Source organism: Haemaphysalis longicornis, unplaced genomic scaffold (genome assembly GCF_048455015.1).
Source record: "Haemaphysalis longicornis isolate Haplotype H1 unplaced genomic scaffold, Haemaphysalis longicornis Haplotype H1 scaffold_5, whole genome shotgun sequence".
In the NCBI taxonomy this organism is placed as follows: Eukaryota; Metazoa; Arthropoda; class Arachnida; order Ixodida; family Ixodidae; genus Haemaphysalis; species Haemaphysalis longicornis.
In genome coordinates this window covers 27,507,510-27,568,499 of record NW_027526385.1, presented here as the reverse complement: position 1 = coordinate 27,568,499, position 60,990 = coordinate 27,507,510, and the positions used below count along the sequence as shown (strand labels likewise).

Genomic DNA, 60,990 nt, shown 5'->3' with positions numbered 1-60,990 from the left:
TGTTGCAGTGTAAGATAGTCCTTTTTGTATAAATGAGGGCGGATGGCTGGGGGCAGTGAAGTCTCAGAAGGCATAGTGGAGGGCTCCAAGGCTGGTTGAAGCATCGGTTGGGAATGTGGGCTGCCTGATTACCTATAAGACGACTGATGCCGCGGAGTACAGCAAATACGGACGCATGTTTCGTGAGTACAGCATTTCTGGCTGCAGATTTGATGAATGGATGGGTTGAGCGAAGTCGTTGCACTCCTTGGATCGTTTCGGAAGTTTCCGTCAAAACACGTATCCTGGCTTGGATGCGAGATGGTTTAATGCAGTTTAAATGTTTAAATAACGTGCATGTTTAAATAAAAGAACGCTGCAATGCTAGCTCACGCACTTTTATTGTGGCTCAAATATGCTCCATATACCCGCCGGGGTGGCTCAGTGGCTAAGGCGTTGCGCTGCTGAGCACGAGGTCGCGGGTTCGGTTCCCGGCCGCGGCGGCCGCTTTTCTGATGGAGGCGAAAAGCAGAAACGCCGGTGTGTACGAGATTTCGGAGCACGTTAAAGAGCTCCAGGTGGTCAAAATTAATCCGGAGCCCTCCACTACGGCGCGCCTCATCGCCTGCGTTGCGTCGGCGCGTTAAACCCTACAATCAATCAATCAATCAATCAATCAATCAATCAATCAATCAATCAATCAATCAATCAATCAATCAATCAATCAATCAATCAATCAATCAATCAATCAATCAATCAATCAATCAATCAATCAATCAATCAATCAAATATGCTCCATATTTGCTCTGCGCCCAACAATACTGACATGTATAACCCGTGCACTGAAGGACTCTGGTTGCGGTTTTGCCAGCAAACTCCCGTTTACAGTTCCCGTTCGTATTTGTACGCTGCGTATTATGACAGAAATGTTTTGTAAGGGGGGTAAAAGGCAGTTTCAAATATGAAAGACATTACGCTAAAATATAGATGCAAAAGCCTGCTGGAGTTCGCCTGACGCTGGTACCAGCACCACAACGAATGCAAGCCTGCACCTCGGGAAATAATTGAGCGAATTGAACAGTTAATACAATGGCATGTTCGGTAGCGTCAATTAAACTATGCTTTTAAATCTGTCTCAGCGCTTTTAAGGTGCTTCCCGGCAATGATAACAGAACATAACAGACATGATATATGTAAGAGACGAGCGCACTGCTGTCGTCTGCTACCGCCTAGTAACGGCGGCCTCCGAGTGGCGACGCGATTTTCATCGCCACTGCCATCATTTAACAATGGCGGACGAAACTATTTACTGCGGAAGCTGGAAGGTAAATATTGCCGAATTCTCGTTTTTTCCCTTATTTATCGCGCCCAAAAACTCGCAGATCGTAGGCGGACAACCAGGCTTTTGAAAAAAGCCAACGTTTACCTGCATGCGGTGTTCCCTCGATCACTGAAGGAGCTTTTGAGGGGGCCTCCTCTTCAGAGGTGACATTTTATACCATCCGGGCGGTTTGTTTACTTCGTAGATTGCGGTTCAAATCTCGCATTAAACCCACCTATAGGCGCTTATATCTGAGTCGGAGCACTTCAGAAGCTGGGAAACTGACGAGACCTCGATTTATGTGCGACCGCGAGCTGAACTTGTGCGGTTTTTGTCGCCTTGGCTGCTCCGTGTGTTCCCTAGATCGAGGATGCGCATCGTTTTTTTTTTTTTTTTTTTTTTGCTACACAGCTGATTGCGGCTGCAGCAGAGAAACAAAGGTTGCAGTGCTGAAGCAGCGGCGATTGCGGGACGCTGGGCGAGCCAATCTTGGCGCAACGGAACATTTGTTAACGTAGCGTCGTAATTCGTTATTTGCCGGCTCAACAAATATCGCTTGCTGCGATTAGCCGGTTGGCGAATTGCCTGCGCCCGAAAACGGCATTTTTCTTTTTATTGTGTCTGCTCTGGTCGGTTTAGTCGAACTTCGGTGCCGATCAGTGTGAAAATGGAATGGGCGCAGTACCCTTCGAGTGTAAAATTTTAGCCCCGGTTTCAGTTAGCTGGGTTTTGCCTCGTTTTGCAAACACAACGCCGTTTGGTGAATTCCTCAAAAAAGGAAGGCGTCATAATAGATTTTTTTCCTCAACGTAGTGGTTGTTTCGACACCGGTGAATTCAGTCCCTTCAGTTTCGCAAGCCACCAGCAAGTCGATGTCCGGAGCTGGCGGACTTCAGCGGTTCATTGCGCCGTAATCGTGCCGGTGGAAAGATGACAGAGATAACCTATGCTTATCTTAAGGTCAATGAAATTAGCGTGTAGGTGGGGGCGAAGCGACCGTTTCGGCCCTGTTCTGTAATGTCCTGCCGAATTTTGACATAATCCTGACGTTTGGATGTTGATTTTTAGTTCTGAAGCGACTGCGTTTTCCTGGATGCATGGCTTTGCGCGCCGTAAGAAAGTTTTTGAGACTTATACAACACGGAGGAAACTACTCTTTGCACCGGACTTCTGAGCGTTTCTTGTAACTTCAGCCAACTGAAGCATCTTTAAAAGATTGCAAAACCATACGTTTACAAGATGATAGAAAATAAAGCTGTAACTTCGTACTGAGCTTTGTCAGATTAAGATCTGCTATACCGAATTCTTTTAAAGTTGGCTTCACTACTGTAGAAAGATGCACTGCTTATAAGTTTTTTTTGTGCACCATATAAGCAGTTTTAAACCAATGTAGGGAGGCCCAAAGTGCCTTTTAATAAAGGCCCCCCCCCTATGACACTATGTATCCCTACAAGGCACGGTGCACTGGGTCCCTTTATAAAGCAAGCTCTGCTGTTGTACACAAACGTCTTGCATGGAAGGGAGACAGTGTAGGGAGCCTGATATCAAAGTATGTAATAGGTTTATCGTATTGGCAAGAGTGCGACAGATCAAGAGTTACAGATGGACAGGCGAGTATTCTAGTTGAGTCAACATAGAAATTCTGATGCACTTGAAAACGTCTTTACTACAACTTATTGCGTCCACAGTCTTCTGAAGTCTGTCTAACGGTGAAGCTGCAAGCATAAGTTACCAGTATTTATTTATTTATTTATTTATTTGTGTTACCCTCAGGGCCCGAGGGCGTTACAGAGGGGAGTGGGAAATACACAATAATACAGACAAAAGCAGCAACAACAATAAACATTACAAATAACAGCTTGTTATGAAAACAGGTTGGTGATGGCTGAGCGAAAAGCAATCTCATTGCCGATTTCAGCTACGGACCGAGGAAGGCGATTAGCCGAACTCGTGATGCGGCGCTGACCGGATTCCAAGATTGCGCTCAGGTGATGAAACTGCGCAGAACTGAAGCCACGCAGTAACCTGCGTAAACAGACGCACGTCGCTTAGAAGCCGCATCACAATGCCGCTCCCACGCCCACTGAAGTGACGAAGGCTCAGTCCGACGTTTTTATCCCAATCCTGCGTTGATGACAGTAGTGATCCGGTCGCCTTGTTGAAGCGAGGAAAGTTCCAGCACTGTTGCAGCCGAGGCACGGGGGTGAAGCCGAACTCGTCATGATGCGGCGCTGACCGGATTCCAAGATTGCGCTCAGGCGATGAAACTGTGCAGAACTGAAGCCACGCAGTAACCTGCGTAAACAGACGCACGTCGCTTAGAAGCCGCATCACAATGCCGCTCCCACGCCCACTCATTGACGAAGAAGAATGAAGAAAATAAGTGTGATAAATTAGGGCCTAAAAATTTTAACTGCGTCCCTGAAGAAGAAGGTGTATGACAGCTGCATCTTACCCGTACTCACCTACGGGGCAGAAACTTCCACGAAGAGGGTTCAACTTAAATTGAGGACGACTCAGCGAGCAATGGAACGAAAGATGATAGGTGTATTGTTAAGGGACAAGAAGAGAGCGGAGTGGGTCAGGGAACAAACGCATGTTAAGCACATATTAGTAGAAATTAAGAAGAAATGTATGTGGGCAGGGCACGTAATGTGAAGGCACGATAACCGCTGATCATTGAGGTTGACAGAGTGGATCCCTAGAGAACTCAAGCATGGCAGGGGTGGCAGAAAGTTAGATGGGCAGATGAATCAAGAAATTTGCAGGAATAAATTGGTTGCACTTAGCACAGGACCGGGATGAGTGGAGATCTATGGGAGAGGCCTTTGCCCTGCACTGGGCGTAGAGAGGCTGATGATGATGATGATGATGATGAACTTTAACTGGTAAATTCTACGAGGCTACAGCCTGAAAGGTAACATTTGTGCCTTTTGAATGTTTTGCATGTGGGCCCTGCTTGACAGTGCTTGTTATTATGGGTTTGTTTTGTTGCAGATTACAAAATGCATATCACTCGCGGCTGGAACAGAAGTCACGGAAGTAGAAGGGTAACTACAATTTTGTCAACAATGTCGTGTCTTGTGGAACCTCTTCTTTTTGAAGGATACGGACCTGATTCATTATCGATGCCATGAATTTTTAATTACATGTTGTAAAGATACGCTGCCCTGTGGTTTTCCCACGATTCAGTAGATTCATGCACGTGCTCACTCTATTATTTCTCGTGTATTATTTTTTTAAATTTCCGGTAGATATAATTGAAAGAATTCTAATATTGTAGAACCGAACTAGTATCTACTCATTAAGCCTTTTGGTTAAAAACAAGTCATGTCGAATCCCTGAAAGCACTTTTCCCAGAATTTCCGTGCCGTTAAGCTGTATTTTCATCTCCTTGCCATGTACTGAGTAGCAATGTTTTGCTATACGAGTTAAAATGAGATCACAATAACTAAACCTGAGTTTTAATTATCTGCCTGCGCAGTTTCGTCATTAGCAACCTTTTATTTGTGGTGGTAGATATTCATGACACCTACTTTGCCGCCTAACTGGTATGGTATTCTGCAAGGCTGTATGCTTACTCCACTGCTGTTACTATTTATATTAAGAACTTACCCAGCAGTGTTAACCCTTAACCTTCGTGCCAAATCAAAGACTGTTTTATCTATTGAGAAGCATTAAATACTAGTTCTGTGTACTTTGGTACACCAATGTCTTCTCTATACCATATTTTCGCGCGTATAACCCGCACCAAAAATGCGAAAATTTCAGGGGTGAGGTAGAGGTGCGGATTACATGCGAGTTATTTCTTTTGAAGCAGCTTCACCACAATGCGCATTGGGCTGTGATGCCCCTAAGCGGCAATAGCGACTAAGCCACTGTTATCCTATTTACACTCGCAACAATATACCAACCCCCCAAAAATGTATGCGGCAAATCATGTAGTTACGTAGTCAGCTAGGTAAGTTCTTTTGCATAAACAAATGTGTAATGTTGCTTGAGTAGTAGCTTTAGTCAATCATTTTATGTGTAAAATATGCAGGCAATACGCGGGGACCTATTTTTTTATTCGTCGACGGGAAGTGGTGGTGCGGGTTATAATATGCAGGGGCTGGTTATACGCGCGAAAATATGGTACTGCGGCCGACAACACAATTTTAGCCTAGCTTCACAAGTGGCAACTGCCCGTTAATTTTACGAGGTGTCAAGTAGTGCATGTGTGCCAAGGTAATGAATGCCAGTTTCTGAATAGTCTACTAAGGCATGTTTTTTGGTTAGTAACTGCTTGCTTGCAGTTGGCTGCTCAGAATCCACGTGCCTTCTATGCTGTTATGTGAACAGCATTCGGGATGGAAGACTAGCAGCTCTGCTGCCCTGTGCGTAATTTCACAAGGGCTCAGTAATCGGTCCAGTGGCAGCTTTACAAGAAAGTTTTTTCACCCTAGACTCGAATATGTGCATCTCCCTGGGAGTTGCGTAATGGCTGTGGTGGTATTTATGAATAATGCTTATAATTTAGGTCCACAAGACTGGCCTGCGCATTTTATTTTTAGTATTTATCACCGTATAAACATCTGTTTTGCTTAAAAGCTCGCTACGTCAAAGGGCAGTTCTACTGAATTGTTGTATTGCGTATTTTACCACATTATTGCAAATGGTTCTACTGCTACGGTCCTAGTTAAATAATAGTATCAAACACCTTTATTGCCAAAAAGTGAAAAGCCAGGGCGAAGCTCATAGTTTTTTAAACTACACGTTTACTCTTACTCAAGATGTCTTTTTCTCCATTTCCCATGGCCAGCACTGTTTTCACGTTAGACGACAGCGGTGACCTGTCGTGGAAGGTCCCGGACAATGCAGCACCCATGCCTTTCTTCAGCTGCGAAACTTATGAGGTGGGTACTTTCTGTCACTGTTGTAAACCCCCATTTTTTCAAGGCTCTTTCCGACACGAGTTAAAAAACAAATGGAGGAAACAGAACCGTTGCGTTTCATTCACCCTGCCTTCCATATACTCTCCGGCTCACCTATTCCCTCATTCTCCTGAGTTTAGCCCTGAAAGAATTGGTTCAAATTAGTGTGCTTTGATTTTGCCAAACCCGAAATGCTGATTGCAGTTTCCTTGCTATACTTTTCCCTTTCAAAGGTTGATATTGGGGTCCCAGCGTAAGTATTTACAGTGAGCACCGTGTCCTGTGCTTGAGTAGAAAGCGTTTGCTTTTTTTCTGTCATAGGCGAACACTCCCAGTGCACAGAATGTGATGTTTCGTTTCGTCTCTCTGTGTTCCCCACCAGGTGTTCCTCGGAAACCCGCACTACATTCGGTTCTTTGGCACCTTCGCCGGGCACATGATCGAGTTTCGGGTGAGTGGCTTGTGGCATCGTTGCATGACATCTGTCAACTTGGATGTATCAATCAATACAACTATATTTTAAGTGCAGAGCTCTTTAGGGGCTCACCTTGTCGTCGTAGCTTTTGCTGGACCCAAGTAGAGCCACATGGCGTTCCGTCGTAGCGGCTGTCGTCGCGGCGTAACCCAGAGGCTTCGGAAGCCAAGCAGTTTATCTAGTCATAAGCATTTGAAACTTGCGAACCGGTGGCGCTTGTCATACGTCTCCCCGTTGTTTACAGCAAAGAAAACTGCAGGTACATTTGAGGCAAAATATACCCAATTAACCGGTAGCGCTTGCATTAATTTAGTTAGGGCGCTCGTTGGGTTGACTTTTACGACAGTAAGCGAAAAAAAGTGGCACGTGCGAGAGGAACAGCAAGCACAGAAAAAACAGAACTCCCGCTGGCGCAGTTTCAGGCAGCACTGCGAAGGCGGGAAATTTGAATTGCAGTGGGTGGTAGCAGTGAGCGGATAACGGCGCTACAGCCCATTATGGTGAATCACTGCTCTGCACTTCCGACACCTTTCACATTGAGTGGAACGGCTTTAATTTTTGAATTAATCTGTGCCGTATTCACTTGTACCACGGAGGATTCAGGCTCTCCAATAAACGTGCTTGCTCACTTCTTAGTTATCATGAGGTGTTTTGGGTGTGAGTATTTATACAAAGCTGCGATGTTTCCTTTTGTATGTTTCTTGGTAGCACATCGATATCTGGACCTGTGTGTGTGCTACTTTACAAAGCTTGATCGCTGTGGTTGAACTGGATTTTAATTTTAATTTTAATTTAGTTTTTTAATAAGTTTAATTTTAACCCAGTGATTGAACTGGATTTCAGTCTTAATTACTTGTCATACATTCAATATATGAGGTCCCCTCAGCAGTGCTTCACTTTGGGACCTCTTTCTGTATTACTCCAATGTATTTGTATACTTTTCATGAAATTGATAAATTTTGATTTGATTTAATTTCATTTGATTTGTTTTCTGTTTGGTTTTTGTTGTTGTTTTTTGTTTTGATTTGATTTGATTTGAATTTTGATTTGATTTAATTTAATTTGATTTGTTTTCTGTTTGGTTTTTGTTGTTTTTTGTTGCCGCGTTATAGCAAGAAAGCGCTGCTGTCGGTTACGGAGCTATCAACTTCAAACTGACTTCCGTGTTGGCTCCGAAGCGTCCGTTGGCACTTGTACTTTATCTGTGCAGTCCTTTATTTCGCGTTGTGTTCCTTGTACAAGGATTGGCTTGTCGTTCTAATTGTGTGCCTACCAAATGCAGGTGGCTCATGCGGACGAAGATGGGATCAACCTCATCTACGAGGGTTGGTGTGTGTTGCAGTGTGTCAAGGTGACTATGTCCTTTTTTTCTTCATCTCTATTTTCCTAATTCTGATTTTCCGAAAACCAGTCGGTTGTTTTTGTATTCGGTCCTGCATGGTAACATCTGGGTTCGTCACATTCTTTTGTGCTTGCTACGTACCCGTCAAGGGATCGTTGTGAAGCGAGAGCTCCTCGTTCCCCCTTGTCACCCAGCTGGCCCAGAAGGAGGTGGGCTGGGACGAGCCCTTCTGCTACCTGGCAGCCTTGGAGGAAGGCTACTTCTCCGACGCTGTGATTACGGCCAGCGGTGGCAAGGAGGTGGGTATGCTGTGTGCGTGGCGTGACATAGCTTGATATATACACGTGAATACTGCTTGCACATACATATAAATACATGCATAAATATGTTTACATATATGTATGCATACATTTGTATGCATAAGTACAGTAGAACCCAATTGATGCGTTCCCAGTTCATACTATTTCCCGGTTACTATGCTCTCAATTGTGAGCACTAAAAATGCCCCATAGTACGTTTCTTCCCAGGTAGTACGTTTCTCCCTCGCATTTTTGTTAAATGTATCAACGAGGTTCTACTGTATATGTATTTATGCATGTATTTATAACATGAATACTGCACATACATATAAATACAGGCATAAATACATTTACATATATGCATACATTGTATGCATATGTCTGGCTAAAGTCTGGCGATTAGAGTGCACTTGCAGACATGGCTTAAAAACATGTCCAAATTTGTAAATGCCGTGACCAAGTAATTTCAACCCAAATATATCGAACTAAATGGGTTTAGAAAGTAGTTTGAGCTGATCACTAATCCCGTATGCAAAGTGTACAATGTGTGCAAGATATTTTCAAAGGGTAGTTTAAATTCTTTGCTGTAAGCAGTAGTGATGGTTATCCTAGTTTGATGTACTGTAGCCTGACAGTTGAACGGACTGAAAAAAGTCTGCACAGCAGCGCAGAAATTCTAAATTATAACAGCGCAAAGTAATTAGGTAAAGCTCATTCCTCTCTCCATGGGCTCCTGCAGTCCATTAATTAATCAATCAATAACGATTTTCTCCCCTCCCCCCCAGTTCCCGGTGCACCTGACATTGCTGCGGCTAAGCTGCCCGGCCGTGGACTGGTCCGCCGGCCACCCCGGTCCGTTGGACGGACTTCCAGAGGATGTCATTGCAGCGGCCCTCCACTGCATTTACGCCGACTGCTTGCCTCCAGCATTGACGGAGGCGACGGCCCGGGCGTGTGTGGCGCTGTTGAGCCCACCGGCTGCTGTCGGCTTCGAACGGCTTGTGCACCTCTGCGAACTCTTCCTCCGAAACATGGCTGTTAAGCAGCGTGAGTGTAATGTGCATCTCTTTTGGAATAAGGAAGCAAGATGGAGAGAGAGTGAGAGAGAGTTCTGAGAGAGAACATTCTGGAGGCACTACGGAGTAATGTATAGGTGCTGTCATAAGTAATTGGAACAAGGTTTTGTGAGTATCGTAAAATATTTGTCTTATGGGCTTTACGACAGCCATTCCCTGTTTACAGGAAGCTTTTCTATTAGGGACGACTCCTTTCAGCACACACCAATATAGCCAGGCAGTTTCCGGAAGAAATTCCTGTAAATTTACGAGACCCTGTTCCAATTACTTTTGATGGCACCTGTACAGCACATTATCTTTAGCACCTTGAAAGGTTGGTGTACAGCCAATTTTACACCCCTTGTGGAAAGAAGGGTGTTAAAAATAAGGCTTAGGGATCGGAAATGAGCATTTTTAATGAGGAAACAAATGCAGGCGGAACACCCTCAGAGTGAGGTAAGAAAAGCAGGGTTTGTCCAGTGAAGCAATGTGGAGGACAGACGATGGGTTGACCTCCTGAGTAACAACATAAATTCTGAAAAATGGGGTGAAAGAATACGGGAAATTCAGTGTAAAAACCGATTTTCTGATGGAGGTGAAAAGTAAAAATGCCTGTGTGTACAGGATTTTGCTGCATGTCGGAAATCCCCAGGTGGTCAAAATTAATCCAGAGGAGCCCTCTACTACAGCGCGCCACATCGCCTGCGTTGCATCTGCGTGTTAAACCCTACAATCAATCAAATTCACTGTAGGAAGGGGATTAGGAAATATTTTGAGGAAAGAAGGGATTGAGAAGCAGGATAAAAATGGTTCAAAAATCTACGGACAAAGCGTACACTCTTCAGTGGTAAAAAAATGGCTGATGATGATGATTATGATGATAGTGCACCTGGTAATGTTTTTCCCTGTCCGGCTTGTGCGCAGAGGTGATGTCCCTGGTGAATGACATGCACCAGTGTGCCACCACGGTGGCCGACTGCTTCAGTGCTCCCGTCGTGGCGAGCGGTGGCGGTGGCGACGGTGGCTGTGGCAGCAGCAGCAGTGGGGGTGAAGGGGAGGGGAGCAACGGCCCCACGGCGGCGACCACGCCCCCCGCGCGCCTCTGCTACCTGGTGGGGCAGGCCCTGCGGGAGTGTGCGGTGGCGGGTGCCAAGCTGCTGCTGCTGTGCGGGGTGTTCTCGCGGCACAAGCACTTGCTGTCACGGGACGAGCGGCAGGACATCGTGCGCCACTGCGTGTCCAGGTGGGGGTGGATGCTCAACTTGGGTGGGCCATGATAAGACTGTCAATCACCAAATATACAGACAGGGGACGTAAAGGAGGGAGACATGACTTTACGTCACCTGTCTAAATATTTGGTGCTTGATAGTCTTATCATGGATTACGAACTAGCTCGAACCCACATGCTGTTTGTGCCCTTTATATGCTGTATGCCCCGTGTATGCTGTACAATCCCTATGACCTGGAAATGCTATATTCCGCATATAGCTATATGCCTTGTGTGGCCTCTCAAATATGCTATATTTCCCGTACGTGCTGTGCACTCCGTATGCCCTGCATATGCTACATTTCTAGCTATATGCCTTGTGTGCCTCGCATACATGCTATAGTCCTCGTATACGCTGTATGCCCATATATGTTGTATGCTTCGTATATGCCATATTCCCTGTTTGTCTACTTTATACCATACACCCTGTATATGCTATTTCCTGATATATGCTGCAAGCTAAATGCCCGGTTTATGCTGTATGTCTCATATATGCGACATGCCTCGTATTCCCTGTATATGCTATGCACCTCATACATGCTATATTTCCGGTATCAGCCCATATATACTACATGCCATTGAGCTGTATACTGTATATTGAGCTGTATACCGTTGAGCTATACCGTACTTACTCGGGTAATGGTCGCACTTTTTTCCCAAAAATATGATGTTAATGAATTGGGGTTTGCGATCTTTTCGCGACGAAAATTTTTCGCGAAAAAAGTTTCAGCGCAGAAAACGCAAGTTGCAGGTCAAAATGTTTACGATAAGTCACATGAGCCTAATAAGCCTAACTAATAATAACATAATAAAAACTCTACCGAGCACCGAATGACCACTTAGTGACGCAAAATGCAGGGTTTTCATTTCGCATTGCGCCGGAATTACGGAATTACGAAATGCGCCGGAACGAGTTTGCTTTGAGGTGAGAACAAGTCGACGAATAAGTGGCTGCTGCTGTCACAGTGTGGGACATCAACACACGGCTGCCGAAGCAGCAAGCCGAGCGCGTTTTTTTTTTGTCCTGTGAGTACATTATGTGCATTTATGGAGAGTTTCTTCCGCACCAATAATGAACTCATGCTTGCCGATATCTCTAATATCATCACGTCCGCGCCAATAACGTAGCCAATCCACTTTGAAAGAGGAGGAAATTAGGGAAGCGCGACCATCGTCATCAAACGTGGCAGACATACGACATATGCCTGCGGCAAGTTCAGGGTGCGATCATTGCGCGGGAAATGAAAGAAGCCGTGTTTCCACGACTAACTCCAGGGGTGCGATCATTACGCGAGTGCGACCATTATGCGAGTAAATACGGTATACTGGTATTTGCTGTAGGCCCCATTCTATATGCCCTGTATGCCCCATATATGCTATAATATACAGTTCAGGTTTGTGCACTCAGCTCTAAAGCTACCCATGACCTATGAGTGACGCTGTAGTGGAGTGTGAAGGAGCAACTGGCACTATTGGGGTTCTGTGATGTGCATGAAAACGTGGGCGTTGGGGTGCAAAGGGAAATTTTTTTCTTCATACTGAATGTGAGGCAGATAATGAATTGTGTTGATTGTTGCATCTTTGTGGTGAGCATGTCATTAATTGGTGCTTTTCATTTGCATTGTTCTGGGGGAAACAGGGTAAGGTATTCGTTATACAGACAGAGCGGGAAGAGAATTGGAAGTTTTTACTACCAATATGACGGGCAAATTTATTTTGCGTACATGTCTGAATGTGCCCGCATGTAAATGTCATGGGAGCTAACATTGAGGCTAGTTGGTTTGACATCATTGTTATGTATGGAGTGAACCACACAGCTAAAAACAAAAATTGCAGGCTATGACATGTAACTGTGTTGCGTGACTGTTGCGTGCTTTACCCAGGTTGCCCACATTCATGAACCAGCTGCAGAAGCTTCTGGAGGCTGTGAAGCGGACGTTTGGAAACCTGTCCTTCGCCGAGCGAACCGTCATTGCAGCATACGTAGTGCCTGAGGTGAGCATGTGTCTATTGTCCGAAGCTTGCTACTGCTCACAAGAACTGTGAACGTCACATAGGACTTTGCGTAATGTACTAGCCTTTAGGCCTCTTTCACTACAAAATAACAATGGTGGGAGTCTTGGTGCACTCTAGAATTTTGTTGGATTGGAAGTCTGCCAAGCGCTTGAAATTTATGGTCCTTTTGTGATCTTGGAAGTGCTGAGCCATGCTACAATGCTCGGTTGCAGTATGATGGGAACGTGGAAAATAAGGGCATAAACTTGCCGTACCTCATGGCAGTGGATAATTATGCTTTTCCCACCTCAATGGTACGGTGTTCCGCAAGGCTCTGTACTTACTCCGCTGCTGTTACTTTTTATATCAAGAACTGACTTGGCAGAGTTAACCCTTGTTTAACCTCCTTGTCAAAGACTGTTTTATCTATTGCGAAGCATGGATAAACACCCCCTGACGTGAACACCGTCGCACACGCAGATTGAGTCCTCGCTGGAGTCCTTGTTCCAGCTCATTGCGGAGGCCAAACGGGCCCTGGACCTTATCATAAGTCGCATGACCAACGACAAGCTGACCGCCGAGCCGTACGTCGCCGACCTGCCCGTTGGCGAGCTGCTTAACCGGAACCTCAGAAACGTGAGCGGTTGCCTTTTATCATGGAGTATGTAGCGTGCTTGAGCGAAAATTTGTGGGTTCATTTTTTAAGGCATATCTCTCATTGTGATTGTCATCATTGATGTGTGTGTGTGTGTGCTTGTAAACAGTCAAGTGTCATCACGTACAATGCTGCTGCCGATTCCTTAAAAAGGCGAGTTAAATCTTAAACTTTCTTAAAGTTTCGAATGCCAGGAATATTAAAAGTGTTCACTGCTTCGTGGCCGGAACTGAACTTACTCCACTTTCTCCGTTTATGCGGAAGTTTGCTGATAGCATCGGGTGAATTAAATCAATTCTTCGTTTAGTACTCACTTATGTGATTAAGTATGCTCAAGTGCTGCTCAAGGAATGCTCTCTGCGCTCAAAAAGTGTTGACTGCCAATTTTGTAAGGCACTGTGCACGCCAGGGTTGTGTAAGCCCAGACCTTGTGCGGTAGCGTGAAGCACAGCTTGTGACAGAAGTTACAGCGGCATGTTGCCTACATTATTTTTTTCTGCTCACTGCTGGCGGAAACTTTCTCCTTGCGGAGAAAGCTGAATTGTGATAGCAATTTCTGGGGAAGTGTATTGAGGTGACTTTTACTTACCGTGTTTTCGCGCGTATAACCCGCCCCTGCATATAATCCACTCCCCCACTTTCAGCCCGCCGGAAAAGACGAAAAAATCCTTGCGTACTGCCCGCACATTTGATACAGGAAAGGCTGCCCCAAAGCTACTGCTCAAGCAACACATCACATACTATGTAGACAGAAAAAGTGTAAATTTAGAAAGCCGAATACACTGACTGCAAGGCGACAGTCACAATTCACTAATAAAATTGAGTTGTTAGAGTGCGCTCGTCCTTGTTTTTTCTTCTTTGTTCTCGTATGTCTTGCACAATCACTACCATGGAAGGTGTAGTCAGTGTTACTGCGCAGGAGCTTCACGGCACAACGCCATTGCCGTGAAGCAGCACTAAAGGAAAAACCCTGTGTATTATCCGCACCCCTACTTTGCCACTGAAATTTTCACATTTTTGGTGCGGGTTATGCATGCGAAAATATGGTACTCCTTCTTTTAGTTTTCTTCTTTCTATTGTTGAAGAACTGGCATGCTCTTGTTGTCGCTGCTGCTGTTGCAGTCCCTGAACGTACGAGAGCTGGTGAAGCTGCGGAGTTTCTACGAAAAGGTCTTCATGACCTTCATCACTCTCATGCGGAAAAAGTGAGTGCCACTTGGCCACCTCCTGGCTTTCCCAAAGGGTGCCGACAGGCTTTATGTCTATGCTTAGAGCAAATGCTGCGTTCAGGGGGAGAGGGGAAGGTGGTAGACAAGTAGAACCCATCTCTCTCTCTCTCTCTCTCTCTCTCTCTCTCTCTCTCTCTCTCTCTCTCTCTCTCTCTCTCTCTCTCTCTCTCTCTCTCTTTCTCTCTCTCTCTCTCTCTCTCTCTCTCTCTCTCTCTCTCATTTCTGAGTGTAAAATTGCAGCATGTTGGTGAACATGTTTCACAGCAGCTTTCACCCCCTCGAAGCTAATTTTAGTCATGGTGGGAACAGGATTAAGCTAGGAAGTCTCCCAAGGTACCGCCACTAATGTGCTACAGGGGAACATAGAAGACAAGATACATTCTTGTTTTGTTTCAGAAAAGTGACCTTTAATAGCGTGCTGAACTTCATTCCCACCTCGAAGGACATTGTTTTGACACATTCACACGCACGTGCTCAAAAAAGACCACTATTGTTGACAAACTTTTAATGGGTCCATGCAGACAAACACAAGTTTAGTTCATTCGAAAGATTGCCTCGTTAAAATTATACTGACCCCACTTGTAACGTAAACTTTGCTCAAATAAGCTGCATAATTAGGAAAAAAAGGGAATGGCATGCGACCCACTAGCTCATTTCCCGCAACAGAACCTGTGATGTCATATTGACAGTTCTGTGATTGACTGAGGCCGGCATAAGCAAACGCAAATTAGGCAGAGCTTACAAGCTTGCCGAACGAGCTATTTGCGCTTATATTTAGGGCACATTCTTTTTATAGAAGTAAGAACGGTGGGTTAAACAGTGAAGTTACGAAAGTACACATAAACATAGAAGTAGTGATGTGCACTGCTGTTAGTACTGGACGCACTATGCTTGTTTTAGCTGCACAGCACTGCAGCGTTTTTAGGTTGCCTCAGATGACACTGACCGATTGGCGCAAGTCTTGCGTGACCATATTTGTTGAGCGAACACCATGTTTCATGCAACAATTATTTTCCACCTTAACAAAAACAAGCCAGGTGCAAATACGGTAAAAAACAAGGCAAGAGCATGAAATGGCCCGGCAAAGTATGGTGGTGCCACCTAGGAGGACTGATGGTAAACTAGGCTCCGCAGTCGACTGCCGAGCCTAATGGCGCACTTGGTTTCACTTGGACCTGTTCTACATCATTGCAGAGCAGAGGTCACGAAAACTCATGATGTGGCGGTAGAATCAAAATTTTAACTTAAATTGGCTAATTTTTCAGTGAATACGGCGTTGTTTGCTGCTGGACAAGCACTGGGGCACTATAGAACACGAAATCTTTCTAATAAAACAAACTTGTATTTTGTCTAAATGGCCCCTTTAAGTTTTTGCTACGCAACGTCAGCAGCAACATTATGGGAGGTAGCAGAAACAGAGTAATCATTGTGTTAACTTCGTGCTAGCATCCAAGCAGCGCCATCAAACTGAAGCAGAGGGATCAGTATGATTTCATGATCATGCTTAATGGTGTTGCCTTTTGTCGGCGGCCGACTATTCCCTGCGCAAACTGGTCCGTGTGACATCACAAAGGCATTACAAACAGTGGCTGGTAAATTGCCGCTCTTTCTGTTTGTCTTACTACTAATCTTAACTGTTTGAAGTTTGCTTTAAAATTGGTGTGATTATTATTCTGTCGTGGCAGTCTTTTGATTGCACCAGACTTGCATTTTGTGCTTTCATGGTGCTTTTAAAGCATCATCGAAATGACAAAAAGCTATATTTCAAGAAACAGTTCAAATAAAAGTTAAGGGCGAAGTATCTGTTCTAAATTTTTTTTCTCAATTTCAAACACTTTATATGCCTGCCGCCGTGGCTAAGGCATTGCGCTGCTTGATTTTTTCCCGCACTTTTGAAGTTGTGGTATTTTTTTGGCCGTGGCAGTTTTGAGAGAGATGATACTGTGACAAACTTGTGGCTCATCGTCTCTGCTCTGTTGCTTCTGTTCTAATCTTGCTTTGCAGGGAAAGCTTCTGTGACATGGGAGGTGGCAGCAAGATTCGCTCGGTGGCCAAGAATCTGGAGCAGTTCAACGATGAGGTGAGATTTTCACCACCAATGACGTCTCCTGAATGACGGACATGTTGCTGGTGCACAAAGCGCATCTAAATGACAGCGCAATGATAAATTTGGGATCTCACCTGGCATCGAATGCAGGGTTTCATGTTGTACACATTTCCATTGTAGTGCATTTGGTATCTGGCTTCTTGACTAACCTGTCTTTCTGGGTTCTGCACTGCCTAGGTGGCTAGTTTGTTCATTTTATTTTTTCTTCTCACGTTTGCAGTCTTCTGTAAAAAATTAGGGGGAACAAATTTCAGGTTCATTCGTTTTTTTTTTGAAGACTGATAGCAGCGTATCACTCAAGAAACCAGCCAAGTATAGGATGATGCTCGTAATTTCGTGGGTTTTGATGGATTACATAGATGCTATTTCATCGATTTTGCAAGAACCAAAAAGCAAAGTTAGCTGAGAAGTTGGTGAACAGTTTTGTTTTAAGAAATTGCAACCGCATTCCCAGCGGTGTAGGATAGCACACCGTTGTTGGGTAGGGATAGGTGCTCCCTGTTTTTATGTTGCTAGCGTCTCCTGCAAAGGCTTGCAACTTTTGAATGTCAAAGTGAATAATATGATATGTCATACAGCTTAAGCTTGAGTAACCCAATCCAAAAACTTCTTCCAAAAACACAATTTGAGCTTCCAAAACACAAACGGGTAGTTGTTTCAGTGAACTTGGACACACAAAGTTGTGCCTTGTTGAAGACATAAGCAGGATGTATCCTCTGCAATGGGTCAGAATGAGTTAGGCACCAGATTGGTTAGCATAAGAATGAGTTAGGCACAAATAATCAGCTTCGAAAAAGCGAGAACACTTGTGCGACGTTCTAATGCGAAGCTTCAGTGTCCTCACCGATGACGTTCTACGCCAATACGCCCTGAAGTGAAGCAAACTTCCCCTGATGATGATGATGAATGGTTGTGGGTGAAGTGAAAGAAAAAAAAAATTGGCCGCGTATCTGCTTCTTTCGTTGCAAATGTCGCTGAAAGACGATAGTCTTTATCGACTTTTGCCAAGTAAATGCCTCCCTTCGCTTTCCCGCTCACCTCTCATGTTGTTCCTCTTGCGTCGCACTCCTCCCAAGGTAAAGACGCCAAAGGTTTGCTTAAATCATTTTAAATTTCCCGCATTCCACTGCTTCAAACCGGGTGTCTCGATGCGAACGCTGCCATACGGCGAAGACGCGCGTGAATCGAGGAGCCGTACTTCAACGTTTATAGACCCGCGTTTCCATACTCCACGTGCGTTGCAAGCAGAACGTGGAACCTATCTAGTGGAACCTTTCGTAACTGTTGCCGGTTGATTTCTTTTAATGGCGCCAGAAGCTATAGTGGCGCGGGCGACAGCAGACGACGGCGGAGTGAATTTTTTTTCTGCAGTTGATGAAGTATTTAATTTCACCAAATTCAATCATGTATGATTCTTTATAAAGAAACGCTGCAAATATCACTTCTGTATTATTTTGTTGTCTTATATTTGCATAGTGTCTTGTTCTTGTTCAACAATGTTGGCAAGTATGCACATTAGACCGGACTTAGACGGGTAGATTTAGGTGTGACTATAGAAGACTATTGCGCAGGCATTGTTTTACTTTGGCCGGGTGGCTGAATCCAGTCAAAGACAGACATACATACAGGCAGAACAAAATTTCTGGGTTTAAGTAGCCCAAGAAAGACTATTGTCTTTAAAAAACACTTTCTGTGGCCGGAATTGAACCTGGATTCCTTGCGTTACGAAGCCAGCGTCTGTCTGATTTCTCCATTTCGACATGCTTGAAGCAGTTTGGAAAACTCAGACAACAAACAAAGAATCCATCATGAGAAGAATGGCGTTGCTCTGCATGCCATAAGGCTGTTAGCCACAAGACGTTAGGCCTAACTTCCCATTTTGAGGTTTAGGCCGTTAGGCCTCATGTCACATCTTGGGGATTACCACCAAAAACTGGTACCCACTCAAAAAATTGCTCACTGAACAATAAGCAGCAGAGGTACTGATTCGCGCCATACACTGCAAACGGAAACGTTAGGCCTACGGAGTGCACACCCGCGAGTTGCTGTGGGTATTCTAGGAAGGTGGTGCGTACCTCGAGAGTAGCACATACTCGCAGTGCGGGATTGGCCAACCGAAGAATCCATCACGAGAAAACTTCACGTTATACCATCGTTGTCGTTAGAAGGAGGGGTGCATGATTTTTTTGTTCTTCTCTGGTCGTGCAGATTCCCATGCTGCTGCTGCGGATCGAGGAAGTTCGCTCGGCCCTGGTGGAGAAGCAGAGCTCCAAGGACTGGAAGTTCCTCTTCAAGCTGGGCACCTCCAAAGTGGTGAGGGAGGCAGGCAGGGAGGGAGGGATTCAAGAGACTTCCAAGTTTAGTCAAAACACAGTGGTGCCCGCAAAATTCAAACAAAAAGGAATGAGCGGCTTTACTGGCCGATTTTGGACCGTGCCAAGGAACAAATGTAGTGGTCTACAGAAGTGTTGTCGTCAATAAGTGGCAGGTCTGAATGTATCGTAATGTATTGTATCGTGAATGTATTGTATCGTAACTTTGATGTGTGTAATAGTGTAGTAAAAGTTCGCGACAGGTTGATAGTTCTGTGTAAGTTGTGTAAATTTAAGACTTTGCAGTGACTGACACTAGCGGATGTACCCGTGTAATCAAAAGTAAATGGAGCACGGGTTGGAGAAGTTAAGAGAATTTTCCCGCCATGTGCCAAGCTAGTAGCCTTTAAGCGACTTCTTAAAAAATTCATCCTAAACTAAAATCTACCAATACAAACAAAATTAATTGCCGCCAGCCACATTCGCGAGAAATTAACTCCTTTTCATGAACCTATGCTTCGTTTACATCTGATTGCACCTCTACGTCAATAGACATCTTTTATTGTAGCCTCCAAACATGTTCAGATGCAATGACACCCTCTCTCCCAGACATGGGTGATCAACAAGCTGGTGTCGCACCGGGAGACCTTACACCTGGTCATGACGCGGCTGTGTGACCTGGTGGCTCGTGATCAGTTCACGGCCGCGCTTGTTGAGCTGGGGATCGTTGTTCCAACACCGGAACCGCACCAGAACGGCACCGAAGAAGATGAGGGGGGCGAGAAGGGGGCCGAGGACAACAACGGCTGCAAGGCACCATCGGCGATGACAGCGGCAGAAGCAGAACTCCTTGGTGGCGGTGCAACTGCTGACGTGACCGTTGACAGTGACCGGCCGCAAGGGGAACCGATGGAGTCGCTGTGTCGGCCACCGGCCGCTAAGGACAGTCGGTTGGCAAAGAGCAGCTTGCAGCTCTTCCTGGACGGCAAGGACACGGACATGTCCTTTGAAATCGTCGCTGCGTCAGGTACCTTTTGTAGTTTTTTATTTTGGCGGCACTTACTTAGGCCAAGTTATGACTCCGGATCCCAACCATGAGGCAGAGATAATCAGATGGATAAGAATGGGGTGGAGTGCATACGGCAGGCATTCTCAGATAATAAATGGCAGCCTACCATTGTCCCTGAAGAAGAAAAGTGTATGACAGTTACATCTTACCGGTACTCACATACGGGGCAGAAACTTGGAGGCTCACTAAAGGGGTTCAACTTAAATTGAGGACGGCTCAGCGCGCAATGGAACGGAAGATGATAGGTGTAACATTAAGGGATAAGAGGAGGGCGGAGTGGGTCAGGGAACAAATGCGTGTTAAGGACGTATTAGCAGATTAAGAAGAAGAAATGGACGTGGGCAGGGCATGTAATGCGATGGCAAGATAACCGTTGGTCATTAAGGGTAACCGAGTGGATCCCTAGAAAAGTCAAGCATGGCAGAGGGCGGCAGAAAGTTACATGGGCAGATGAGATCAAGTAGTTTGTGGGGATAGATTGGTCGCAGTTAGCACAAAACTGGGATGATTAGAGATCCATGGGAGAGGCCTTTGCCCTGCAGTGGGCGTAGACAGGCCAATGATGATGATGACTTTAGCCTGGGCAAGTCAGTAGCGTGATATTCGCAACCTTCCTTTTCTCTCATGAACACATCTGCAGATAGGGGGCCACCACTCTGTGAGTTGTCCTTACCAAAATGATGTGCAGGCACAGGTTCTGGGTCAGCTCACTTCTTACAGAAGTGTTATTCAGGAATGTTATTACTCTCGTGTTATCCAGTGTAATGTGATTTTTTTTTTTGCATGACTAGTGTTGGGGCCAACAGCTTGCTTTGTGCACAGCTTTTTTTCAAGTTTAGCATATTGCTGTACTCTGTTCGAGAGCCGTGGAAACTATCCTTTTGAAATGTACCGGCAGTAACTTTTGACAACGAATTGTACAAAAACTGTTCACAGTTCCGTGAAGTGTTTTTACAGTATTGATGGTCATGTCAACTCTTTGCTGTCTCTTTTCTACAATGGTTTTACTACCTTTTTGAACAGTCAGAATTTTGAGCGACAAAGCTGGGGATGGGAAAGTAAGAAATGGATGGGAATTGAGGAAAGACTAGATGTTTTCACTGCAAGCATGACCTGTCCAGGTTGACATGTGAAAGAGCTCATGACCCTGCTGTGAGCTTATAGATGTGAACATTCTTAGTTGTGAACATTCTTAGTTGTGAACATCCTTAGTAAACCTTGCTCTAGCAAAGCTCGCTCTAGCAAAACTTGCTCTAGCAAATAGGTATGTCTAAAGTAGTAGACAACCCTAGCAGGCAAGCTCCACTAGCCACTCACCTATGAACATTTCAAGTAAAACTTGCCCGGGCTGCTGCCTACCCCAAGGCTTCGCAGGAGACTCGAGTCCAGAGTCCGCCGGACATGAGTCCTCCGTCTCGGGAGTCCGCTGGCAGATTGGGGCTCACCGGGTTGTCGTGGCAACGAGATGCAACTGGTTCAAGAAGGCACTGCTCAGCGGGATGCGGGAGTCCATTGACAGGTGGGTGTGGATTTGCAAAGAACTTGAGGTGAATTCTGTTGCAAATAGGTTATGGTGAAGTCAACCTTTTTGCCAAAACGATATCATTTGTCGCTGGTTAGTTCAGATGTGGTTGTTCCATGTGGGATTCTGTTGCTCCTTTGATAATTTGGCTGCCCTATTCAGATCAATCAGTGGAATTCACCATTAGGTCTTTTTGTGTGTGTGTGCGTGTGTATGCATGTGCACGAATAAAATGGGTGCAGTCTGCGCTCATTACAGCGGATCTGGCAACAATGGACTTCCGCTTACAACAGACAATTTCTGTTGGTTTGTATGGTCCCCATGCATTTTAAGAGGAGGCCACTCCGGTTATAACAGATCCGGCTAGAGCAGACTATCGGCTACAACAGACTCAATTTTAGGTGAAAATTGTTTTGACTGAATGTTAATAGCGGACTTCGGCGGTGCCGGCACCCCACATGCTTTTTTTTGTTATTTTGGCGAGGAAACTACTATGTCCGGCAACATTCTCGGCGTAGAACGGGTCGTTGGCGCAGCCAAGCCAAGACAGTGCCGGTGGCCATCTTTTTTTGTGTGACCAGCGGCAGGGTAGCTAATTTCACTGTCGGATAAACGGAGCATAATTAATGCTGTTGAACATAGAGAAAAACAGGTCGATATTGCCAGAGGTGTGGGCCTGTCTAAGCACATTGTCTGCTCAACCGTCGAGAACAAGGCCGCTGCTGATAAACGTGACTCCAGTAAGATTGAAAAACAACGCTTTCGAATATGCTAAGTAGTGCACCCGGAAGTCAAGTCTGTTTTCATCACAGTTTTTTATGCAATAAACAACTCAAGCTCAGTGTAGTTCGGCATTTATTATTCCCATGCATGCATCGTTCCCGTTCCATTCGATGAAAAAGTGGTAAGAAATGCCTTTTAAGCAGGGGATGGTTTTCATCCACTGTGTGCGATTTGCCACTGGCCGAGCAGAGTCCAACAGTCCAACTTTCGGTTTCACAGCTGTTCTTCATCAGATTATTTCGTATCAGCTGTTTAGACTAAGATCATTAAAAATGTGGAAGCAAGCATCCGAACCGTTTGACAAACAGTTTCCGGTAGACTTGCCTCGTCACAAAGGGTTCAAAATGAGCTTGGCTAATTCCGCTGGCCTTGACTGATTTTTATAGCTGGTTTGTAATTGCTTCTAGTTATTTACTTGCTTTATTTGGTCAGCTTAGCACAAGTCTCTACAACTCGACCGCATGTGCGAGGCCTTTTCCAAGTGCCAGTGCTAAGCTTTGGAAATGGTGTTTAGGTGATTCTTTTTCCCCACGTGAACGCTGTGCAGAGATGCTGCAGGCGTGTAAAAACAGCAAATTTTCTGTAGCGTTTATATGCAATACTGGTCAAAGTTCCCATACGTTCATAACCCCCCTTCTGTTCAGATACAGCAGACATTGTTGTCCGCATTACGAGGGTCCATTAAGAGTGTGAAAGAATTTTTTCTTTTCATGGCTATTCTGACTTTATTGGGAGAGAGAAAATAAATGTAAGGCCATAAAATTTCCGTAAAAGGTGGAAACTGGTTTGTCCGGTACATTACACCAACTGTAGTCCATCCCGCCAGCTGCTTGCAGTGCACAGGCACTGTACCGTATTTACACGATTGTAAGTCGACTCGAATGTAGGTCGACCCCCCAAAATTGCATCTCTCAAAAAAAAAAAAAAAAAAATGCGAGCGCCGCCTAGAAAATTGTATCACAAAGCGTGACCTCCGCAATTTGCTGCCGGCAGCGCGCCACCGGCAGCATCGCCGGCAGCACATCGCGCAGGCGCCGCCGGCAACAGATTGCGGAGGCCACGCACAAAGAGAAGCTCTTCCGTCAACCCACACCGCAGCTCTACCATCAATGATCGATGCTCCCGTAAGAGCCGTGCGCTCGCAGTATGCGCGGTAGATATAAAAAAAGAAAAGCTTTTGTATAAGCACCCGGAATAACCATTTGCTGTGGGTTGAGCGGGAAGAACACATTCGCTGCGAGATGACAACCATCGAAGCAACCGGCAGCGGCCACTGCCGCGCGATACCAAAACAAACAACATGGCGGCTGACGGAAGCGGCCGCGCGCAATTTACTTTTGAGTGACTAACCTCTCACCACCGCGTTCGGAAGTGTACTGAACAATGTGATATGATATGGGCTACGTTAGCGCCGCGCATTGAATCAAGGGATTCGCTAATACTCATTTGGTTTATTAGAGTTGAATAAAACACTTCTTGACGCGTTTTTGGATGCAATTCGTGTGCGTCGGCATTGCGCGGGCGACTTTTTCACGCCCGCGGCGACGATTCCGCTTGCGCGGCACCTTCTACTGCTTTTAAATTCTACCAGTTCTACCTCGGTAAAACGTGCGCCGAACGCGGCAGCGGGAGGAGCCTGACGACGCGCGCTCTTCATGGTGGAAGTTTGATAGCGCTCGGGACAGCCGGCTGGCGCCGCCGGAAATGTTTCGGCTTACCACAGTGACGGATATTTGATTGCCGCTTTCCCTAGCGGTGCGGATAATGCTTTATAGTGTCGTTTTCGACCACATTATCAGCTCCTTTCCTGCACAAACGTCTTCGTTTGTGCCTTCAGTGATATCTTAGAGAGCGGTTAGTAGCGGTCGCTGGAGCTATGCGCACCTCTTCGCGAATGGGGCCGCCATGTTGCCGCCGCCGATCGCGTAGCGTGCAGCATGCGGGTGGTATTCGCGGCAGCGTCAGTGCGGCGCATTTTCACGAGCAGAAGACGCCCCATGCGGTTCATAGTTTAGACCATAATTATGGGAACGAGGGTGCAAAGCTGTCCCCACCTCGTAGCACCCCCGATTTCTCGTTTCTCTTGCCGTTACTAGCGGTAGACGGTTCGACTTCGATTCTAAGTCGACCCCCCAACATTGGATTGTCAAATTTGAAAAAAAGGGGTCGTCGACCTACAATCGTGTAAATACGGTACTCTTCCGTACCTGGCAGGAGGATCAACACGTGGATGAAATAGGTGTTTCTCCACTCTCTCCTTCTGTTGGGGCAGATGGGCTCCTTCCTGTGGAGTAAAGTTTGCTGGTACTCCCAAAGGTGGTGCCTTGTCCCCACCGTTTTTCGAAACAGCGCTTCGTTACATTGACATGGAAAAGCCAAGCAGCAAGAGACTTCTCATCTTATAATGCGCCATGAAACAAGCTGGCGCAGTCAGCTGAGATTAATTTTGGGGGTGCGGACAAGAAAACAAAAAAAAAAAAAAAATCCTTCAACTCTGGTACTATGCTATCCCTCTTTCTCTTACTTCTTTACCCCTCTCCACCCACCTCTTGTGCAATAAAGATTATTATTATTATTATGCTGTGCTGTGCAGGGAGAAGGGGTCTCTATGTGATGCCTCGTAGCTTTCGGTGCTACTTGTGAGATGAAGTGTAGGATATTATGCCCTGTTGGGCAGGAGTCAGTTACCAAGCTTCAACCTGGGGTTTTTCAAGAAGGCAGTTGGTTTTTAGGTTTCTAGCGAAAATGAGGTTACTGTTGAAACCTCTTTGTGATTCACTTTGGTGTTTGCAGTTTGCAAATTTAGGATTGTCTTTGAAGCTAAGCTAATTTCCAGGTACAAACCCTGAAAATGGCTCATTTCTCGTAGTGCCAATGTGACCTTCGCGCTCAGCCAAGGTCAAGTCAGCGCCTTGTACAGTTGCACAGTGAACGCGTCAAGCTGCTTGTTTGTCTGAGGGGAGAGGTGTGGAGAGGGGTTAGGGGAAAGAGCGAGAGCACGTGCCGTCACAAAATGATGCAAGGAGGCCCTGCCTCCATTGAAGTTCACTACGCATTAACACATACTGCGACATACTGCCACACTGCGACATACTGCCACACTGCGGAAATACGGCAAATTATTTTCTTGCGCCGATGGCTTTTTATTTTTTTATGATTTACTTCAGCGGTGCGCCGGCTATCGCTTGCGCATCCGGTAACGAGGGGGCGCGCCGGGTATCGCCCACTGGGCACCCAGGCGCCTCTCGCTTCTTGTTCCTGCCACAGACTAAGGGCGCCTGTGAAACTGATGAGGCTCTTTTCTCATTTTTTTTGTATTTTATAGGAGCGGTGCGCCGTCTATCACTCGCGCATCCGGCCGTGCGCCCGCGCGCAGCGGCTGGTTTCAGTATCGTCCTCCGGGCGCTTCCCGCTTTTTGCGCCCGCAAAACTGATGTCTATGTGATTTCGATTCACTCAAAAGGTACCGGCTTGTTACTCTCTCGTTTTTATTTAGCATTTTTCTTGTGTTACTCATGAATAAACCACATGTACTTAGCAACACAAACGTTTTTTTTTTTGTCACTTTATGGTCACCCTAAAAAAATTACGATAATTTTTTCTCGAAATAGATTCACCCAAAGAATTTAAATCGGCAATAACAAAAATCGACCCTGGGGGGTCGCATTTGGCGAAAAAATTCGACCCTCAAAGGGTTAATCTCTTCGCTGATGGCGATGTCAAGTAGTGTAGGATTCCATTGCATTGTCAGGTACCTCCGGCGCAATGTGGCCATACTTGAAGAAGGATAAAAAAAAAAACGGGAGTTTTTGGAAGATTTTTGTTTTGCTCGTACAGTCGCACAAAACCATCAAAATTCGGGTGTCTCCCGGATAATTTGGGAAACCTGGCAGCTATGCCTATATATTCCAGTTGTGTGGAGAATCCTTGGACTAGCTGCGGTATATCTGTAGTTAATCAAATACTGTAAATCAAAGAGCCCCACTGTGTTGTGTGCTAAGAAGCTTAATTAGTCATCCATCTTGGCAGGGTGGAATGGCTTGTGATTTTTATCCTGTTCACTGCCGGGGCCATTGCAGGAAGATAGTGGTGCACGATACGCACCCTGAGGTGTTCCAGCTGTTCCTGGAGTACCTCTACCGGGGCTGCCTGGACTCCCCCCGCCAGCTGACCACCGAGCAGCTGGTCGAGCTCATGCAGCTGGGGGACCGATACGAGGTGAGGGGGACGGAGGAGTAACGTAATTGACTGGCCTAGTTGGTGCAGTAAAACCTCGATGATACGAATCACGCGGGACTGCGAAAAATATTCGTATCGTCCGAAATTCGTATGAACCAACACAGACCAAAAAATTGAGCCCTAAAGAAAAGTTTTAGTTTATTTCTTTTCTTTTGCATGAAGAAATCCGTGACGTTTTTCTGCTTTTTTTTAACCTCGATGTCGCCGAGCGGTCCTTTCTAGACTTTCGTCTCCTCACACGCGGTGCCTAAGCTCACTACAGGAGCATTTTTGCACACGATTCGGGTGCGTCGGCGATGCGCGCGCGATATTTTCGCGCCTGCGTCGGCAATTCCGCACCTCAGCAATTCCGCAGGAAGATTTAGGTGGAATGTAAAATTTTACATGTTCTTTTTTTTTTCCCTGGGCACTCGTCAGGTGGACATGCTGAAGCAGATCACGGAAGATGCCCTGCGCGACCACTTGGACGAGGACTCTGCCCTCTTCCTGCTCAACCTGGCTGACCAGCTGAATGCCAGGAACCTCAGGGTGAGGGGGTGTCTTCTTGACGCATTTATTCCTCGTGGCCATCCTATTTGTGGTTAAAGCATGATATTAGGAATCCTCAAAGACGTATAAATTATTCTGAGTCTCTTCTATTAAGGGGGCAGACTGTTCTTAGAGCTATTTTTTTTATTTACTAACCAATTTTAATGAAACTGCACTGTGTTATAGAGTTTTTTGTGCTGATTTCAAATCTGCCATTAGATTTTTTGTAAGTGTATTATATTTTGAGTTAATTAATGATTAATTGCCATTATTTTGGGTCACAGTTACAAAATAACCGTTCCATACAGAATGGCAATTACCACGTGGCTAGGCAGACAAATGACTAAAGAATACAACATAGGAAGAACTTTTTTGATTCAGCTATTTTTGGCCGTTTTACAACACAGGCAACTTCGCTCCTCCCGCGCTCTGCCAGAAATGGCTTGCAGGTGGGGCCAATTGAACACAATAATAATTTTCCAAAACCTCCATTTGAAAAATTTGTTTCCAACATTGTATTCTCCACACATTTCAGTATCAGAAGCAAAAAGAATTACAGTTGTACCTGCTCTGGGTGCCAAGATATCTGAGGATGAAATGCTTGCTTTGCATTGCAAGAAAAGTGTCGTTTCACGGTCGAATTCTGCACTAACAGAGCTGTAGAGTGCACTTTAAAATGCTATTATAATATAATAACAAGAAAATATGGTGCCTTCTGATGAAGAAATTTACAGACTGATAGAAAAATGGCCGTGGAGGATAAAAATGCCATTTTTCAGAAAACACTTTTTTTGACCGTTTTTCGGCCCCAAAGACCCAACTGCCCCCTTAAGGGGTGCCCACTAGCGCAGGTTTTACTTTTATGCACAAACATGACAAAGTCAACCTTCTTTCCCTGAAGTGCTTTGCAATCTTTCTGGCTGTGCGGCACAAGTGCTGGAGATGCTTGTTGTGGAACGTGCTGTCTTTTGGCCAACAAGCCCATTCGATATGCAGAAAACGTTTAGAGCTCTTGTCCCATTCCAAACTTGTGTCGTCACTCTTGGTCAGCCTGTAAGCGACGTCCGGTTAACGTGCACATTTCTGTTGACTTGCTGTGGTGCCGTTCTACAACCATGAATTCTTTTCCACGTTGTAGGAACGCATACTTGGCTGCTTGTCAAGTCATGTTCATGCCTGTAACACTTAATCCACACCACTGAAAGTGAACACTTGGTGCAGCCACTGTTGCTGATTGAGGACAAAATTGGACGATACAGAGGTGCAGGAAAGCAGACACAAGTGAATGCCGTATTTTCGTACATCTACCCCGCACCAAAAATGTGAAAATTTACCACTAAAGCTGTGATAAAGCGGTGTCGGCGCGCGCGATAAGATCATCACTCAGCGAAGTTTTCCTGCACACTTTAGCCAGCTCAACCACCAGCTTATTAAACATCATCGTTGTTAAAACAATGTACACAAAAAGGTAGGGTACAGGAGACAGGTGTTGCCGGGCACATACAGGCAATAAAAGGAAGTTTGCAGTTGATGTGTGCGTCTTTATTGGCATTGTGGAAGAAACCAAAAAATAGATAAAGTACACAAAGGGCGTGATATATACTTCTTTGTATATATATCTTTGTTTGTATCCAGAACTCAGCCCTCGAGTTTGTGGCCATCAACAAGGACGTCGTGAAGAGTGATGGCTACTCGGATCTTCCGGAGGACCTGCAGACCGAGATTATGGAGACGATAACGTGGTTCGAACTGAGGTCTGAAACTGCCGTTTCTCTCTCCCTCTGCCTCGCGTTTATTTGTAAATTTACCACATTGCTGGCATGTTTAACCTGCACAACCTGCGGATAAAAGAGCAAAAAGTTGATATTAAATGTGAAATGGGCAAAAATCTATATATTTTGAATGACGAGGCAGCCTGAAAACGCATTGCAAACTAGCATATACGTCAGCAGTGGTCACAAACAGCACATGGTGCTTTGAACTTCACCAATTGAACTTCACCATTTTTATTGAAGACTTGGGCTAATTTATGTGGAACGATTTGCGCTACATGATGTGCTTGTGGGCATTTTCACAGTGGTTTCTTCCCCCCCTCCCATTCAATGCCAGCATATACAGTGTAGACTGCTTATAACGTATGTCGCGGGAGCCGCAAAAATCCGCACTATAAGCGGTACCGCACTATAAACAGAACATGTGCAAATCCCATCACATCGCCATCCACTTTTCATTAATTCTTTATTTATCATCACTCAAAAGACGGCCTCTTAAAAATAGCGTCGTCATCTTTATTTCGCCCTTTTTTTCCACATCAGACGCTACTGCAGGCTTTACAAGCTGCTGCGCAGTCTTACAAATCGCGAGCGCGGCTTTAACTTCTTTGTGTGTATGTTTCGAGGGAGCGCGTCTACGTTTCTTAGTTTCTATGAACGGATGCCGCCTGACAACGTGATAACACAAGCGGGATTATCCTCTTCTTTTTTTTTTTCACCCCAGCTTGCGTTCGCCATGCCAAAGGCGGTTGCTTATCAGCACAGCGTAAAGGAGGGGAAACCTTTGGCTCGCTATCTCTAGATGTTCGAAAAGTGAAAGGGCGGTTGCTTATCTGCAGGAGGTTATAATAGAAAGAAGTTACCGCGCGAGGAGTGGGGGAATGCTGGGGAGTGGAGGGGCTCACTATCTTCCGAGGAGCGTCAAGCAGGGACAGTTGTGGTTATCACGTGCGCGCAAATGACACATGCGAACTAAACGGTACCTTATTACTGCCAATAATGACAATAGCCAGTGCTTAAAAAATTATTCGGCGCACGTTAAAGATCCCCAGGTGGTCAAAATTAATCCGGAGCCCTCCACTACGGCGCGCCTCATCGCCTGCGTTGCGTCGGCGCGTTAAACCCTACAATCAATCAATCAACCTTATTTTGTTTTTTTCTATGTCAAAGTGAGAGGAGAGCAGGGAGTGCAAACTGCGTGCTATGGCTGAAACCCTCTTTTTTATTCTTTCTCGCAACCTTAAAACAATGCCCCAGCTGGGCCAGTTGATCAGTGGACCCGCCACAAAACTGCACAATAAGCGGTATTGTGCTTCGGGCAACCGCATTATAAGTGGTAAGCTTATGCATTGCCTTCTATGGGAGGCCTACCGGTGGCCGGGAAAACTCGCTTCATATCCGGTCCCGCATTATAAGTGGTTACGTTGTAAATGGTCTGCACTGTATCTACATCATTTTTCCACTTTTTTTTAACGTCCCCATTGTATCCTTCAAACGTCCAACTCTTTCAGGAGTTCTCAGCGCCCAGAGGACGTCATTCCTTTTGGTTGCCAGTTCGAGCCAACGAGCCCAAGCTCAGCATCGTCCAGTCTGCTGGACATTGACGAGTTTGCCTCTGCTCTGAGCATCTCTGGAAAGGAGACCGACGCCACACAGGTTAGTCGTAAAGTGTAGTTAAGTACTGCAGCGATTTAGTGGGTGCCTACCTCCTTTTCTATCCCCCTCTTCCCACACCAGTAATCTCCGGTGTTTCCCTTCCAAGTAAAAGAATTTATCTATCAATCAATCAATTCGATCATTTTTCACTCCAGGCAGACCAGGCTGCGGCCCACTCCAGCACGTGGAGCTCCCTGGAAGAGCTTCCGCTGACCCAGGACTCCGCACAGCTGGAGGTGTGCGTGGAACAACTCCGAGACGTCGTCGGCGAGGCGGTTCCACGCGAGGCACTAGTTCAAGTCAGCCTCGCTGCGGACTATGACGTCAACCGGGCACTCAACTTCTTTTTCGCCTGAGGAGGAGGCTTTGGAAGAGCGACTGCACCCGGTATCGTCAATAAAAGGAGATAGTTGCGTGTCTGTAACCTCGCTACGCCAAAGCTCCAGTTTTAGTTCTACAGCACTAGCTTGAATCACTCGCACAGTTGACCATGACGTCGATCAATGCCTCGCTTCTTTCTGGTGGAGTGTGGTGAAGGGCAAGGCTTTGAAAGGAAGAGCGTGGGTACTAGTACGAGTCCTTGGGGAATGCCGGAAGACGTATCCCTTCTTCTGGGTGGTGTGCCCTCGCTTACGATGATCCGAGTTGTCCGCTAACCGTGTCGGTACGTCTTTTCTGTTCCCAGCTCCCCGTTATTCCAGTCTTTTAAGCTACTTGCACCATGATCACGGTTAGGCAGTGAGAGAACGCCCTCCGATTTCGTTATTTGCTGGGGTGAGGCTGCCGCACTGTGTTGTTTGGGTATAAGAACGAAAAGAGTAGAGATGCCTGCTATTGTTGGGGTTGTTGGGAAGGGAAGGTTGTGGTAAGTTGTATGCTGTGCGGTGAAGAGTTGCCTAGGAGAACTTGCCGGGCTGTAGTTTGAAGCAGGTTTTTAGGCTGCAATTGATTCGTGAAGAACTAGCCTGAATCAATGCACAAAATGTGTATTTTTGTTTTCCTACAATCAATATTTTAGGGTTGAATGCTGAAGGCACAGTTTAATTGCGTTTGCTACCGCAAGTGGAGCCTAATATTAAAGGTAAAATTATACATCAAGGCCTGTACATCAGGCCTTGATGTACAATATTAAGGTAAAATTAAATAGGTATCAAGGCCTGTGTTTGTATGAAAAAGAAGCAAGAATTTTATACAAGCTTCGCAACTTTTAACATCTGTTGGGTTATTATTCCAATAGTTAAACCAGGTCAGTGCTGGGCATCAGTGTAATCGAGGTGCCTGTTTTTTTCCGAAGACTTGAGGGTTTAGTGCGAACTGCATGACACTAGTCACTCATTTCGTGGCACTGGAAACGTGCTCATGAGTTTTGAGTTCGGGTGAGAACTGAATTCATTGATTCGTTGTTTGAAAACGGAGTGTCGAATGAATTAAGAGTGAAGATGAAAGCGCTGGTGACCTCGTTACCCTGAGGATTAAAAAAAAGGCGAGATTGTTTTCCTGCAAAAGTTCACCATGCAGAATTTAACCAGTGAACTTTGGGTCTCTAGCACTTGGAATGAGTATAGTTTGTGCAATCCTTCTCGCTTCATTTGCGAGGCGTATTGTATAAGTGTGATAATCACCTCTTGGTATAAGAACATGAAAACCTCTGCCTTATCTGCCAGGCAACCTTGAGTGTGACAAAGCTTGTAGCCTTTTTTCCTTTGCTTCTTTTTAGAGGCCATAGTTTTTTTTATTATTTACCTTGTCGAATTGTGATACTGCACTTGCCTGACCTGCACTTATCTTCAAGGTTGAGTGAGAATTGTTTGCACGATGCACTGTTTTACGGCTTTCAGTACTTCAAAGATGTTTTCTGTCTGCAGGAAATGACAATGTCTACACTTCAATTACTTTTTTCGACTTGGGCTACCTAATAGAAGTTTCCAGCAGTAGCTTTCATGCACCGTTTGTAAGACAACACTTTGAGGAATCATTCTGAAGGCCTTGGCACTCCTTTTCTTTGCTTCTCACTTGGTATTGTTCACAATGATGGGCTGGATATAGTTATCATGGTTAAGGTGTGCAAGAGAAGCGAAGTTAGGAAGTCTTGTCTTTACAACAGCGCAGCTGTCTGGTTCTTCGAAGATGAGTTAGTGTTTGACCATGGCATCGATCAATGCCTCATTTTTTTCTGGTGGAGTGTGGTAAAGGGCAAGGCTTTGAAAGGAAGAGTGCAGGCACTAGTACCAGTCCTTGGGGAGTACCGGAAGATGAATCCCTTCTTCTGAGCAATGTGCCTCTCAGAAGAAGACCTCTCTTGTAGGCATGGAAGTGAAAGTCACAAATGAGGCATCTTATTTACGCAATGCTGGTATGGATAGTTACTTATCTATCTGCATAACGTTTAGGCGTCTGCAGCTGGTCTGGTAACCACTATGGGAAAAGTTCTTTAATTGATTTTCACTTTCAGTGGCGTCTACTTGTAACGTCCGCTGCACTACTCAAAATGTAATCACTGGAACACTGCTGTTGAGGTTTGACTGTGGGGATGTTAATGTTGTGGTGCACTTTTAAAGATAAGTTCTTCAAGGTCTACATATGGCTGCTCATAGGTTAGACGAGATTGGTGGTCAATTCACCGCTTGTTGGTGGTGTCTTGTACAGTTGCCCGTTACAGCTAGCAGTAGCATTTTACTGCAGGCACAAAGGTTCCTGCTGCCTGTCTCGAAAGATGGCATGTGTAAAAGCGCAAGCATTGCCTTAATAAAATTACACGGCTTCTTTTTCCGTTGTGGGAGTCAGTGCAGTGCCAATGGACCCGTTGTCATGAGAGATTTATCGAGAGGAATTTCGAACGGCTTGCTCTTGTGCGAGGCTAACTTGTCCTGTCATTCCAATAGTGTATCTCGCTTTTGTCTTGCGTCTTCGGAGGGGAAGAAAGTTTGCTGGCAAGGCTTAGGTTACAGCGCCACAGGATGCTGACGCAGGTGTCTCCTAGGAGTGTTGCGTGATTACAGGATTTGGAGATCCGTCACATAGCCTGATTGATTGATTGATTGATCATCCTGACGCAGTTCAAAAAGCGCCGAAGTCCCACATTTTTCGGCGCATCTCGCACGTCGTTGTTTATGAAGTAACCTGTGGGTTTGTCAGGTGTTAGTGTGCGTGTGTTTCTGAATATTTGTGCACCGGCGATTCTTCGTACGAAACCCGTTCCCGTATCTCTTTGTACGTAAATCCATAAATGTTCATTGCGTGTCGTGCATTTGAGCAGGGCGCACCTAAGAAGGCGTGAAAACAGAAAGAACGAATGGAAAGGAGAACAGCTGGTTTTGAATGATGTGTTCTGCAAATGCATTCTTTGCAAGTGTAAGGACATCCCGGATAACCCCTGCACATTGTACACTTGCGGCGTCGATCAGCCCTCTTTCCAGGCTTTCACTCTTGGAGGCGTATTGGTGGTTCACTTGACCCAGTAATGACCGCTGGGGGTTCCTTTTTGCATACACAAAGAGGAGCATTGTCCTTTCGATTCTGGTGCGAGAATTTAGAAAGTGGACGTGTGCGTGAGAGTTACTTATCGTCGCTGGTGTTTGATTTTTTTCGGACACTTTTTCCATAACCCCGTTTGTACTAGCTTTAATAAAGCGAGAACTGTGAAGATGGTAAACTGAAAGGACATTGTAGAATGGGATATTAGTAAACTAGCGATGCCACGAGAGCTTGCGATAACGGATATCAGACAAGACGGCTTCGCGAGCTCTCTCTGTAGCCTTACACTGTCACTGGCCATTGATGAAGTCAGTTGCGTGTGCATTTGTGTCCCTCAGACATCATCAACCGCTTCTAGTTGTCTCTCTTGCGTGCTTTTCGTGGTGTGACTGATCACGGTGCTTGTTGGAAGAAGGTTGATTAATACCCCTGTCATATGGCAGATCTAATGACATTTAGAGCAAATGTCATTTGCTCTAAATGTCATTAATTCGGCGCTACGCGAGAATACCGAACGACATTTGAGGCGAATGACATCTAGCGGATAACTGAGGCCCCGGACCTCAGTTAGCACCCAAATGAGTAGCCTCGACAGCAGTGGTGCAACACTAAAGAAAGTTCAGTAATAAACCAAAGAATACTGTTTCTAGAAACTCTCAGTAAAATTTATATTTTCCTCTTCGTGTGGTTGTTCATCAAATAAAGAAAGACAAACAAGTACTAACAAAAAAGAAAATCTCATCCCCAGTGCGCGCGCTAGCCTAATACAGATTTTTTACGGGCTTGTCTCGGCTTATGATGTCTACTGATGTCACCCAAACCGGTGATTTTCTTATTTTTATTAAAAAAATCACCATTTGTTAAGGTTTTAAAAAAGATGTTATGCGTGAAAACATTCTAGATGCGCCTGAAATATAATTTTGCGGTTTTGCATGCTCGCTAATGGTCGCTGCTGTCACTCCCAATTGACCTTTGTTTTGCCGTGTAGACCCGCATGGCCGAACCAAATGTCATTAACAGCTAAAGCCATTCGCTTTGAATGACATTAGATTTGCTGTGTGACGGGGGTGTAAATTGGGGTGTCAGTGTGGTAGCTTCCTTTTCTAAGCGCATGGTCGATGACAGTAGACTGTGTGTAAGTGAATGCAGTTCGTGCATTTCATGAGTTGCTTATACCTCGCATTGTGATGATGAATGGTCGTATAGCCTGTTATGCTTACTCCGATTTGAGTCGAGTGGCTTACGAGGTTGGGCAGCAGCCATTGTGTTAGGGCCTTGCGAGATGCACGTTTTTTCTAGCCTCTATTTCGACGCTTTGCTGAGGCCGTGTGAAATGTTTTTAGTTCGCCTGGCACGTGGTTTTTGTTCGTGTGATACGAAATCTTGCCACGACAGTTTAAAAAGGGTCCGACGGCGGACTCTTATTATTAAAAAAACTTTCTGGGACTTGAAGATGTGAAGGTTGATCAATTTCACCGTGATGGGTGTAATTTTCTCGCTGTGACGCGATGATGGGTTGGCAACGCTGAAGAAGCGAGCTTCGACTTGGTTCCAACCGTTGGCCTACCACATAAAGCTCGGTTAATAGCGGAGCCATTTATTTGTAACACATTCCTAACATTTGTTTTATATAGTCAACGGAGGAGTGTGAAATAGCTAAGTACTATTATCACGCCGAAGAGCATCTTATGTGGTGAAAATTTCGGAAAGTTTTTTTTAGTTTTGTCTCGAGGCCTTTTGTGGTTTTTTTTAGCTCCTCAAACTAAATTTGCACGCAGTGTGTTTTTATTGGGCTTTATTTTTTAACCCTTTGCACACCGATTATTTATTTTTTTATTCTGGCATGTACTGTCGTGGTATCTCCACCACAACGCAAAGGTAGGCAAATTGCATTTCAATGCTTTTCAGCTTTGCTGAGCACGGCATTTCTTTTTTAGCCTCATTGGCAATGTTTTTGTGCCACTGTTTTTCTATTTTTCTCATCAAACCTTACGTCATCTAGGATTTTCATGCTGTCGGCCCCTAAAATTGAACTTCCCCAACATCACTAGCTGAATATTGCTGTCGACCCTTTGCGTCCTGGGTGCCTGGGATGTATTTTGTACTGGCTTACACGTATCCACTCTCCAAAGCTTGTGCTGCAATAGAGCTGTCATTTTGATTCTGCCTAGACGTGCTTCTTTGCAGCAGACGTCTTTCGTGTGAGTTTCCAGGACACAGAATTCTTTACATTTTGTCGGGGCAAGGTGTTCCAGTGTTCAACAGTGTCTGCCTTCAAATATGTAGTAGCGGTAGTGCGCGCGTGTGCATGTTGTGGAGCAAAAAGTTGGTATATACATCATTTTGGCGTCGGCAAGGAGTTTCAGGTAAACGGGCCACGTTCTTAGCGGCTGATGAATAATTATATATACAGTTGTTGTCATTGTTCGGGCCTTTATGCGCTCTTCCTGTGTCTCGCGGTTCCTTCCTTTTTTTTATAGACTTGTTCCTTGAGAACAACCACAATAGGTGTCGCACGTAAGTCTTAATGATTCAGGAATAGTTCGACACTTCTTATCAAGGCGTACCGTGTGCTGTGATTTTTTTCGTCGTCTTCGTTTTGTAGCGTAGCTGCGTTTTTAAGTTTTTGCTGTCGCGAAACAAAAACCCGCATTCCATTTTTGCACTGCGTCTTGAGCTGTTTTGCAGATACGAACCTGTTAAAACGAGAAACGTTTGTTGTTGTTGTTGTTTCGCTGCGAAGAGACTCGCGATGCTAGACAATCTAGTGGTTTAGCGCATGCTTGGCTTCTTTGTTGATGCGATTTGAACTTTTTAAGACTCACAAAGCCTGCCACGAATCTCTCGTTTTGCCTTGGAAGATCGCTTGGAAGGTCACAGACGGCTTGGCTTTTGCGTGTGGCTTAGATAGACATCAGGCAGCCTTTCTTAATTGTATGTACAGTCTGGCTCGTTCCTGGCTGTAGCCGACAAAATCCAATGGAGCTGTGGGATGTTCCTAGCCACTGAGTGTTGGATGCATTTTGGGGCTTTGGATGGATACCCGGGTAAGCGGGGAAAAAAGCTGACAATAGCCGCCTGGTTCCTTCATAGCAAAGGAGAGGGTTTTGAACAGATCGGGAGGTGGTGAGGGGATTGAACTGTAGGCAGATGCTAGCGTCCTAAAACATAATGCCCGCACAAACGGTCGAACCCCAGCACTGCCTGCCTTGCTTGGTATGATGATTCCGCATTACAAAGTACAGTGTAACCCTCATGAAACAAAGCTTGAAGGAGAAGGACAAGCGAAACGAATTAAAGTGCTCCACTATCTTAAGTTGCATTTAACGAGAGCTATTGCACGCTAAACCCCAGAATAGTTTTTGTTTCAATTTTTTTCGGTTGCTTAAACCAAGCAACTTGTTTGCCGGTTTGCCATAAATGCAGTGTGGTCAAGTTTGCCAAGAATCTCCTGTGGTAAGCGTCTGGCGAAAAAGGGGTGAGGGAAGGGTTTTAAGATTCCGTCAGGTTCCTTTTGTTGCAAGCGTACCGTGTTTTTGTGAAATGTTTTTGCAAAATGTTGTATTGTTGCAGGTTTTACGCAATGTACGATGCAAGAAATGTTGAGTTTAGCGGATCCGTTTGCTAAGCTTTCGAGATTTTATTGTGCTGTGTGTATTAACGTGCACTATGTTTGTTAAAAAGTTCACCAAGTTGCTTGCTGGAATGGTTGGTACTGGTACACTTAAAGGAAATTAGTGTTGGAATTTATACCTGTTTCGTATGTAGAACATCTGGGAGATGTTTTCAAGACATCTTGAAGACGATTTTATTTACCTAATGCAGCTTTTACACTAAGTTGTGTGTATCCGAAGCTACTTCTGTTGAGGTTTTCGTCGAGTTACTTGACCGAGTAGCGCTGTCACACTTCAGGAAAGTGAATGTTATTGCAATTTTTACTTGTGTTATGTGTAGGATGTCCTGGGGATGTTGTGAAGATGTTTACATTCACCTATTGCTGCTCTCGCAATAAGTTGCTTATTTTTTGTTCGGACTGTGTTTCATGTGAAGAGCTGCTTTACTTTAGGGAGAACTTTAGTCTTGTTGTGGGCATAAAGAATCTGTGAATGCTTTTTGTGTGAATGTTAATGATGTGAAAGGAACGCCTGTGCTTTCATTTTTTTTTTCTTTTTACCGACAGTCTGACCTACGAAAGCATTGCCGTTCAGTCAAGGTTCTTTTTCATTTAACTCACATTCCCAAGAGCCTAGCAGATGTTGTGTAGCTTCTTCATTGAAGCCGAATGTTTTTTTCATGCTGAATTGCTTCTAGTCCGATGAGATTCCACAGTTCTGTATTTTGAAACTCAAAGCAGTTTTTTTTTGTGTTATCATTGGACTGGCAATGGTTGTTTTTATGTAAAAGTGTTGTTTGCAGCTTGACAATGAAAAGGAGCAATGTTTTCGCTGTTTCACATGTTTAGCCTTTATGTAATCATCCACTGCTGTTGTAGCTCATACTTTGCATATATGTTGCTGGTAGGTTGCTACCCTAAGGTTGCACTTTTACAAACTTGCTTGCTTGCACATACAGCTATTGCAGTCATTGTTGCCAACAGATGTAGCAAAATATGCTATATATAGCTTCATTCTTGTGCAATATCCTCTACCAAAGGCAGTTTATTTTGCGAGCTCGGCTTGGCAAATTTTATCTCATTTATGCATAACCTGTAAAGACCTTCGTCAATAATCTAGTCAGCTATTTTACTATTACTCTCGGGGGTTTGCATTAAGCAACAAACAGCACATATTATTTTTATCGTAAAGACATTTAAAGCGTTCAATGAAAATAGCACCTCGGTTTCATCCAATTACACATGCATTGTGTTCTTTCGTTTCATGCGGGCCGGCTAAAAAAAAATCCTGCATAAAACGTGTAAAACAAACTTTCAAGTTAAAAAAAACTTCTGACACATGCCTGCTGTGAAATGGCAAAAACATGCATTGAAAGCAGCAGGGCTGTTTTTGAAAGCAAAGTGAGGCTGTTTGAACGCGCGCGATCCACTCTACTAATCGTGTTTGAATTTCCCGCTTATTGCGATCAAGGCCCACAGTTTTGTCGTTGCATCCGCTGGATTGACTCGGATTGATACGATGTGTACGGGCTTCACTATTCCTCCACGTGGCACTGTTGCTTCTTCTCCCAGCCTGGCTACCGAGCCGAGTCTAGCAAACTTTCCGAGGTGTTGAGTGTGATTTATACCACGTCGTACCCTCTAACCAGGGCAGTCCGTCGACCCTTTACGATACTGATAAATAAAGGTACTGTGAAACTGTTCTACAGAGAGTGCCGTTTCTTCCTCTTTCACAAGGCATGGCTTTAGTGGGCAACATTTACTTGAATTAGAGCATGTAAATCGCTCTTGTTGTAGTCTATAGTTTATATAGTAGATTATATAGTCTATACTGTACTCTATAGTCTATACTGTATTCTACAGTCTATAAAAGTCAGTATAGTCTATAGTGTACTCTATACAAGTCTATATAGCCTATACTGTACTTTATACTGTCTATACTGTACTCTATAGGTCTATAGTCTATATACAGTCTATACTGTATTCTAGTCTATAAAATTCAGTGTAGTCTATACAGGTCTATAGTGTACTCTATACAAGTCTATATAGCCTATACTGTACTTTATACTGTCTATAGTATATGCAGATAGTACAGTCTATAGACTGTACATCAAAACTTTGAGGAATTGTGCGTCTGGTTGATGGCTCAATCAGTTCTAGACCTCGATTTAAAAATGGTGGCAGCAAAGTCTAAAGTGATGTAAAGGAGTCATGAAGACAAAATACAAGAATAGTTCATTGAAAGGCTGCCTTGTCCTGACACTAATAATACCAGTGTTATATAACAAACTTACCATGCAGTTAACATGGATAACTATGCCTTCAGTGCTGGCCTACATTACTTCACTATAGCATGAAATTTGAAAGTTTTTTAATATTTTAGTTTTTCTGATTAAAGAAATGTTTTTGGCGGCTGGAACACAGCTGAGTGAGTAACCAAAGGCTAGTTTGAAACTGAACAAAGTTGTTATGGCCCCTTTAAGGGAGGACATGGCTCTTAAATCAATGTCTTTCAATTTTGAAGTAAACTCCAAGGTTGTAAACTCTCTGAAACTTCCGAGCCTTGCACCTTTTTTCTCACTAAACTCAAATATGGAATTATTTTTTGTGTCATTTAATTAGTTGAATTAGTTTGTCATTTTACTAGTTAATTAGTTGCCAATATAATCGGAGATTAGCCATTTTTGGAGGAACACTAGACAAAACAGCAAGCCATAAAACTGTAATCTTTATATTTTCCTATGCTCTGAACCCTGGTGAGTACAATAAGACAATCACTTTTTTTGATGCACTGCTTAGAACTAATTTTGCAGCTCATTAAACTTTGGTGGCATCAGCGACAAGGAACCATTTCGAGTGCCCATTTCAAACACCAAGGTTTAATGAGCTGTAAACCTAGTTCGGAGCGGTGAATCAAAAACCGATTCTCTTATTGCACTCACCAGGGTTCATAGTGTTGGAAAATGTGAAGATTACAGTTTTATGACCAACACAGCTTTGTCTATTGTTCCTCCGAAAATGGTTAATTACCTCTAATTATCTTGGGAACTAATCGACTCACTCATAAAATAATGGCATATTTGAAATCAGTGGAAAAAAAAGCAGCAAGGCTGACAAGTTTCAGAGAGTTTACTTAACAATCAAAGGAAGCTGTTTTAAGAGCAGTGTCCCCCCTTAATGGGGCAGGATTCAATTCAATTTTCAGCTGCAATAAGTTTTGAGTGACCCGTTTCATTTCCACGACCGTTTTGTTTTGAAGGGTAGATAGATGACATCAAGCCGTGCAGCCAGACCAGATGTCCAGTGCAGTGAGACGATACGCTTTCATCCCTCTTTGAAGGCCAAATTTATTCACAGAAAAAAAGGAAGGCCGTACAAGTTCGCCACTTTTCAGGGGCCAAGCTTATTCACAGGGCAAGGCAAATCAACAAAGTTGTACAGCTACAACAATACCACAGGACACGTCGTTTTTTGGCTTGTCTGACACAAGCTTCTCAACTAAAGTTACGGCTGCGAAATTAACAGGACCACCTTAGCTTTGTCCAAGTAGGGAGTAAGACATACAGATGCCACATTCCTCAAGCAAGTTTACTGCACTGTTTTACGCAAGCAGTAAGCTTCACTCACAGCCACACACTTGTGTTCCAGCAAAATAAACCACTCAGCTTCTTGTGGAAAGAGTTTGAATGCATTTTGCGAGAGAAAACACGAACTTGAATGCACACACACACACGCGCACACACAAAATAACCAGTTCGTGCCTAACCTTTGAGGTTGCAATATCAAACCAACAATAAAGCTCACCAAGGAGTCTCGCTGATGTTTATTACTTCACATCGGAAAGGAACATGACTTCAGAGAAAGACGACAACAAAAAAGTACACCTTCAACCTAGCACACATCACTAACCAAAACCGAAAAAGAAAAGGTACAAGAGTGTACAAATAAAAAAGGGGGAGGAAATCGCATTCTAATGTTTAGCCGTTTTTAGCAGCATGTGTTTTTAGCATATGCTGTTTAGCATTTAGCATATGTTCTCGGATAACCTTGCATGGTGGGTAAAAACACGTCGCTATGAAATCTTTGGCTCACAATTGGCACCATTCAACAGAACCCTCAAACAACAAATGAAAAAACCTAATGAGTTCATTAAATGTAAATGCCCTTGGTGGCGGTATAACCTGCGTAAAAGGTAGAACGGAAAGAAAGTGCTGCAAAACAACTGACAAAAATTCATCCCGACACGAACTATAACTGCTTTGCAGTGCAAGCATTTTGTTATGTCAGCTTTTAGCCAACTTAATACTTTCAAGGAACCATGACGACAAAATGCGAACTTGGTGCATTTGAAAGGTTGCCTCGTTAGAATAACACAGGTACCACTTTTGGGGCAAACTCCACTTAAAGGGGGGCCATGCAGACAAAACACAAGTTTCGTTCATTCGAAAGGTTGCCTCGTAGAATCATACTGACCCCACTTTTAACGCACACTTCGCTCAAGTAAGCTATATAATGAGGAAAAAAGGGACTGGCCATGAGATCACTAGTGCATTTCCCGCAACAAAACCTATGACTCATATGTGCCCAGTTGTGCAATTGGCTGAGGCCGGCAAAAGCAAACGCAAATTAGGCAGAGCTTGCAAGCTTGCCGAACAAGCTATTTGCGTTTAAATTTAGGGTACGTTCTTTTTATAGCAGCAAGAATGGTGGGGTAAACAGTGGCAATTAGGAAAGTACAGCACTGCGGGGCTTTGGGGTAGTTTTAGACGACCCTGGCCGATTGACACAGGCAACGGTGTCTTACGTGACCATATTTGTCGAGCGAGCACCATGTTTCACGAAAAGATTATTTGTTCCATGAACAAAAACAAGCCACGTGTAAAAGCAACCGCAGCCAACGGTCCATGGCTGAGCATGGTGGCGCCATCTGGGAGGACTGACTGCAAGCAAGGTTGCAGAGCCGAATGACGCAGTGGAAGTTCGTTTTAACACACGCCGTTATGACTTCATTGCAGACATCACAGAAACCCACAATTTGGCGGGAGAATCAAAATTTCAACCTAAGTTTATTAATTTCTCAGTGAATACAGCATTGTTTGCTGCCAGACAAGTGCTAGGGGCACTATAGAACACGAAATCTTGCGAATAAGACAAACTTGTATTTTGTTGTCTGCGTGGTCCCTTTACATAAGCTAAAAGGCTAACAGAGAATAGGCATGCGACTCACCAGCTATTTTCTTGCACCAGTAAAGATCCCCAGGAGGTCAAAATTAATCCGAAGCCATCCACTACGGTCACCTCATAGCCCACGTGTATCTTCCACACATTATTAAGCCATCAATCAGTCAACAAATCAATTCAATTACGGTCCCTAAAAATGAGGCTAATCTGCCATTCGGGGCCCCTTAGCCGTATCCATTTTAGGATAAAAACTCGGTGCTGCTGCAGTTGACTGACGATTGATTGTCACGCTTACCGCCATGAAGTGCGATCACCAATCTGGCGCGATAACGTGCAAAAGTTTTGAGATTTTCGCCGACGCTCGGACTCCTTGATTTACAGTCTCGGACTCACCACAAATACCGTATTTACTCGATTATAAGCGCCCCCCTTTTCCCACAATAGCGATTCCCAAAGTGAGGGGGCGTGCTTAGATTCTAAAAACCTAAATTAACCCCCCTCCTTCCTTCCTCCGCCACTTTTTCTTGTGGCCGTATCTCGACGAGACTGGCGCAAAGAATAAATGTTTTACTTTGCAACCATTCAAGAGAGAAATAGGTACAGGCAGTGAATCCACTGCTTAGATCTGATATTCAGTAACCTTTACTACCATTCAAGTCCACCAGGTCATCTTCTGTTCCACTGAAGTGGTTTGTTTTTGAAAACTTCAGGCTTGGCCACAATATCAACTCGCGCCCGCTTCCACACGTCTAAAATCCACCATGCGAAGGTAGCTTATAAAAGGGGGCGCTTAGATTCACATGCAAACTTTTTTTCCAATTTTTTTTCCCCGAAAGTAGGGCAGGGTGCTTAGAATCGCAAAAATGCGGTAGTTGACATGTAGCCCGAGGATTCTTGATGTCATAAAAAATTCAGGGAAGCTCATAGTAATGTGCAAGACTTGAGGGTAGCGAAGCTGTACGCAACCTTCATGACCATCATGACGGTTTAGGTCCACGATTGCAGCCGATTTGCTTGTTCATCGCTGCCGCAACGACCTTTACTCCCATCACTGTTGCTATAAGTGCGAGCTTCTTTCATTTTTTTGGAAGTGATAATCATTGGACATCACCTTGGAGCAGCGTGCGCTGTGGCGCGTCTTCCTCGTTCCGAGCAAGTGTTGTTGCCACGATTATGGTGAACACAGGAGCTCTTTTTTTTTTTTTTTTTTTTTCTGTTTTTGTGAATCTCGGCCAATTTTCCTAAGTGGGTATGCTTGGCTTGAAAAACATGCGCCAGGGACGCTGGGAGGTCGCAGCGAGGCATGCACACACAGGCACTCAGCATTTCTTGCTATTTTTAACTCCGGACACGAAAAATAATGACTGGCTAAACAGCGTCACTGTTAAAAATATACAGGAAAAAAAATGAATGTCCGACTGCTTGTCGGGGAGTCCGTTGCGAGTACGAGACTAAATTGAAGAGCCCAGCTATCAAAATTTTTCAAATTTTGGCGGAGATTTTGCTTATCCCTGGATGCAAATACGAACAACACTTTTGCTCTCTTGTAACGTCCACAATGCAAAAAAAGCTCTGCTTAAGACGAAGTTAGGATAATACGAACACATTTTCACGGTCCTTTCGAAGTTCATGTTAATGGGAATGTAGTACAATTAGAAAGCCTCTGGTATTAAATAATAAATTACAGTTACGTCGCTGCAACAAATTGCGATGAGCGAGGGCCTGCTATGATCGTAAAATAGCCAACATAATCAACACTGCAGAATCGCAGCCAAGTTTTCCCGCATCCCAAATAAACCTTAACGCACACGCTGCCAGCACTCTGACTGTTTTGAAGAAGAAGAACTCCGGCAATTTTTCTCAAAAAGCATGCAGCCTGTTCGCTACAACAAATTGACCCTGGAATCAAAATATCCAAACTCAAAATTGACTGGTTACTGGCTCACAGATGAATTTCAACCCAGGCCGCTCAAATCAGCGAGTTGCACATGTCAACTGTCCTATCGGAATTCGCCTTCGCACTGTACCGTCTAAAGCACTGTGACAAGGAACGCATAAGCAACTGTAGCTTACAAAAAGGCTTGAGCCAGAATTACCAACGATTTGACAGCAGCTTAAAAAGTGGTTAGTTCACGCGCAGTAAGACATGCTTGATGGTAACAGCCCGCTCTTGCAGCCCTACCAAACAGTTTCACCCACACGCCCACAATGATTACTTGCACATTAAAGAAGCCACGAAGACAAAATACAAGTTGGGTTTATTAGAAGGGCTGCTTAGTCCCGATAACAATGATACCAATATCATCACACTCTTTGAACAAATAACGGAGATATTAAGGAAAACGTGTGAAGCAGTCGCGACCCCCCCAGCCAATTTCCCGCAACTTTTTTACGCCGTCACAGAACCTTGTTTGTGCGATTGGCGGCCGCCTAACTGACCTGTCGCGACGACACATGACTGGACGTCTGTAATGGGGCCTCTAGTTCCACTTGACCGCATCACTTGAATGCTAATGTGCAGTTAATGCATTAAAAATTATGTTTTATTGTTGGCCCGTATGACGTCATTCTTGCTCATAACACGTCAGTCACTGTGGCGCAAAATTTGAAAGTTTTTAAATACTTCTCGCTTTTTTTTTTTCGTTAAAAAAACATCTTTTGCGGCTGTAATGGAGTTGAGTGAGATACTGAATCCTAGTTATTTCAAATTAAACGAAGTTGTATTTTCTCTTCATGGCTCCTTTAAAGTCCCGTCACAAACGAGCATTGCAACAAAAAAAAAAAAAAAGAGAGAACAGCCAGCAGCTTAAACTTCTGTGCAGTGATAACCGAAGCTGGTGGGAAACCATGCACACAATTCAAATAACTACAAAAAGACAGGGCAGGCGTCGCCTTGACTAACCAGTACAAACAACCGCGAACATTCAAAACACTCAACATTATGTGGTTGGTTGATTTTCGGTGCACTCCATTCCATCCAAGTTTCAAACAATGCTGGAATCCTCATTCCCCGCGTAGTGCAACAAAATAACGTTGCACAATCGCTTGTGGTTCGGTCAGACCTTATCCAGTCTCTAAACGCAAATCGCCTGAGAATGCCTTGTTTGAAACTGAAGCAATGCTAGAGTAGCTTTTAATCTACAAAAGGGCCTCTTCAAAGCAAAAGGAAAAAAAGACTGATGATAATGTCCACTCGGGGCAATTTTGAATGCGACAATTTTCAAGGGCATAGCAGATTGTGCGCTGTTAATGAGCAGTGCAATACGCGATTCTGCTGACAATTACCGGCTCCATCAAGACCGAAATTCAGCACATTCCTGCTTCCGGCTATTGGCTTCAATCGTCCAAAACACCATTACATTAATTAAAAACAAGCGGTGAGAAAAACAAAAGGCAGTGTCTATTCTCACGGCAGCCGTGAAAATTGCCGCAGGAAATTTCTCACGGCGGCCGCCCGCGATTGGCCTGCCATGCTTCTGTTGAACCAGCCGTGAGAAATTTCCTACCATGATACTCACGGCTGCCGTGAGAGTAGACACTGCCAAAACGAAAAAGATACAGTGGCACGGAGACATCAGACATTGTCACCCCTGTTGAGACAATCTACTCACATTCCCCAATCGCTTCCGTTTTCGAAAGCTCTGCGTTGTTAGCCTCAATCCAAAATGTCGCCTACCTTAAGGTACTGCCGCACGTGCAACCAACAATCCCGGCCGAGGTCTACCAGCTGCTTCCGGCCGTCGGCTCGCTCGTAGCAGGCAACCTCGTGTTTCACCACGCCCGCCATCCGCATGAAGTCGTCCATCTCGACGTAGCTCTTGAGGCTGTGCTTGATCCTGGCAAGCGCCTCGCTCTCGTCTATGGACGCGAGCTCCTGGATCTTCATTGCGAGGCCCGGGTTGAACGAGACCAGCTCCAGAGCCGCCGCGCAGTACTTGTGGCTTGCCGCCACACCTGTGACGAAGTGCGCCGCGCGCGTCACCAGCGAGAAGTTGCGCCGTATCGTGTCCTCCACGGCGAACCAGTCCGCCCCGAGCTCCCGGCGCTTGCTGAGGCGCATGCACAACAGCGTGTAGTTTTCGGAGAAGCGTGGCGACAGCTTCCGGATAAAGGACACGATGGACCGGTGGTCGTCCGGGTAGAAGGCGAGGTCGCAGAGAGTCCGGCTGTTGAGCACCATGTCTGCGAGGAGCTGCGTCTCCGTCTCGTTGAAGCACAAGCCGCCGATAAACAGCCGACGAATGCTCATGTTGGCACACATGGCGTCGACCAAGTCGCGCTCGGGGCGGTCCGGCGGGTTCCAGTTGCCGGAGTCGAGGAAGAAGGTGAGCTCGAGTTCGCGGAGCACCGTGGTGCCCTTGATGTACTCGGCGACAAGTGTGCTGACCTTGCTGTTGAACAGCTCCTGGCTCACTCGTAGGCAGAGCGAGGTCACGTGACTGCAAGACGGCAGCAGGCAGAGAGTCTTGTGCAGCGGCTCGAAATCGTGGAGGATCGTTGAGTCGACACTGATGCATGACAGCTCTTTGCACTTCGTCAGGGTCACAACTGGGTCCTGGATCACGTGGTGTATACCCAGAAAGAAGCGTTCCTTGATGCCAGTCTCCCGGAGGGCCTGACACACCTCTGCCACGTCCTTCCGACGGATACGCTCGACTGTCACCTTCTTCAGTGATGGGTTACCCGCCAGGGCTTCGAAGAAGGACCGGCACTCGTCGGCATTGAAGCAGGACAGGTCCAGGGTGAGCGATTCCAAAGACCTGTTCTGACCCAGTGCAACAAGCCACGGCCGAATCCGGCCCGACACCTTGCCGAAGTTCTCCATGTCGTGCATCTCACAGTCCGACTGCGAGTGCGGCGCCCGCTCGTACCAGACGCAGCCGACCATGTTGAAGCTCTTGAGCGTCCGGTTCTCCGTCAGCAGCTTGGTGATGAGCTGGATGTTCTCGTTGTCCAGAGAGAAGCGCACCAGGTCCAGCTTGGAGAGCGTCTTGTTGCTGAACAGCGCCCGGATGATGAGCCGCAGCTCGATGACGTTCTTCAGGTAGCGCGACGTGACACTCAGCGTGCGTAGCGTCTGGTTCTCCCTCAGGTAGTCGGCGAACATGAAACCGCATTTGGACGACACGGGCGTCAGGATGCAGGTGTTGAGGGAGAGAGAGGTGATGGACGAGTTGCACTTGAGACCCTGCAGGATGACCACCGCGTCCTGCCTGCCGATGTGCAGGTGGCTCATGATGAGCGACGTGAGAGACTTGGTGGCCGCCAGGAAGTTGGACAGCGCGTCCAGGAACGTCCGGTCGAAGTGCACCTGTCGGCACTCGAGCTCCTGCAGGCGGCCCAGGTAGGGCAGCGCCCCTGCAAAGCTCTGCGACGCGTTCGTGTCCATGGTGAGGAGGCAAAGCTTGAGTCGTCGCAGGCTAGGGCTCTTGCGCAGCGCGTCGCATATGAGGCGGTGGTGGCCCTTGAATATGTAGCCGTTCAGGTCCACCGAGACGATGCATTTGTGAAGCGTCAAAAGGCGATGCAGCAGCGTGGCTGCGCGGTGTTTGTGTTCAGGTTCCTCTAGGGGAACGTAGGCACCGTGCATTTCGACGAGCGAGAGCTTGGCCGGAGACAGCTCCCTCAGCTCGAGTCCGACCTGCCAGAAGAACTCGTTCCACAGGGAAAGGTCGTTGAAGACGTTGCACATCTGACCGTCGCCGCTGGTGCATCGCGCACGGTAGTCGAGACTGGCGCCGGTGAAGTAGCTTTTGGCCGAGCGGAGGTTCGCGGAAAGCACGCCCGACGGCCTCTTCGGAGCCCCGCCGTAGTCGCAGGCGTCATCGCGTCGACGTTTGCACCGCGGCATAGTGGCTGCGTGGGTGAGAAGAGCGGCTATGCTGTGCCTATGCGCTCCCCAGCTGTTGGCTCCGATAGCGCACGCCGAGCAAAACACGGGGAAGCTGAAGTTGTTTACGTTTGATGTGGCGTCGCTTTTCAAGTCATTCTTGAGGTGCGGAGAAGTGCGCGTTTGCCGCGATTGAGTTGGGCGACGTGGAATTTAGGAATCTGTCGCCGAAACTTAAAGCAGTCACAAGTTAGATACCGATCTACTGGCATTATCGCAAGCCCAAGCAAGCAACGCTACGGATGCAGCCATGACCGCCTCCGCTTCGTTGCCAGACGCCACACTCCGGTTGCCAGCGGCGGAAAACGGTTCGATACAGCTGTTGCACATTTTCCCTATTTTAGCGGATATTGTCACGGAAGGTATATTTTACTGTGCCACAAAACATGTAATGCATATATCTGCGTTGCAAAGTGAGTATAACGACCTTTGTTGTGTGCAATAGAGCGATTAGCGGGGAAGACTCCATTTCTAAACCCGCGGCAAATTCGAAAAGAAGGTTTCGGTCTCCAAAAATCTGCCACTACTACAACAGCATTCCGCGACTTGTGTAACGTCCGCGATCGAAACAGCACATTTACTGCAGTGTGACCCCTTTATAACGTTGATGGATCTCTGCTTGACGGTGGAAGGTCAAAGAGCGTGCATGCGTGCGTGCGTGCGCGTGTGTGTGTGCCTGCGTGTGTCACACACGCGCATACATACATATATTTGCGCCCTTCATTTTGCCTTTTTGTGGTAATAAAAACCGGAGTGCGTTTTCATTCGGTGTTTGAATAGTTTTTCACTGAGGTCGGCTCTGGCTTTTTCAACTGTAACTGTAATTATATCAGCTTTTATCCACTTCAATAATCCTTCGTAATGTCATTAGCAAATATTATTTGGTTAACGAAGAGCAGCAGTACTTTCTGCACGACACTCGAAATGCACTTGCAGACGCCTTCACGGGTGATGCAACAGCTATTTAATCCCGTTGCAGAGTTGCGTAGTAGTGTAGCGGCAACAAGAAGAGAAGAAACAAAGGAATGGAAAATTAAATAGCGATTAGCCTTGGCACCGGGGACGTGTGCTCTGGCAAAATGACTCAGGCGTACTCAGCGTCGCACTTAGAACCACTCCACGCAGTTTTTTCTGAAGCCACGACTTGTCTAATCGTACCGAGCCCAGGGGGGAGAGGCTCAAGCTCTACCAGCACTCCCCCCCCCCCCCCTCCCTTCCAGAGGCTACGCGTTTTCTGGCGATATTTTTGCGGTGTAAAATTCTCAGATAAATTCTGCGCATTCTTTTCGTAAATAAGAGTGGTTTGGTACCTTTTAGGTCGGTTAGAGGTGACCTGCGACCTATCGACATGTTCAATTAACGTTCCCCACCGCACCGGAATTGTCGGGTTTGTACCCATATTTGAACGGAATATCGCCTTCCAGAGTGCATGTCAACAAGCCAGTAAGAGAAAATTAGCTAACCCTTTGCGATGGACTGAGGAACTTCCAAAACCGGGAAGGTGCTTGGTACTTGATCAGCTCGCCAGGAAGTAGAGTGGGCATAGCATGGCCCCATTCACCGATCCCCAGGCATTGGGGCGAATCTCCTTCTGGCCATCAAAGCCTGGTACTTTCCTACGTAACAGCCGGCGCCTATATCACTCATCTGGGCCCAATTCTGTAGTATATTTGCAGCGCTGTGCCTTTTGGGTGATGCACACACAACTTCGTTTCGGCTGGCCTGTGCTTAGAACACTGCCCGGGTAGTATTTTAGATTAGTGGTTCTCGAATGGGGGTCCTAGAAGCCGTCCCCGAAACTCCCCCCCCCCCTCCCCCCATTCTATTTCCCTTTCTCCCGAACCTTTCTGGGTGTGGAAAAGAGTACATTCGCTGCACGACTTGTATGAACAGGTGCCGTCAGAAATAATTGGAGCGGGGGAGCTGTGGCCGAACCGCTTTGGAGCGCCGTGTAGCTACACCGGCGGCAAACGAAAGGAGCAGAACACGCATGCGCGCCTGCCGACGGTGAAAGCCCATCCATACTTCTCGATGCACTTCTTTTAACGCGGCTTCCAGCATTATCCGCAGCATACTGGTCTCAGCGATGGCGCTGATAGCAGATGCAGTATCTGGCAGCATCACTCACCCACTTTCAGCGCGCGCGAGCTGCTGGAGAAGCTTCGCAATCGCAGGGATCTGAAGTGACAATTTTGATTTTCTAATATTTTTACGTGGTTCTGCTATCAGCGCCATCGCCGAGACCATCGTGCTGCCAACAACGCTCGTAGCCGCGTTTAAAGGAGTGAGTTGAAAAGTATTGAGGGGCTACTGGTGTTGGCAGGCACGCATGCGTGTTCTGCTCTTTCAGTTTACCGCCGGTGCAGCTACACAACGCTCCTATGCGGTTCGGCCACAGCTCTCGTGCTCCAATTACTTCTGACGGCACCTGTACGGCACCATTTCTCGGCGTAGCACAGGTTTGAAGGTCGGCTTTTTGCACAGCACGCCAGCTGCGCGGAAAAGCCACCAGGCGCACGGAAGGGAAGGACTCTGGTACAGGTTTGGTGACTTTTACCTGCAAGAGTAAATTGCCTGAGAGTATGGCACCCAGCAGCATAAAAGTCAGACGATTCCGCCAGGCCCACAATGATCCCAGCACTTCCGCATTTCAATTTTTCAGCTATATCTTATCATTTGAAGCTCATCTGTGCTCCGAACACGGGTCTTATTTAGCTTTCTAACAATCAATGGGGTCCCCGAAAATCCACGCACAGGGCCTGGAAAGTCCCTGAAAACTCTTGGATGTTCGTAATATAAACCAGTGTGAACCTTGAATTGAAGTAGTATAGATAAATGCAATTATGAACTTGGGAAAGGGGGGGGGGGCATATTTGTCCAGATCGACAAAATATGACATTTTTTAACGTGGAAAACTGGGCGTGTTGGTACATAATCTAGGCAAAACAGCGCAAAAAAATACAAGGACAGAGAGAGATACACGACAGGGACTTCCCTGTCGTGTATCAGGCATTTCAGCGCAGTCCCTGTCGTGTATCTCTCTGTCCTTGTATTTTTTTGCGCTGTTTTGCCTAGATTATGTACCAACACGCCCAGTTTTCCACGTTAAAAAAATGTCGTCATATTAGGTGCGGAGTGCCTTACGACCAAACAATGTCAGTCCGCGTCCGTGCGCATAACATTTACAATCGCAAAAAATCACGCAGGCACCGGCAGGATCCGAGCCTGTGTCTGCCAGAGAGAGCTAGTGTCAGTTACCGTGACTTAGTATCCGAGAGTCAAACGGCTTACTCCCTCGCCTGTAACGGTGCGGAGTACCTTAGGACGGCGGGCGCCACCAGGTGGCCTACAGCGAACGGTCGTGTTCTGCATGGGCTCCAGAGTTTTACTCAGAAGTGCTGTAATTTCGTTCCTTGGGCCAAAGCGGATATCACGGTCATCGACAGCTAGGCTTCGTGCACCGGAGGACACTATTTCACTTCCCCGTGAGTGCGAATTCAGCCAACTTACGGCAGTTTTGAACCACGGCAAGCTAGGCCTCGTCCCAGCGGGACTAGGCTTAACAACGGGTACGACCAATGCCGGGTACGACCGCCGACGCAGGGGACCGCCCCGCCGTGCTCCCGAGCACAGACGCAAGTGAGACAGAGGACAACTTAATGCATCAAGACCCAACTGAAGGCGAATGTGATGAAACTGCGACAGATTCAAGCTCAAACGCCGATTGGATCGAAGTCGTCACCCGAGCCCAGCGGCGACGCGAGCGGAAGCCCAACCTAGCGGTAGGCCTAACGGCTGAGCCGACAACCACGAAGCCCTCGCTTACACGCAAATTTGCTCCAAGGCCAGCTCCCCTTCCCAGGGACGATTACAAGCTCGTGTTGCGACCACAGGGTGGCCTCAAGATAGCGGAATTAGACCTAGCCGAGGTCTCGCTCGCCTTGCTGAGCGCAATTCAGTCAACCTGGCGCCAAACCAACCTGCGAGTCCGCTATGACATTGTGCAGAACACCGCTACAATTAGCACCCCGTCGGCAGAAGCAGCAAAAGCCTTGAGTCAGGTGAAGCAGATCCGAATCAATAACATGACCTACCCAGTGCAGCTCTACGGACTCGCCCCAGATCACTCCGTCAAGGGCATCATAAGAGGGGCACCCCTCCGTTTCTCGGAGCGGGAATTGTTAGACAATATGTTCGTACCCAACCACGAGATCTACGCATGCAGAAGACTAGGAAATTCAAATATCGTCGTAGTCACGTTTGCTGGTAACAAGGTCCCCTATTACGTTACCCTCTTCGGCTCGGAGTACCCGTGCTCCTTGTACAAGAAGACTGTGCCTGTGTGCGACGCATGCCATGAACTCGGACATAGGGCGACGGCATGTCCTCAGCCCAACACACGTGTGTGCCACCAGTGTGGGGTCAAAGACCCGAAACCCGGACATGACTGCAAGGCCCTCTGCTCGCTATGCGGGGGGGCCCACCTTACGGCTACCAAGGGCTGCCCGAAACGCTTCCGGGAGCCTTTCGTCCTTCGTCAACGGCAGTTCGAGCAGAAGAGGACGGAGGAGCGCGCCTCTCGGGTGAACCAACTAGCCTTCCAAGTGGATCAGCAAGCATCGCAGCATGGCCATCCAGCCTCACAACCAGACCAGCGGGGGCGGCCCCGTGACCGATCCAGAACCCCATCCGCGAGAAGGAGAGGAAATTCAAGCACCAGGTCAAAATCCGGGTCCCGCAACCGTACACTGAAGACCGGGAACGACGAGAAACAGGTGAGCTGGGCTTGCGTTGTGTCTCCCACTGCTCGACGCGACCCCACACCCACACCAACAAAAAACACAGATTCCCACCCATGTCCAGAATGTTCAACCTTTAAGGCACAGTTGGCGCAACAACAGATCATAATTGCGTCATTAGAAAAAAGGCTAGCAGAACTAGAAAGCTTCCGTGACGATTCGCACCCAGACAAACGCAAACGCCCTTCACGCATCGCCGGAACAAATTCGAATGCCATGGACACAGCTCCCTCTGTCCCACCCGCTCAGGGGGAGTGCGCAAGTTTCTCTCTACAAGCTGAAGTCGAAGCGATAGGTCAAAACAAGACTTCGTCGGAGCCCACCACAGACCCCTTCTCGCAACAAACCCAGTCTCAAGGAGGCACAACCTCCCTCGAAGACCTACTCAAGGCGCTCCAGACCCAGATACAGACCCAAACTGACCAAATTAACCGACAAATACAGGCGCTATCCGCTCAGGTAGCCCAGAACGGCGTCCAAATCAATCAAGTCGTAGGTCGGGTCGACCAACTCGGAACTCGCATCGACCGGCTAGAAGGCAGAATGGAGACGGTTGAAAGCAACAGTCTCCGCAGAAGGCAAGCTCCGTATTCCCGCCCTCCAGTATCCGAAAGCAAGGACTTGGTTTCATTCCCCGATGAGTATGCTACCAAATAGGCAGGACTCCACCACATTGCTCCAATGGAATTGCCGCGGAATCAAAGACAAGTCAGCAGCTCTACAACAGTATCTCGGCACACTCTCTCCCCCACCTGATATCATTGCAGTCCAAGAGACGAATGGTCCAACCAGGCTCCCAGGATACGTTACTTACACGGATCCGTCTGGACGATCTACGGCAACCTTGATCAAGAGCAACATAGCAGCAATACAGCACCTTACCCCCCAAAGGGAATGTGAGCACACTCTAGTGGAACTCATACCCCGGACAGCAAAATGCAAAGAGAGCATCTTTATTCTCAACGTCTACTGCCGACCCTCGAAAAAACGACCGGGTATAGAAGATACTGTGTGCGAAGCCCTCCAACTCGCTGCCAGCTCTCCTCTCCTCATTTTGGGGGACCTTAATGCAGCGCACAAACTTTGGGGATACACATACAACAGTAAGAGGGGGAAAGATCTGCTCAGTGTTATAGAATCGCACAACCTCACGCTCCTAAACGATCCGCACACCCCAACTCGCACAGGGAACAGCGTTTCTCGAGACACAAGCCCAGACTTATCCCTACTCCGAGGCTCACTCGACATCACGTGGACCAACACCATGGAGAATTTGGGATCCGATCATGATATCATACAAGTCCTCATCGAAGGCTTGAGCTACAGGTCATACATTGGTACAGCCAAATTAACTGATTGGGACAAATTCAGAAAAGAAAGGAAAGATCGTGATCATTCGAAGGGACAATCTTACGACCAGTGGGCGGAGAGTGTTATACGAGATGTAAAGGCCAACACAAAAACAATAGCCACAACATACCAAACACCGCATGTCGATTCCAAACTCCTGCACATCTGGGAAGCCAGACACAGCCTGAGCAGACGCTGGAAGAAGCAGAGGCACAACCGCCGGCTTAAGAAACGTATAGCACAACTAAGTAAGCAGGCGGCGGAGTACGCGGCCCACCTGTGCAAGGAGAATTGGCTTACGTTATGCGATAGCCTCCAGGGAACGTTATCTACTCGCAAAACGTGGCACCTGCTTCGACACCTTATCGACCCCCTCAAGAACAAGGGAGAGACCACTAGAAGCCTAGCACGCACTATGCACTTGTACCAGGGAACCACGGATGACCTCATTCAAGACTTGAAGAACAAATACCTACGTCCGGGAAAAGGAGGTGCTCCTCCCCCTTATGAAGGTCCACCCAATCTCGTGCTAGACAGAGACATTGAAGTCTATGAGGTCCGAGCCGCCATTGCAGCCTGCAAGCGCTCCAGCGCACCTGGGCAAGACCAAACTTAGATGACAGGGCTGTAGAAGACCTCACAGAGCATTTCAACGTCTTCTGGCGCACAGGCAAGCTTCCCATCTCCTGGAAGACAGCCGAGGTGCGACTGATCCCGAAACCAGGCAAATCACCACATATAGATAATCTTCGGCTGATTTCGTTAACATCCTGCGTGGGGAAAATCATGGAGAGGATAATTTTTCTACGACTTCAGCAATACCTCGATGAAACCCAGCAAATTCCCAACTCGATGTTTGGATTCAGAAAGCACCTGAGCACCCAAGACATCCTGATTCAAATCAAGGAGGACATACTCGTTCCGGCCACGAGACACTGCCCCCGGGCCATACTCACCCTTGACCTAAAGGCAGCGTTTGATAACGTGGCGCACAACGCAATCCTCAATAACCTGGCAAGAACAGGCTGCGGAGAGAGGGCGTACAACTACATTGCCGATTTCCTCTCCAACCGCCAAGCTGTCATAAAGATAGGGGATGTCTCCTCTGATCCAATTACTCTTGGGACAGGGGGACTCCTCAGGGGTCTGTTCTATCCCCCATGCTTTTCAATATTGCACTGATAGAGCTGCCGAAAAGACTAGAGAAGATCCCCAACATAAAGCATGGCCTTTACGCCGACGATATTACTATCTGGACTGGCACAGATTCGATCGGCGGCCTCCAAGACACACTCCAACAGGCAACTGATACCGTCAATCAGTATGCCAAAGAGTGCGGACTAATATGCGCTCCGCAAAAATCTGAACTTCTGGTCGTACGCAGACGACGCACAAAGAAAGACAAAGACGACATCCAAGTCACACTGGAAGGCCATCCCATCAGGCCTACAAAGGCGATACGAATACTTGGACTTCATATCCAGGCGGACACAAGGAACAACGAACTGATTCAGAAACTAAAGACTACCGCCGAACAGGTCACCCAGATGTTACGCAGGGTGCAGAACAGACAAAGAGGGATGAAAGAGGAAGACACCACCAGATTGGTCCAGGCCTTCATTCTATCGCGCATTATCTACGTGGCCCCGTACGTAACTCTGACCAAAACTGAGGAGGAGCAGCTCAACGTCATTATACGGAAAGCCTACAAACAAGCACTGGGTATCCCCACGAGCGCTTCGACTGCTCGACTACTCAAATTAGGCATCCACAACACTGCATCAGAATTAATCGAAGGACACCTCTCCAGCCAAAAATTAAGACTCGAACTCACACTTGCAGGCAGAAAGCTCTTGACAAAACTTCAATGGACGCCTCAAGGACAGCTACAACCCCGACCTCTTGCGCCAGATATGAGGCAGCACATACACATTAAACCAATTCCCCGCAATATGCACCCGGAACATCATGCAGGCAGAAGACATGCCAGGGCCGAAGCTCTAGAGAAAATTTACGGTAAAGACGAAGGGACGGTTTACACCGACGCAGCAAGCAGTAACCATAAGGGAGCAATGGTGGCAGTAGTAACATCGAGAGACAAATGCCTCACCAGCGCAACCATCCCCAAAACTACCCCTCAAGAAGCAGAAGAAGTGGCCATAGCGCTTGCCATAACCCAGACCAAGGCAACAACGATAATTTCTGACTCGCAGCAGGCCTGCAGAAGATTTACTTTTGGATCGGTGACCCCCGCAGCATACCGCATCCTGAGCACAAACCCCCCGAAACGGCACGTCACGATAGTCTGGGCGCCGGCACATTCCTCCCTCGCGGGCAACGAATTCGCCCACGCGACGGCCTGCGCACTCGCCCACCAGGCCCTGGAAGGAGAACCTGACCCCACCCCTGTTGTGACTTACCGTAACATTACCGAGCATTACCGGCTAGAACGTAGAGTCTATCCACCACCTCACCCACAATTAAGTAAAAAACAAGGCTCGACACTTCGCTTACTTCAAACAAACACGTTCCCTCACCCAATCCGGCTCCATATGCAATTCCCCAATCAGCATCTACCTCAATGCAAGTTCTGTGGAAAATCAGGCTCCCTATATCACGTAGTCTGGGAATGTAGCCAAAACCCGGACTTGCCACCCCCTTTCCCTAGCCCCAACCTCGAGCAGTGGGAGACAGCGCTGTCCAGCGCACACCTCGCCGACCAGGTCATGCTGACGGAGAGGGCGGTACGTGCGAAGACAACGCTTGGACTTCTGGACTAAGAAGCCATCCCCACGCATATAACTGCTCAATAAAGTTTTCCTCTCTCTCTCTCTCTCTCTCTACCTTAGGACCTCCCGATGTCCGTCCGCGTCCATCCGTGTGCACACCACCATCAAGCGAAAATCAAGCGAAATTCGATTTGAGCCGTGAGTTGCAGTTTAATGTAGAGAATAATCAAGGAGCAACCCAAATCGAATGACGGTCGGGGCGCAAATAGGATGTCACTCGGGGCGCAACTTGGATGTCATTTCGCGTCCTCGTACTCCGCACCCTCGCCGTCATCCACGGAGTGGAGATGCTGCCAATTTTTTTAATCAACCTGAGCAAATATGCTTTCCCCCCAAGTTCATAATTGTGTTTATCAATAGCACTTCAATTCAAGGTTCACACTGGTTTATCGGGGGGGGGGGGGGGGGGGGGGGGCGGAGGGAGCATATTTGATCAGGTTGATAAAATATGACGTTTTTTAACGTGAAAAACTGGACGTATTGGTACATAATCTAGGCAAAACAGCGCAAAAACCAGACCAGGACGGAGAGAGATAGACGACAGGGACTGAGCTGAAGTCCCTGTTATGTATCTTTCTCTGTCCTTGTATTTTTTTGCACTGTTTTGCCAGCATTTTTAAAGCTTTGTATCTCCAGAATAGTAGCTCTGCGTGCGGCTGTCTCTGTATCGTTAGCTTATTTAAAAATTTGTCTTCTGGTTTGCAATGTCACGAGTTGTAGTGCGAAAAAAAAATTACCAGTGGTTTAGCTCGGCTATGCCAGCATATACGTAGCGTGAGCTAAGGCCCAGCTGGCTATTCTTAGCTTTCCTCGTTGTCTATGATTAGCTTGATTATCATCCTTACTGCTGCTTCAATGACACACACACGGTATACGTATTATGTGACACATGTATATTTATCAAGCGGCCCCGGCGCAGCGTCACCAATCGACCCAGAGCTAAGCTGGTTCCACAGGCGGCCGCTGGTGTTGCTGCGACGCACGAGTCATCGGTTGCACACCCGGCCACACCTCGCATGATCATCAAGTGGACCGGGCCGCCGCGTGCGGAACGGAGGTCGGCGAAGACGCTGGGCGCGTGGGGTGTGTGAGAGACGCCTGGCAGCGAGCAACGTTCTGTGCGCCGTGTGACGTCACTGTTCCTACTGCAAAAACAACAATAGAGCTCTGCTCTTGGCCACCAGCAATGCATTCATCCATTCACGCTTCAAGCAAACAAAATTGTCGCGACACAAAAACGTCATCAGCTCTTCTACTGTGTCATGGTGGATGACCAGCAAAGCTATTTATTGCTCGACATAGAGGTAACCCAGAATTTAGATGAAAATCATGACTCAATTTACTACTTTTGAGCATTGATGGCAGGCCCCTCCAAGACGTGCATACATGTGCACACGCTCGTTTATTTCGGGTTTACTGATCTTAAAAATGAAGCGTATTGATACACGTCTACTCAAAATGAATGTCCAAGTGATGAGAGGCATAAGCTTGACGTCTGAGTCATGTTCTAATTTTGCAAATGGTGCATGTTCAAGTGATGAAACATATATGCTTGAGACCAGATCTAGGGGAAATCCCCAAGGCGCAGTACGTTTCTGCGGAGGAAAGTTTGACTTCTACCTCAATGCAGCCTTACGGCTAGAAAGGAAAACTGTACAGCTTTCGCGGAAACTTCCCAGTTGAAGACAGAGTCGCCCTGGTTGGGGATTCGAACCCGGGATCACTGGAATTCATCCTGGAACAGGACGAACTTTTCTTCAACTGCGAAGTTTCTGCACAGCTTTCCTTTGTAGCCGCAAGGCTGCATTGAGGTTGATGTCAAACTTTCCTTCACATATAAGCTTCAGGTCGCAGTCAGAGAGAGAGGGAGAGAGAAAGCAAGCTTTAATCAGCACTGAAGAGGAGGAAAAGGCGGAAAAAACTTTATTTAAACGCAACATTAAGCGAGCTAGCCAAATTGGTAAAGAATCCGTATTGAAGAGGGTAGTCCCACAAATGGGGCAGCTTGCAACTTCAGATGGGGGCAAACTTAAAGGGGCCCTGAAGATCGCCATTTCAATCGCGCAATCACTTCAGTACCCCTTCACGACAATGTATACCAAATATTACACCTCTACGTAAAGTAGGGGCCGCACGAACACGCAACAAAGATGCTTTCTTCCTTCGTTGCTCACATACTGCTCCCTTGCCGCCACACTGCCGCGCTCTGACGTGCGGCAGACTGCTTGTGACGCACCCTGTGACGCACGAAGCTTTCAACAGTACGGCTGCGCTATTGGTGGGCCCCGTTAAATGCTGTAGCCAATCAGCGTTCCCGCCCTCTGGGGGAAACGTAGAGTTCCTATATATAGCTCCCGCAGGGAACTCTAGGGAAACGCGGTTGCGCGCGCCGCTCCTGCACCGGCGGCACGGCGTATTCATCCTGCACCGGTTGCACGGACGAATGTAGATCGTCGCCATCCATTACACGAGCTTAGCTGAGTTTGTCGATATAGCGCGTCGTTTACAAGGTATGAATAACGCTGAAAAACACGGAGCTTCTCTGCGGTCACAAACGCCCGCTACACGCGCGACCGCGGCAAGCATCTGCCTGCACGGTCGACAAGCAGCCCCCTGTGCGCTGTATGCATGATACGGCACACACCGCAGCAGCTAAAACTTGTCACCGCACGCCAGAGCGGGACTATTGCTGAAAATCAATTTGCAAATACGTGAAAGGGGGTGATGGTGCAGTGATCAGATTGCGCGGGGGATCGTCGTCGTCGCGGCCTCGCAGAGCAGTGTATGGATAACTGCGGCGATGCTAAGCCTTTTCCCAGAACTCGGTGGGACGAGTTCATCGCGACAGCGCCGCATGCCGAAGCGCTAGCGAACCGCTATAGTCACCGGTGGCTATCTTCAATTATTGTCTTTAGCGAGCATGTTGTGTTTGGAAGCCCCCAATCTTGTCTTCAAACGCTCGTTTCCGCTCGTTTCCGCCGACGCAGGCACGGCTGGCGCGAGGAGCCGTTCGATGCGGGCCGGCCACCGACCAACCCCGCTGAGAGAGAGAGAGAGAGAGAGAGAGAGAGAGAGAGAGAGAGAGAGAGAGAGAGAGAGAGAGAGAGGCAAACGGAAAGGCCGAGAGGTTATCCAGGCTTTGAGCCCGGATTGCTACTCGACACTGGGGAAGCGGTGTGCAGGGGATAAAGAGAAGGCAGGCAAAAAAGGGGAAAGGAGCAGGGTCGCGCACACACTTTAGTCCCTTTACGGGCACTGTACTCTTTCGACTAAGCCTGTTTCCTTCATAAAACGCAAAAGGGCTTTTGTTGCCTTCTGCGAAGTCGATTCTAGGGGTCGGTGTCCTAGAATAGTCTCTAGTGTGAACGACTGATTG

At 46.6% G+C, this 60,990-nt stretch overlaps 2 protein-coding genes across 2 annotated transcripts; one reads left to right on the top strand and one right to left on the bottom strand.

Annotated features, from left to right (window-relative positions):
- Positions 1 to 1,208: 1,208 nt before the first annotated feature.
- On the top strand, positions 1,209 to 39,308 carry LOC144137990 (uncharacterized). Its single transcript, XM_077670021.1, has 20 exons — positions 1,209 to 1,304; positions 4,298 to 4,350; positions 6,102 to 6,195; positions 6,596 to 6,664; positions 7,971 to 8,039; positions 8,225 to 8,329; positions 9,115 to 9,376; positions 10,309 to 10,627; positions 12,535 to 12,646; positions 13,127 to 13,282; positions 14,424 to 14,506; positions 16,535 to 16,610; positions 18,846 to 18,950; positions 19,559 to 19,976; positions 21,384 to 21,537; positions 26,403 to 26,541; positions 26,980 to 27,090; positions 28,726 to 28,844; positions 30,374 to 30,518; positions 30,674 to 39,308. The coding sequence occupies exons 1-20, from the start codon at positions 1,269 to 1,271 to the stop codon at positions 30,872 to 30,874; spliced, it is 2,826 nt and encodes a 941-aa protein (XP_077526147.1). The 5' UTR covers positions 1,209 to 1,268; the 3' UTR covers positions 30,875 to 39,308.
- Positions 39,309 to 40,915: 1,607 nt separating this feature from the next.
- LOC144137989 (uncharacterized) lies at positions 40,916 to 48,976 on the bottom strand. The gene has a single exon (XM_077670020.1). It carries the CDS (start codon positions 48,635 to 48,637, stop codon positions 46,442 to 46,444), a length of 2,196 nt encoding a protein of 731 aa, XP_077526146.1. The 5' UTR covers positions 48,638 to 48,976; the 3' UTR covers positions 40,916 to 46,441.
- Between the last annotated feature and the right edge of the window lie 12,014 nt (positions 48,977 to 60,990).

Excerpts from the sequence above, each read along its gene's own strand:
- LOC144137990 (XM_077670021.1), top strand. The coding sequence starts at position 1,269 with ATGGCGGACGAAACTATTTACTGCGGAAGCTGGAAG. Across the intron at positions 6,665-7,970 it reads GGCACATGATCGAGTTTCGG|GTGGCTCATGCGGACGAAGA; the intron begins GTGAGTGGCTTG and ends TACCAAATGCAG. Across the intron at positions 8,330-9,114 it reads CGGCCAGCGGTGGCAAGGAG|TTCCCGGTGCACCTGACATT; the intron begins GTGGGTATGCTG and ends CCTCCCCCCCAG.
- LOC144137989 (XM_077670020.1), bottom strand. The coding sequence starts at position 48,637 with ATGCCGCGGTGCAAACGTCGACGCGATGACGCCTGCGACTACGGCGGG.